This window comes from Corapipo altera, unplaced genomic scaffold (genome assembly GCF_003945725.1).
Source record: "Corapipo altera isolate COAL_440 unplaced genomic scaffold, ASM394572v1 0, whole genome shotgun sequence".
NCBI lineage: Eukaryota > Metazoa > Chordata > Aves > Passeriformes > Pipridae > Corapipo > Corapipo altera.
The window spans coordinates 27,111,849-27,183,937 of NW_020884872.1; the positions used below are offsets into that span (position 1 = coordinate 27,111,849).

The window sequence follows — 72,089 nt, forward strand, 5'->3', positions numbered from 1 at the left end:
TGGCACTTAGGGACATGGTTTAGAGGTAGACTTGGCAATGCCAGGTTAACAGTGGGACTCAATGATCTTTGAGGTCTTCTCCAAAACAATTGATTCTGTGACTATAAATGACAGCAAACTGTTCCTGTACCTCACTACCCTCACAGTTAAGAATTTCTTTCTAATATTCAGTCTTAAGCCTACTCTGACTCTGAGTACCTATTAGCAGAGCAGTCCCATGGTTGTTTATCTTAATACAATCAATAGAATTAAATTGTAAACTGGGTCAGTGTTCTTCATGTCACACCTCCAAAGATATAAAGTTAAAGCAACAACGAAGGAAACTTTGACCAGGTAGGTATGAATAATTTTTGAACACAGGGTGTCCAGCTAAATATTCCTAGCAAAGCTGTTAAGGAATTCACAAGTAACAAATTATTTTTATAAAAGCAGTCAGATTTCTGCTTCATGCATTTTAGACACACATAGTGTATTTGGTGTCACCATTTCTTGAAAGAGGGAAGGAGATTGTGCAAGAACAGAGATATTACTTTTATAGACCAATCTCAACCCCCTGCAAAATTGATCACTAAAATTCCATATTTACAAGCATAAATTTCTGGTTTGTGACAAGGTCAGTAATTGGACAGACATAATAATGGCTAAAGGAAAAGCTGATAGCAGCACCACAAAACATGTCCCTTAAGACATAACTGAATGACTTTTGGCTATCATGGTATTATTCTCATATTTTTCATTTAAGTGTGTCATTCTTCTATTTTAAGCTTTTTGTCACTGCAATTCCTGTCCTTCCCAGAATGTTATAAAAACTGTTGTTAGCTTTTCTGTGTTTTCTGAAAATCCCTCACCTGCAAGATACATTTGATATATCCACTATCTCCCACCACTCTGCAAACAACTGGTTTAACCGGTTTCCAAGAGAAAGGTTGGTGGGGAATGTTCCGGCAGGGACAGAAAGCCGCCACATGAACAACATGAGCTGTTTTAAGTGTTTATCACCACCAGCTGCTTTTCTTCCCACTGTTCCATAGGCTATAGCCCTCTGCCTGTGGAGTGAAGGGACCACCCACCTGTCCCCCTGCAAAGGCAGCTTCACCGGGATTGCTACAGCTGCAGGGTTAAGTAAATGCTGTGACTACTAGTGAGAGGGGATTTACCGAGTCTGTATAAATATTTGGGTGCTAAAGCCAAACTGATAGGATTGGCATTCTCCCTTGGCAAGAGTAACACTGAGCATCAGCAATGTAACTCCACAAAGGGCAATAACAACAGTAAAGCTGTATTTAAGTAAAAGCTTTTTTTCTGGAGCTCTGTAATGGTTTCTATGGTTTTTATATTTGAGATGCTCTGCATGGTGCAAAGGGCGAGATCCAAGAGCTGATATGTACCTCCCCTCCGGAAACAGTCTGAATGCTCTCAGAACAAGCTTCGATTTTCAAGCAATGAAACAATAAACTCTGCTTAAATCCTATACTCATATGCAGCTGCTATCCAATGTCTATGAATTTAAAACGCTTTCAAAGGCCATTATAAGAGGACTGGGAGTGTGCCCAGGCCCAAAAGAGCATACTGTTTTTTACACTGATTACATTCACCTTGGATTTGTAAGAAGCCTTCAGGCATTTAACTGACAGCAAAAAATAAACGATTTGCTAATACCAAGGTGTACTGAATTGTTGGAGCAGTAACTGATGGACATTTCCACTCTTTGTTTTACTATCCTGTTTTAATCATTCAATCCAGCCTTGATCCTCAGGATGAGCCTGAAGAACACAGGACAGTAAGAAATCTCTTGAATCTGAGACATACCTTCTCAACCTTGCACAACCATATGACAAATTTTAATCAAATTCAGTTTAAAAAGCAATCAAGATTATTATTTCCCTTCCCCGTAGCATATATATTTATGTGAAAGCTGTTAGAAGTTGACTGTATCAGGCTTCTTTTTGACTCTTATATCCATTTATTATGTTTTCTTTTCGCAGCTTATGATCCCCCTCCCTGACCATGTATTTGTATAATAAGCACAACTTAAGAAAAATGGTTGGTAAGAAGATAAACACACCAAAATCCCTTAAATCAAGCAAACAAACCAACCACCTTCTTCTTCATCCATAGAACATCTAATCTTTGCACTAGGACAACTATGCAGATCAAGAAGAATTATCACAGGGAATTAGGGAGGGGGTAATTCAAAGCTGACTGCTATTAGAAGGGGGCGCTGATTTATTAGGCGGCTCGTACTTAAAATAAACATACTAAGTACAATTCTTTTAACACAGACATTATTAGCTTCTGCATCCCTCCTCTCCTTCATGTCAGATATTGGCAGATTGCTGGTAACAATCTAGCAACACATTTGAAGTACTTTAAATGAGCCTTTTTTAAAAAAAAAAAAAAATTCTAAAAAAAACCCACCCATAACAAAACAATTTCTTTTCCATTCATCCAGACGACTCCACTGCTCTTATCATCTTATAAAGTAAAAGCTGTGGATACTGTACTAGATCCATAAAATATCTGTAATACATTGGTAGTCATCCCCTTGTTTTCTACCTTGCACCTGTAACATTTTCTCAGGTAAGAACAGGCATTTGGGTAAAAAGAAAGGCACTCTGTTGAGTAAACATGAATTTTATTGAAGAGATGGCCACATGAAAAGACCATCAAAAACATTATTTCCAACCAAAACACTTATCTATCCAGACTACCAGTTCTGAAATTACTACAACAAATATATTTTAACCTCTTCATACATTTGGTTTCTCAGCTTGTGGGTGGTGACTGCTATTCGCAAGGCTCCTAAGGGAGATATTTTTACAGTACCAGTAATAATGGAAGTAGCAGGTAGTTGAGGAAGTATTGGTGCACTGGGTGAAGCCAAGGCATAAGTCAAATGAAGCATAGGTGGTTCAAAGCCACTTAGTACAAACCAAGGAGAGTTTTTAAACGTTCTTCCAGAATTTCATGATATATCATCTGCTATCAAAGCAAAGGGATGGAGGGAGATAGCCAAGGGAAAATGTAAATTTAGAAAATTATCTAACCCTGTATTCTCAGTTGTACTCTGGGGAGGGAGGGTCATGAAAGAAAAAAGCAACTCTACCTTTCCGTGTATCATTTCTAACATGGGTTCCCTTTGGCCATCCTGAACCCCAACTACAATTGGCCACATCTACACAACAGCCTGACAAGCTCTGGTCTTCCTGACTTTCAGCTGGAGCACTTTTGCTTGCACAGATGAGTCTCTCTCTTGGGTAAAGGGAACATGAAGGGTTTCTAAGTCAGCATTAGGTAGTTAAAAATTCAGCCACAGTGCACACGCAGGTCTGGGAATTCTGAATTACTCCCATTTTTGGTTTTTAATTAATAAATATACTCTGCATAGTGACAGCAGAATCTTTACTATTATTATTATTATTATTATTATTATTATTATTATTATTATTTATTCTCTCCTTAGGCTTGGGCTGAAGGCAGGCTGGGAGAAGATAAAAATTGGTCCTAAGCTTATAAACTCTTTGGGCAAGGGTGACATTTTCTAGGAAACATTCTAACAAACACGGCAGTGTAAAGAAAACAAAAAAAATCAGAAAGCAAATTTAGCACAGTGCTCTTCCAAAAGATGAGCACCACAGAATATCAGGAAGCAGCAGTACTAGTTACTTCAAACTGCTTTTTGAAAGCAAATCACAGCTACAATGCTGTACATTACAAATGCAAATATATGACATATAAAAAGTTTTCTATGCAAAATAATCCTGCTTCCAGTTCACATTCTTCTATGCATTTACTGCAAATGTCTATTATACTCTGATTTATTTGCTTACCATAAGGGTAAGTCCTGGCAATCTCAGCAACAGAACACAGTTTAGTAACTGTTATTAAAATACTTTTACATTAATTAAGATTTCAATCTTCCATTGTAAAAAAAAAAAAGTAATGCAAGTTGTTCACTACATTCATAAGTACAGTACTCAAGTTTTACTAAAAACAGTGAGCATGCAACTCAGACTTGAAAGAAGTCAATAAGCAACCGGTATTTAATACAACCAGTGATATATGTTACTTGCATACATTTATTCACAGCTTACAATGTTAAATAATTTACAGTTCTGAAATATGTGCATTTTAAGAGGAACTTGTCACAGCTCTTCAGCAATAGCAGAGACTAAATCAGATCAGCGGCAAATGGAGTGTGAACTAAGTAAGAAAAAGCCATACTCTTCTACTTATGTGCTTCCATTGTTGAAATCACAGCAGGAGAATGACTTGCACTTATTTTTGTACATACTTCAAATCTCTCCCTGTTTTGGCATTCTTTTGAGTGACATTAACCAAACCCAGCTGTGAATAGAGTTAGAACTCAACATCTGAGATCTGGTGCAAATTGTGAATGCTAAAGATATGGTAAATCCTTCCAAAGGCCAATGCAAAAAAGCCTAAACGTAACCTCATGTTTGATACATAAAGACATCTAAAAGACTCATCCCTCACACTACTACTTACCATCAGTTCTGTGATCTGAAAGTCCACAGAGAATGTTTTCCCTGGTAGCACAAACCATAAGGGTTCCAGTTAAAACACATATTGGAGGGGAAGTAAAAAAAAAAAAAAAGTGCCTAAGATGGAAAGGAATTAAAATACCTAAATAAAGCCCATTAGCTTTGTTGATTGTGTAGTGAAATATGTACAAGAAACAAAAAATTAAACCAAAAGTACACTAACTGAACAGTTTATTCTCAAAGTGTTGACTTTCTGCTGTTCATATGTCCAGATTAATCTCAGCCCTAAATAAGGCAATATTAAAGGAACAAGCATCATTTCCTCAGAGCCTCAACTACGATAGGTAGGAAAGGAAGAATGCTCTTTAGTATTGGTATGTGTACCACAGAATGATTCTCTGTAAAATAGCACAGAGAGCATGAAAATATGAGTGAAAAGTATGGAAAGACTCTAGTTGAAACATAAACAAGATATAAACATGTGTATGCATTTTAATAACTTACAAATAAATTAAGATGGTGAAAGGTAGTATGGACTGTAAAGGGGAGAAGAGAATTGAAAGTAAAAAAAGGTGCTGCGTTGATAGAAGAAGTAGAGATGGTAAAGATTTATTTTTCTCAGAAAAAACCGTAACATTCTGTTGACTAATCCAGAACAGAGATAATCTCATCTGTGCAAAAGATCTGTGTGAATAACATGTGCACACACAGATAAGTGAGAGAAAGGTGTCATCAGACCATTTAAAAAATGCACCTGCTGAGAAAAGCTCCATCCTGTTCTCTTGGAAGTTAAAGCTAGAAGTCTGACCTATGGACTCAGATTCTTTCTTTAGTGTCTTCAATATGACTAAGTCAGTATGGGTAGTCTTTTCATCTAAGTATGGACATCGCTATAGTAATGGAACATTTCTTCCTAGTCTTTTCCACAAACTTCCGACTTCAGGTTAAAAAGCCATAGCTTAAGCCCTTTCTCCAAAAGCTCACTTAGGATCTCTGATCTTGGAGTATATCCTAAGACCTCCATAAATGTCATTAATCTCTACTACAGTACCATGCCCAGATGAGCCAAGCATTGTATTGCATAGAGATTTATGCACCCGCTACATTTTGTGAACCATTGCCTTGATATTTCAATCTAGCTTTTGCAAAAAAAATAATTTAACAAAGACTAAAACTTTAGTTCAGAAAATGCCCTTTCTGTTTCTTAATTATCTTACATTTTGTAACCATCACCAGTGAGGAAATAATTTTAAATTTCTAAAACATGCAGAGTATAACACTAACCATATAGATTAGCTAGCTGACAACAATACGTGAAAGCAACTGTAAACCCTTTTAAATGCTTTAAATCTAAAGTCTAGTTATTCCAGTTCATATATTAGATCAAGTTTTTGAATTTATATCGAAAGAGCCATTACAGGTTTGTTGAATTCTGTTTCCAGGCAATTTGCAATTAATTTGTCATTTCTCATAGTTCTTATCATCAGCTTTAACATTTACAAGAAAAATAGTTCACTGTTGCCAGAGCATAATGTAGAACTATCTTTCAAGGCTACTGCGGGCTTCTTTCTTAGAAGAGCCTAGAAAACTGAAAGTTACACACAAAAATAAAAACCTTTAGTTCAACGCTACAACACCAACAGATTTTCTACAGTAAGATTTCTCTTTTTTGCAGTTGTGGAATGTGTTTAAAGATTCAGTGTTTCCACTGTTTTATCGAAGTCCCGACCAGCTGTGGAGGTACGAAGCCCACCCAGAGGGCCGTGAGGTACTCTCTTCCTCACCTGAAGGAGGAAGAAAAACATTTCAGTTTATTATGTTAGACACTGCAACACTGCATTATTTGGTTACATGACCTTGCCCCCCCTCCCCACCTCTATCCTTTTTCAAATGCTGTCCTCAAACTTGTTGAGGAGGGAACTCGCTCTTGGGCTGCCACAAATACGTTAATGGATTTTATCACCAAGTCCACTTTACTTTGGGTACTTAAGGATGTTTGAAAAAAGGCCATATCACCTTTCTCCACAAAAATTCAATCAGTCTTCATTAGAGGGCCAGAACAACATCAGAACATCTAATTTTTCCAAGTGCACAGCCTATCATGGAATGCATGGAACGCTCCTCTTTTTAATGTGATTTTGTTCATAAGTTTTAAGTGCTTAAAGTAATACAAACACATGGTGCTTACTCTTTATATTAATTTTTAAATAAAGTATAGGTCTGTTGTTAATGGTGTACAGGAAGCTACAGTTATTGCTTTTGAGAAGTGACAAACAATACCTTAAAGAGCGTTTTAAGGGGAGTATTTGAAGCAGAGCCAGAACATTATTATACACATAGCTCCTGGGTTCATTTCTTGCAAATGCTTAACTCTTTTTATTTCCTTCCCTAGTTCCTTAATTTCTTGAACAAAAAACATATTTTCTTTTAAGTTATTTTTACAGTTAATATATAGAAACTAATATTAGATCTGCAGTACTGCCTTGAGAGGACCACTTTAGTTACCTGTTTGGAACATCTGCCAAGAAAGTATTTCAATTATATTACCCTCTATTTTGACAAAAATTTTTTTAACTCTACTCAGAACACGAACACATTAAATTTATAGAACATACTATATTCTTCCTAAAATGTGCATATTTCAGAAGAAATTATATTTCACCTTAATTTTATTTATATTTTAGGGTATTTGTTCTGTTTCCTGAACACTGAATAGTAACTTCCCAACAAAGCAAAATGGTTTTATGACTAGCTCGCTAGCATACCATTGCTAAGTTTTGTTTTCCCTCAAATATCTACACAACAGAAAGCACAGAACTTCAGTTGCCTTTATATCCACTTCTCCTTTTTTTGTGACAATATTTTGAACACCATGTACCTTGGGCAATTGCAACCAGCTTCCCCTTCTCTTCAGGGCTGAGCTGCAACATGGTGTCTATCACTGGGAGCAGCCGCTCTTTCTCGCTTCCTGATTTTAGAAATATGAACTGCAGTAGGACATTCTTCAAGTATTCTAAATTAGCCACAGACTTTTCTCTCTCTTGATTTCTTTCCAGTCTTCTTATTTCATTCTTGAGAAGCTGCAGATGAGGGGAAAAATACACAATATTGTTTGCTTCATACAACGAGCAACTGAACAAAGGTCTTTTGAAGACCTAATAAATTAATTGCACATATTGCTTCAAAAAGAATGCATGCATACAACATATTCAGAACAAAAATCTAGTGAAAATTGAACATGTGATAATATTGTACAGAAATAACTTATTATTGATCAAAAATAACCTTTTTTGATAAAATTTGTGCAGTAGTTATAACAATTTCAGCGATAAAGAGTAGTAAGAGTGGAACAGTTAAATATATCAAGAGAACGGATGCTACCATTCATTAGGAAACATTTTAGAAAAGAAAGCCTGGCATATTCAGGAAATATGCTAACTTCAGAAACATCTTCAGAAAACTCAGTGTGGTGCAATCAAATCAATCCAAACTCATACAATAGTACATGTATCTTCTTTTAACGTAAGACAGCTAAAAGGGGTTACAGGAAGAGAAACCAGACAATGCTTCCCTTGAGGTTTACTGCTTTTGTCTAAGTGAAAACAGTAGAGACCCTTTACTAAACATTAAACTTACAAACTCTTGAGGTTTTCTTGTAGAAGGTTTTACTCTACACTCCCCTCTCCCTCCCCCCACCCTGCCTTCCCACCCAAATAGAAACTGTGGAACCATCCAAACCAAAAAACTGAAGTCAGCTCTGGAAGCGCTAATTAGACCCGTGCAATAAAAGCTCCTCCAGAATTAAATTTTGCATCACCAAAATTTTACAGATTGGGATTTTCTGAAACATATGGGGTGTTAAATATTTGGTCTAAGAAACAGACCGTGGAAATTAGAGCTGTCCTCACATGTCTTGCATGTCTGCTAACCTTTATTTGTTCCATTAGGATTGCATTGGTTGCTTCTGATTCACGAAGTAATTCATTCAAGTGATCAGCACTCTTCGCTGTTGTGTTTAGTTTCTGAATCAGTTCATCCTTGGAGAGTTCTGCTTGCCACTGAGATGGTTCTGCAATTGGAAAAGAAAACTAAGAGAAGGAAAAAGCACTTGCATCTACCTCATACTAACTTAACGTCAGGACTTGATTAATGTAGTTCCTTATAAACAGAATTCATGCAAAGTCAGACTGCAGACTTAACAGGCATCAATGCTGCTGCTGCATGCTTATTTTCTAATCTATTTTTGTTTATATATTAGAAAGGGACTGGGAAAACAGTTCTAGAATACATCAAGATATACAGTTTTAATTATCCTTTGTTTCCTACCCCTAGATAGAGATTTTCAACAGTTATCTACAAAGTGTTCAGTAGATTTTTAAATCATGATTAGATGCTACCATGTATTTTTCTGGCTTTGGGGGTATTCTTAGAACATTGTTTTTCATGATGGCTTTCATTTTCCTAGAAAGAAACCTATGAATAAATTCCTGCTCTAATTAGCCTCAATGAGTAGAACAGAAATTTTATCCTTTCATTAATCAGCTTAAATCAGCACTTAATTGTCCCTAGTATAGACTCGTTCAGAATACAAAAATTCTGCCAACTATTCACTTGCTTGCTCATCCAGTCTTTTCCCTTTAGAAACTCAGAAATATGACATTTTAAAATTACTAAAACCAGTAGTAATGTTTTATTTTACAGTAGCAAGTTTAGTCCTTATGCAAGAATAAAACTCCTACAGAAATTCAGGACGGTGTAAACTCAGTGACACTTAAGGAGACTTGTGTCTTGCACCTAAAAGCATGAAAATATGAGGGAAGAAACTTCTGCAACTTATGTAGGCAAGTGCTTCTAAAAGCCTACCTACCAGGTTTTGCTTCTGATGAGTTCAGAAGTTGTTCCAAGGATTGTACATAGGTGCTGGCTGAAGAGACAGACTCCGTGTCTGTTGTTTCCATACCTTCTCCCTCTTCCCTAGCTACAGTGTGCACATCGAGAACAGGAAGGTCAGTGTTTCGTCGTTCTCTCAAGTTCTTCACTCCTGGATTTGAAACAGCTGGACCTGAAAGATACTTCCTGATGTTTGTCATCAGCATGAAATCGGGAGGGCTGTTTCATAGGTGTGACTGTCTCAGACTGAGAACAGTACATGAACTAGTCTTCAAAATGCAGGTGAAGAAAAAAGAGAAAGCCAGATACATAACATTTATAATAGAAAAATACAGCCTTTCACCTCCAAATGATCATTACAATCAAAGCCTGTTTCTAAATCTAAAATTTATTGGCAATTTTTATTTCAGTGACTATGAAATCTTCATGCAACTCTCCCTGAAGATAGGTTGTAGCTATGATCAGAGTGACAAATTTTTTTAAGGCGTAACAGAATTAGCTTTTATTTCAACCAGTCCTGTGGGAGGCATAAAGTCCTCTGTTTTAATACTGTGTGCAGGACCCTTCTGCTTCAGTAATAGACTAACTTCTTAAACTGTTACTGCTGCTTGGCAAATGTCCAACTACATCCTGGTTAGTAACCTTACAGATACAAAAATAACACTTGAGCCTGAAGACAGTAAAATCTTAAATTAGAAGAGGGATCAAATGGCAAGTATATCAGTAACAAACATTCTTGAAACAGCTTTCAATACACTTTTCTTTAGCTTCACCTCTTGTACTTGAGGCAGATGTCTGGTATGCTCCAAAACCTGAGACAACCTAAGTAATTTCCCTTCATCTGTCTGACAATGCAGACACTGCAGAATAGATAACAGTGATACAGATTGGAAGGCACCTACAATGATCATCTAGTCCAACTGCCTGACCACTTTAGGGCTGACCAAAAGGTATCAAGAGCATTGTCCAAATGCCTCTTAGACATTGACAGGCTTGGGGCATCAACCACCTTGCTAGGAAGGCTGTTTTAGGGTTTGACCACTCTCTTAGTAAGGAGATACTTCCTAACATCCAGTCTGAATCTCCCCCAGGCAGCTCTGAACCATTCCCACACATCCTATCAGTGGGTACCAGTGAGAAGAGCTCAGCATTTCCCTCTTCGCTTCCCCTCCTCGGGAATCTCTAAGACAGTGATGAGGTTGCCCCTCCCTCCTTTTCTCCAGACTAGACAAACCCAGAGTTCTTTGCCACTCTTCACAAGATAGTCCTTCCATCTCTTTCAGCAGCTTTGCTGCCCTCCCGTGGACCTTAAGGACCTTAAGATTCTGAAGGGACAGTAAGTAATAACAAAGACAGGTTCCTTACTTGGTATCTGTGTACTGATACAGCATGCTGCAGAGTCTCCAGAAAAGGTTTCTGGTAATTTACGGAATCACACAGTGTAAGCAGGTTTTAGATTCAGACTGAATCTAAATTTGTAGATGCACAAATTTGTAACTAACTCAAGAAACCCTGGTACTGTTACCTCTAGTACTTGGTTCACTCTTGAGTTGGAAGAGCTGAGCTTCTACTCTGGAGAGTTGCTGCTGAAGTGTCTCTACTGTTTTCCTGTGCTCTTCTTGCAGGTTCCTGACTTGATCCCTGAAATTGTTCCGGAGAGCTTCGTTCTGGGCTGTCAGCTGACTCAACATCTGGGCGTGCTCTGTTTTCATGACCATGTTCTCAGACTGTATTGTGCAGAGTCTGAAAACAGCATACACACAAACAGTAAGAAACACACAGCAAAACTCTGTAATTTTTAATTTCAAAATTTTTAGAGTTTGAAGCAGCTTTCAATTTTCATGTGTATGGTTATCTTAGAATGACCATGCAAGTTTTTTCCATTTAAATTCCTCTTTTTACAGGGAAAATCTAAGACTGAAAACATTATGCTGATTACCTATCATATGAATGCACTGTGCTATATAAACTCTCGATTTCTATTTTAGAACACAAAATTCACACATCTTTGGGGAAAAAAAAGTAAGTATTAGAGACACGGTGCTGTAAAACTTCTTAAATTCTAGAATTGCAACATGACTGTTTATAGTGTCATACAGGGCATGTCACTTACCTTCTACTTCACTTCTTATAACATTTATTTATGAAATACTTATGCAGGGCTTCTAAAATCCCAGGTTTCTAAGAAGCTAAGTTTAATTTTTTAAGCCTCAACTTTCAGCGCAGAAGAAGGCAGAAGAGTGTAGCTGTTAGCAAGAAAAATGTCAGTAACTCACCAATTGTTGGGTTTTTCTTTTTGGTTTGGAGGTACTCCAGAAGCACAACAAAATTGTCACAAGCAATTAAACAAGTGCATGTATGGAAAGACTAAGCACAGGACTTGCCCTTGTAAGCCTAAAGACTTAAACAGAGCCAGCATGTCAAAGAGCAGTCTCTCTAGGTATAAAGGGAACCTACGGTAAAGTGAGTTGTTTCCAGAAAAATGCAGGACGTAATTTGGTTGATTATAGTGAGCCATCATCTGGCTACCAGGAACAGATAAAACTGTACAAAGATGGTGACAAGAAGTCAACAGTTCCTAATACCAAGCTGTAATTTTTAATGAATATTTCGTGTGAACTTCTTTGTACCCTCTACAGGCAAGGGAAAGACCCTTTGTGAGGGTACTCATGCGATGTGATACAGATTAAACAGATTCCTTTCATTTTGAAAGAAACAGCAAATTAAGATTGTGGCAAGCACAGACTTAAAATCCAGTACTTTTTGCAAGAAAAGCAGTTGGTGAACACAGGACTGGGTATTTTGTCAGTGAAATTGTTTGCTCTGCATATTTTTTTAATAGGAAACATCCCTGTAATTTAGTTGAGCAGTACAACACAAATGTAGTGCTGAGCACTGGACTTTAAAATAGTCAATGTGCTTAAAAAATGTTAATTTTTAAATCTGACAGTTAAGAGGCAGAAACTTGCAAAAGTCTCAAATTCCCTGCTATTTCATTTTCATTATTGAAACTTCTGATGGCTCATGAAAAACAGCTAACAATCCTTTTGAAAATTCCTTTAACTTTCTCAATAATATGCCCTTTCTTTGAGAAATACAGTTATACACCACTACATGTCCAGTTCTTAAAGTTCACACAAAATAAAATAGCTGTGTCTATTCATTAGCAGAACATACTTTTCACGGAGTTCTGCTTCTTTTGCAACAGTCTCTTGCAGCATCTTATTATGTCTTTCCAGCAGGGTGTCGTGTTCAGACTGCAGTGCCTGGAGTTCAGATGCATTCATCTGTGAGTTATGCTGAGCATCTTGCAGCTTAACTTTAAGTTCATCTATCACCATTTCCAACTGTTCTCTGCACGTGGAAAAAAAAGAAATATACGACATACCTTTAAAAATAATTACAGAATAATTCAGAACCTATGCTATATAAACAACATAATAGATAGCTGATCCAAATTGCTTATTTATTAATTAAATCATTACAGCACCATGACCAAAATATCTTAGAATGTGACTACAGAAGAAGCAATTAGCAAAGTTCTGATCCTGTTTCAATATAGGTACAAATAAGTTTACCACATCTCATCTGAACCGCTGGGAATGCAAATATTGGGGTAGAAAGAGTGACTGATATCACTTTCTACTTCAAGCTGGTTTGGGGGGACAAGACAGAAGGACAGAAATATGTGGGATTCAGCTGAGAGAAAAGATTTCTTCTTAGAAGTGGTGGAGGCTTTTTTTTTGTTTGTTTAGTAAATGCACATCAGTTCAATGAGACCAAATACAGGGGACAAATGGCTGGAGTATATTTTGAGCAAAGTACTAGGAAGCAACATCAAATTTATAAAAACAGATAAACTCAGTTGGTCAGAAACAAATCAAAATTAGATACACAAGGTCGAAAGAGTCTTAAGTGACATACATTCTCTTTTTATGCTTTCTGTATTTATATATGCAGACATCTCCATTATCTCATAAATTGTATATCTCATTAATCTTAGAGTTGAGACTTATAAATAATTTCTTTGGAACCATTTCTCATCTGTTTATTGCTTGACCAATTTGTTTCCAAGGTGACTCTCTCTCACAAAAAAATAACAATATTAGAACTTCTTAAAATTCTTCAAAAAGGAGACACACAGAAATGCAACTGTTGCAGTTTACTTGCTTCAAAGACAGGAAGTTTTTTTTAAAAACCCCAAACCAACTGCAAAACCAAAGTCCTCTAACAAAGCACAAGTCGCCCTCTGGTGGATTTTTGGCTGCAATTGTAGGTACTGTTTGAAGATGGTCAGAAATGAATTTTGACATCTCAAAAAGAAACGCCCAGTCTGTCACCAAGGGCAGCCATCAATATAACAGTAACTTACAGAAATTGATCGAATTTTACAGTGAATTGAGACACTTTCCAAAATGAATCTGAATTTACCTGTCTTATTACTATAATTAAAAGGATTTTCAGAGACCTTTTGGAAGTGTAACTTTTTCCTCCAAGTCTTTCCTCATGCAGCAGCTGATTCGACAACAGTATTTCATAAATCTGCTAGAACTGATGACTGAATTGGCAGCCAGAACTTTACCTACACTAAACCACTCGTTCCTGAAAAAGTTCAAAGTGAACTCAGCTGAACTGTACCAACCTGCTTTTTCCTTCTTAGTTGCAAATGGCACTTGGCTACAATACTTCATGGCTGAGAAAATGACATCTCAAGTCTACACAGAATATGCTGGCTAATTTCTGCTCATGAGATTCCTATGAAACTTCCTAACACCTTACTTCCCCTCTGGCTGTAATGACAGGTTACACAAAAGTAACACTTAAAAAGACAAATCCAGGCATTAGAAAGTAACAGAGTACCACCATGGTAGAAACTGATGATATTTCTTCTGTTCAGCTCGGCAGAGCCACAGTTAGATTAAAAAAAAACAAACCCAAACCAACCAAACAAAAAAAATTCAAACCAAAGTAACTGGGGAAGCACACCGCCACCCTTCTGATATTTTCCATATTGAAGCAAAGAGCTAATCAGTGGAATTCCCTTGTAGGTCAGAAATTAGCAAAAGCAAGCTCAATAACTTTGAGTGTCCATATTTTTCTGTATGCATATAGAAATTTTAGTTTTACCTCTCTTGTTTGGCTCCTTCAGACTCTGTCCGAGCAGCAGATTTATTCTTTTGCTGTTTTAGAACATTATGAACACGGACTTTGTAGCTCTCAAATTCTGACGTAACAGATGCTTGTTCAGCCTATCACATAGAAAACAAACTCTTAACAAGTTATGCTGTTGAGTTTGCTCCCTTATTTCTCTAAAATGAAATGCGTTTTACATGGGGAAAAAAAATTAAAACCACGTGCTGCATTTTCTTCTTTTAAATGGATAATTAAAACGGTGACTACCATAACAGATCATGTTTCTTTAGACTTTGAGTATCACAAAATGTGAAACTTGAGACACTAATTTTCAACATACTAGTATTAAAGAAAAGAAAGAATACCTGAAAATTCAAAAACTGCATTCAACTGAGAGATTCAAAAGCAAAGGGTTTTATCAACAGCTTTAAATGAAGGCAAACGTGAAGGAAAAAAAAGGGCAGATAATTCCATTTCCCTCTTATACTGCTGAGGTGACAAAAATCTAATACACTTTGCATAATTCTGAGGAGTTAAATCAGTCTTGCAGTGGTATTACAAAGCACAAGATATAATATTTTAGTTGATTGTAAAGGTGTTTGGTCTGCCTTTTCTTCTAAATTCAGCTGATACATGAGTTTCAGAAAATTACATCACAACATAGTAGCTTTATCCTTGACTGTACACTATACAGCAAGAATTATTCCCATCCTTCAAGTACTCATGTTGTATTAGTCTAGAAAGGCCACAGATGAACATTTTCTTTCTTGGATCTTAGGACAAGTCATCCCCAAGATAACTAAAATGCTCTCACCTTCAAAAGGAGTACTTCAGAAAGTTCAGCTATTACTTACCTGCAGGTTGCACACCTACCATACACCAGAGACCATAAAGTAGTACAGTAATCTCCATAAAGGCAGTTTGAACATAGCAGTCCTACTATATTCTGAATCTGTCTCCATATGGACAAAACCCCCCATAAATAATAAAAAAACCTCAGCAATAGTGTAAGTTTTGCATGTAGTTCAGCTGCCAATTAAGAAGCTGCTCAGATTTCAGCATATTAAAAGGTGCTGGCAAATATATTTTTCACAGCTTTTTTTTTTATTTCTTGAAGTAGTATCTGTGTTAGCTGGTTTTATATGAAGCAAATTATATTCCTTTTTTTTTGTTCTCCCCTTTTCTTTAAAGACTCCTCTTTTCCCTGACCGTGTACTTGCTGATCATCTTAAATAAACTCCAACTCCTCACTATGACTACAAGGTTTTCCCTACTGGAAATATACATGTGCAGTCCAGATGTTCCACAAGTGATACATGACAACCAGGACATAGTCCTTTATACCACCACTCAATTACCTTAAGCAGTGGGATAATTCCCAATTCTTGACAGACAAAAAGAGAAGAGTAAGGTCTGCAAAGTATTTTTAGAGAAGCAGACAGTGAGTGCCGTAAAACCTCCCTTCTAAAGTCTCTAAGATTACTTCTCCCACTAGAGTACCTGGGCTGCTCTGCACTCTTCTTGCAGGGTTGCAATTTTTTGCTGGCAAGCACTCATCATACGCTGGTGTTGCTCCGAAGACGTTCGCAGCTGTTCCTGAACTTTGTGCTTTTCTGATGTCAGCACAGCCACTTGAATCTGCAAAAGTCAGTTGCAAACTGAACTATAACAAAAAGTTTTCTTCTCCAAGGGGACATGCCACTAAGAACACAGCATTCTACTACAGTAATTCCTGCACAGAATTGGTGAATAGAATAGAAAATAGACATAGCTTATCAGGTAATAATTTTTAATAAAATTATGTCGCTTAAAGAGACAATTCAAGATAAAATTATGATGGTGGTGTGGCAGCATTTAAGAAAGCCAGCCTCTCTCACTTCCCTGCTACTTTCATTACATTCAATTCCTATTCTGCCCAACTGACAAAATTTATACAGTCAGACAACACTTAAGATTTTTGCTATGTTATGTTATTTTGTTTTTAAACTGAATAACTTCCATTTTTAACGAATCATTTTAAAACATATCCCAGTTGCAAGCTTCAAACTCCATAGTCCTCTCCTTTGCTGGAAAGGGAAAGAGGAAAAAGAGTGTGCAAATCTGTTTAAAGAAAGCCACAGGGAAAATATCTGGGGAAAGCAACAAAGAGACAAAACTAATTTAAGAAACAATAACCTAGTAGTAAAAATAACACCTTTTTGTTCTTCAGCCTATATTCCGTTTGCCCGTAAAAATCACACACTTATTACTTAAATGAGAAAACCTTACACTAAAAAAAAGTGAAGTTTCTTGCCTTATAGGCTTCCACTTGCTGTTGAGTGGCTTCCAATTCCCCTTTCAAGGATTCCTGCAACATTAGATGATCATTTTCCTGCAAGATAAAATTACACAAACCTCAGCAACTTAATAATTCAGCTACCAGCCTGTTTTTTAAAGTTAGTTTAAAATTGAACACACAGTCATTAACATCTGGACTTACAGCTTGTTTTGAATCAGCCAGTTCTTTTTTGGTTTTTACTAGGAGTTGTTTTATCTTGGCATTTCTTTCCTCATCCTGTTGCATAGTTGACTGAAGGAATTCTAAAGTAGAAAACAACAGTTTTATGCAAAGAAAACTTCCCCTCCTGTATTTCCTTAAAAATACTGAAAATATTTAAGCAAATTCTGACAGATTCCTTAAGAGCTGCAAACAAGTAGCTTACAGTAAGCTTAGTATCCTTTATCTAAGTTATCATAAAGATCTTCAAATAAATGAAATGGTTCTAAGACTTATACTTAAGGATAAGAAGAAATTAAATTTTAATTTCTAGTCAAGTTTTATGAATGTGATATATTAGGATGAAACCCATCACCAACATTCAGAACTTATGATTAACTTAATGAGGTAGGAAACAGTATATCAGGCAGGCAAATTGGCTTTTAACTGCTGAATACTGGATGATAACCTAGTAAAGTTTCCTTAAAGTCAAAATTACTTTTCCAGTGTAACTGTTTAGTATTCCCTGCAAACCTAACTCTCACTCATTGACTTGAAAAGTTGTTTCTGAATTTCATTTTTTACCATTACTAACTATACCATAGTGACTCTTGCTGTTTATAGTTTACTCACTTATTTCTTCCTGTAGGGTCTCTTGCTTCTGTTTCTGAATACTCGTTTCTTGCTCAAGATCTTCTATTCTGCTGTCTTTATCAGTAATCTTCTGATTAAGTTCTTTTACCAGCCTTTCATAATCAGCTATTTCCATATCCATTAGTGTACTCTTTTGAGCATCCTGCAAGTTACACACGATGAAGGTAGAGCTTACAATTTGCTTTGTCTGCTAAGGCTTTTTAATTATATAAAAAACTATATTGCACATCTAACAAAAATTTTTTCACTATCCATATCCACAAGCAACACCCACCCATCCATCGGGTTTCCATATCCTCAGCAAATAATCTGTTTTCAGACAATAACCAGAAGCTTTGAAAAACCTGTTTCTATCTTTTAAGTTTTATCAGGAGGTATTTTGTAGATATTAGTTTCTGGCAGTTTCAGTCCTTAAAACAAGGGCAGTTTCTGAATAATGCACTATACATGTACCCCAGACATCTAAATTCGCTTCCTATTTCTACCCAAGACAGGTCACATAACCCAAGTTAAAACAAACAAACAAAAATAAAAAATAAACCCATCAAAACCAAACCCAAAAGTACACATCAGCTCTCCAGTACAAAACCAGGGGCAAAAGCTCTCATGTTTTCCCTTTTACACACCTCAGGCTTTAAAGTCCTCCGAACAGAACGGGAGGACATTCAACACAGCAAGATAGGCCAAAATCTTTGGTAGTTCACTAAGCACTAACAAAAACACCAGCCCTACCTTTCTGGCCAGCTCTAGTTCTAACATAGTTTTCTGCAGATGTTTCTTTTCCTTCTGAAGTTGCATCTGAAGCTCCTCCATTTCTCGGAGAGCACCACTATGTTCCTGAAATTTAAATACTTCTCAGTTATGCAGTCCAATTTCAAAACAGATGTCAGCATCTGTTTATACTTATAGACACACATACACACTTAGGTTGTATAAAGATAATTCTTTCTTTTTTTTAGGAAATTGCTAGGAACCAGAGAAAACCTCAAAATAGTTTTCAATAAACGCAGTCAAGGAACACAAAGAGAAAGCATGGAACTTGATCTATAAAAACACAAGTTACCAAGGTCTAACAGAAATCACATCCAGGGAAAGTAACGCTTCAGCCCATTCACTATCTCGACAAAGTACTACCTTTGTTTTCTGTTCTCTTAAAAGCCTTTCAGCTTCTAGTTCTTTGTCAGCCTTTGCCTTGGCTCTTTGCATCTCCAATATCTGAGTTTCCAGCAGCTTAGCATTATTTTGCAGTGTTTCAACACGAGCCAGGAGGTCTTCATTAGCAGAGCGTAATTGATCATGCTGAAATTGTAATCATGAAAAGATAAAAAACATAGCTGAATTTGTGTGTGGTTTTGTCAGATAAGATATACACTCCTACAGATAAGTCTTGTCTAGCTTAATTGTGTTAAATCAGATTAAGAAACAGGCCAAAACCAGGCTAAATTAAAGTCGCTAGCACATTTTGATTATTCTGTTCAGAGTTAATTTGCCCAGCTTTCTGTATGATGGCTAGAATTAAAAGAAATTAGAAAAAAATACCCCCAAATTTATGCTTTCTGCAAGAATCACCTTCCTCTTGCAATAATACAGTGTTTCAATACTTATTGTCCCACTCCAGATACAGGTGCTGTATTTATAAACAAATGATCATACTACTAACACCTAAAAAGATTGAACTGCAAGCCTTGATTGAACCACCAAGTCTTCCAAGAGATCATATCAGTACATAGTAAGAACTGTTTCTTCGTAACAAACTTAAAAAATTCAATGCCTGCATAATCAGGCAGAATATAATTTCTTATTTCTTCCTATGTTTCTCACTACTGGTTTGTATTTATAAGGAAATGGTGGCATAGATAAATCTTCAGTGTATGGGGGCTGGAATTTAAATCCTAAATACCAAACCCATTGCAGCCACCCTTGCAAAAATGTGTCTCACAGCTGCTTACTTATCATCTTAGACTCTTCTGAATGATACTGTGGTACTCTACAATGCATCCTAAAGTCTCATCCTTGTGAAAAATGCAAAACACCATAATTAATTTAGTATGTTCAAATATTCTGTTGATTAAATAAATTAAAAAAATGAAAAAAAATACCCAAACCCGCATTTTGTTGAAGAAACAGAAGAAAAACATTTCTCAGATAAAGGTTACTGCACTTCATGAGAAGTGTAGCTGTGCAATCAGAGAAATAGTGCAAGTTTGATACTTGCAGCAGAGTTGTATGTTTAAACAAACCCAGAGATAAACACCTGCTCTTTCCTGTAAGTTGACCTGGGGCAGATTAAACTCTTTCTACTGACAAAGCCAAACACCCTAGATACATTTACCTTTGTCATGGCCCAGGTAAGATATTAGATGTTGAAAAAGAACAAACAAACCACCCTGAATTACAAGTCACTATTCAAAACGGACTTAGGCTACGAAACAGTGCTAACAATGCCATGGTTAAAACTTACACTCAATAGATAGGATTTTTACAGTAATCATCAATGGATCAGACCCACATACAGAACTGACCTGCTGGGATGACACCTGTAGCTGTCTTGTGAGGTCATCTATCTGACGTTCAAGATTATTTGCTCTCCCTTTTTCAGAATCCAGCTGTTCTCCTTGCTTATCATATTCCATCAAAAGATTCTTAACACATACAAACACAAAATCAAATTTTTTTACAATACACATATTGCATAAGCACATTCATCTCAGAGGCCTACTCATCTTCCTGATATTTCAGTATATGAGGCGTCTTACTGCAACACCAGAAACATCACAATGAAATTAATGCTATTATTCCACTACAAATCTGGGAAAAACCCTTTTCAGGCTATGAAATTCTAGAATAGTTCAGGTTGGAAGAGACCTCAGCAGGTCTACATTCAACCTTCTACTTAAAGTAGGGTCAGCAGTGAGATCTGACCTGTAACTCAGACTTTAGTCCAATCAGGTCTTTCCAAGGATGGAGATGGCACCAGTACCCTGGGCAATCTGTTCTAAAGCTCAACCATCTCATAGGCTAAAAATGTTTATCCATGTATCCAGCTCTCATTTTAATTTAGGACTACTGTCTTATCCTGCACCACCATTTCTAACCTGATCCTCTGTCCTTGATAATGTCTTTGTAGGTACTGGAAGGCTCTTATTATGTTCCTCCTCATAAGTCTTACGAGGAACAGCTTTCTCTTGTTGAAGCAATGCTGACTGTCACCTGCTTCTGCTTCATGTGCCCAGAGATATGCTCCTAGAGAAATATTAGTTCATGTCTTTATCACTTAAGGATTTTCAAACTGATCTTCAACTTTATGTACTTTGAAGAATTTGTCAGGATTTATGTTTTGCCTCAGCAACACATTGCTTAATGTATGATGTCTGACGTATGATGCTAGATTCAAAAGGTTTAGAAACAGCATTCCAGTAGAAAGCAAGTGCCTTATTTTCTTCTGACAGCAGTCGAATCCATCACTAGAACCTTACATTTCTTGATTTTGGTATCCAAGTGCACTGACACAATTTCTTTTGCCAAACATAGTTGTGCAAATAAATAGCAATAAATATCCAGGCTAGGCTTCAACACCAAAGTATTTTCTTATAGTTAACTGTCTTGCAAATGCAGTACTATTCTTACCTTATAGCTTTCAGCTCCTTGAATAACGTCTTTCATTGAAGCAGACAACTGATCTTTTTCTGATCGAACCAACTCCAATTCTTCGTTCAGAGCTTGCATCTTATTAAAAAGAAGTTGTGTCATTAAAACAGAATCCCACATGCAGAATGTTCTTCATATTAGGAAACAGTTAGGGTACCTCTTTTCGGCTGGCATCTAATTCCTTCTTTGCTTTCACAGCAACCACCTTAATTTTATTTAGCTTCTCTCCTTTTTCTGCAGATTCTTTTTCCAGCCTCCCTAAGATAAATACATAAGAAAATTAAAAAAATACATCTTTCTATTTCTTCCCAAGAAATGAAATGAAATTAAATTCAATTAGAACACAAATATCAGCATGAATTTAAAACCAAACAAAATATAAAGGGGAGATGTTCAAATGTTTGATTCAGTTAAACATTTAAATTTAATTTCAAGATAAAACATGGACACAGACAGCTTAGGGACAACCCTTCCCTGTTTCAGAGGCTTTCCATCACAGTTAACATTAAGAGCCATATTCCTGTCTACTTCTACATAAATTTTAACAACTCAGAACCATTTTCTTGCTAATGTGTTGGGATAACTGCAATGAGGCAAGAGTAGTTTTCGTGAACTATTGTTTCCTTCTCCTCTTGGCAGCCTTAGGAATTCTTATTCACATACTTCCCATATTTAAAAAACAAAGATTAAATCCACTACACTGTTTATAGCCAGACGTACACAGGAAGAAAAAGCCTTAAGAAATATCATATCATATCCAACTTAAAATTGCTAACAATATTTTAAATCCCTAGTGGAAGGAATAGCTTCCTAGTAGGAAGCTGCATTGATATGCACTTCCCCACCTTCCTTGGCTTGTAGGAAATACAGGACAATTATGAAAAGAAAAACTAACAATCCAAAGAACCCAAACCATTTATATAAAAGAGAACAGTGAGAGAGATACCAATTTTTTCTTGAAGTTCTGCTACTGAAGACTGTTGATCAGTTTTCTCAGTCATTGTCTCCATTAAATTCTGTATTATAAACAAAGACATAAAAAGTATTACAAAAATTTCTTTGTGATATCTCTTTTTTCCCTAACAAGCCATCAGAAGTTCCAGCTACAGCTAAAACTGTCTACATTTGTACTACCAAGAAAGTCTTTAAGAGAAATTTTGTTGAAAGCATAGTTACTTGAAAGCAAAACATTCCAACATTTTAACAGCTGCTTTCCATTCTGTCCAAGGACAAAAAATGGGAGACCATTAATTCTGCAGCTGTCAGTTTTACATAGCCAGCAATTCCCATGACCTGAAGTTAGGAGTATCTAATGCAGATCAAGCAGGAGTTTTGTTTGAGATGGAGTCATAGAAAGTTAGAGGTGAAAAATGATAAAGTCAGTTAGTCCATCTAGTCAAATGATCGCTTTGAGGGCTACTGATAGGAACAAAGGTTCAAGTACAAGCAGCTTTTGTCAAAAAAAAAAAAAAATTATGATTGGTTTTGTTTCTTTTTTTTTTTTTCGGGGGGAGGGAGGTGACTTTGAGGTGCTAGTTGGGCTTTCCAGAAGGGGAACTCACTTTCAGGCCAAGGGGAAAAAAAATAAAAGAAGAAAAGAGAGAATTGAAAGTATTTTTTGAACCTTAATTCTGAAGACTTTAGAGGTTTAGTCTGTATACTTCAATAACAAAATATAACCTTTAGAGAACTCAGTTCGTCTTTCACATTTCTAAGTTCAGTTTCCTTTTGTTCCAGAATGCAACTTAAGTCATCTCTTTTTTCTGATCCTTTTTCCTGTTCTTGTATTGGACTTTCATAAGAAGCAAGTTTTTGAGTGATCTCTTCAATATTAGCTAAAAGATCTTGATTTTCAATCCTTGTTTTCTCACTGGCATTCTTCAGGTCCTGAATATCATGCTGAAGAGCTTCCTTTTCAGACAATACTCCTTCCAGTTCCTCTCTCAAGAGAGCCTTTTCTTTTTCAAAATCCTGAATCAGGGATCTATGTTCTCTATATTGAGCAGCATGTTCTTCCTCTAGTCTCTCAACTTCCCGCCGCAAATGAATTACTTCCTCCTCATTTTGTAGAGCAAGGCACTGCTTTTCCTTAATTTTTGACAAGCATTCATTTGCAATTTTTAACAAGTTAAGAGAATCATATTCTTCATTAGAATCTGAAATGTTGGACCCCACTTTCTCAACTAGGTGGTACAGCTGAGTTCTTACAAGGGACGTATGCCTTTGTTCATTTTCAAGTAATGTTGATACATGGTCTTTTTCTGCAGTCATCATTTGTAGTTTCTTTTCTAAGTTTTCAGATTGCTCTTTCAACACTAACCAACCATCTTTTTCAGATGTAATCTTTCCCAGTTCTTCACTTAATTCACCTTTTTCCTGAATGATTTTCTTATTTTCCTCATGAAGAGTATACACTTCAGATGAAAGCTGCTCTCTATCATGTACTAGAGATTCAATCTGTTTTTCTAGTTGCTCTAGCATTTGAGCATTTTCAGTCTTTGTAGTTAAAGCTTCATTCAGTCTCTCTGTTAATTCCTCTACCTTTTTTGTCAGGTCATTATTGTACTGGTTAGCAACATCTACTTCTTGCTGAAGTTCCTGAATTTTAACTTGTTCTTGCTTGGACCTTTCCTGAAGGGTTTCTCTCTCTTCACTCAAACATTTTACATCATTTAAAATATCCTTGTTTTGATCAGTAAGAGCAACTATCTTCTCTTCCAGTTCTTTTACAGTAATCTCTTTTTGGTTGATGGAGCTTCTTATTGCGTTATTGTCCTCCTGAAGACTAACAATTTTGCATTTAAGTTCTTCTATCTCTAGCTGATTAGATGGCATTTTTTCTATTTCTTTCTGGAGGCGATTTACAGTTTCAAGAAGAACATCCCTTTCATTGAAGGCAGCTCGGAGTTTCTGTTGGAGTTGACTGACATCAGAAGCTTGCTGTTGTTTCATTGATTCAAACTCCTGGCTGATCTTTCCAGCAGATTCGCCTAGCTCAGCCTGGAGAGTTTCCATTGTTTCTCTCAGGCTATTGTAATTGGACACTGCTTCTTCTTTCTCCTGAGTTAGCTTTTCGAGTTGTTCTCTAAGTTCCTGTATTTCAAAAACTAATACCATCTTTTCTTTTTCAGAACTAGATAATAAAGTTTCATTTAATTCAGAAATTTCTGTCTTGTGTTGCTCTTTCAGAGTTTGAATCTCTAATTTATGCTCTTCTACATCAGCTTCATAGTGCTGTCTTGCTTCTTTAAGCTCCAATTTTAGTTTTTCAATTACACAGCAGTAATCTTCTTTAGTAAGCTGCAATTCATTTATCTTAAAGTCCAAATCTTCCCGCTCATGAAAGTACTCATCCTTTATGCGATGGATTTCCTCTTCCAGCTTTAGTTTGACATTGCTCATGTAAGTTAACTCATCTTTTAATATACTGTGTTGGGACTGGAGTTCTTCTAAACTGTGCTCCAGGTACCTAACCTTTGCTTCCATTTTTGCTTCTATATAAGGTTCTTCTGGTGTATCTGCAATATCTATCTTGTTTTCTACATTTTTATTTAAGACTTCTCTCAGCTGCTCCAAGTCGTATTCACGCTGGTCAGTATGACAATGCACTTCATCCTTTGCATTTTTCTCTGCCAAATTGTGCTGTAACTCATTGATTTGATTTTGCTTTTCTTCATTTTCTTTAGATGATATTTCAATCCGATGCATCAATTCTGACACCTCTTCCTGATGGGCAATTTTTAATTTTTTAAGCTCTTCATTCAGATTTTTTATTTCATTATGGTAACATTGAGAGTTGTTTTTAATAGTTTCTTGCAGACTTGTCACTTCTTTGGTTTTGTCTTCATTCACAGTTTCCAACTGCTTGCTCAGACACAAAATTTGCTCCTCATAGGTAGATTTAATTCTCTGGACATCATCTTGTAATCTTGTAACTTCTTTTTGACTGTCACTATGACGTTCAACCTGTTCCATCAGCTCCATTTGTTTTTTCACTTGTTCATCTAATTCCATTTTCAGCTTTTTTAAATCCTCATTGTGCTTGCATTGTGCATTTGTTAATTCACACTTCAAAGCTTTTATTTCTTCCAGAGAGTCAATACTTGATTGTTCCAGTATTTTCTGCAATTCTTCTGTCTTAGCCACTGCAAGCTGAACAAACGAGGAAGTTATTAAATACTGGTAATTTAGCATACAGAATTTTCAAATGAACTGTTTACAATAACAAATTAGAAAATATAGGAGTCCTTAGTCTTAAAAATTGCTATAGTTTTTAAATATCTAACTATATTAAGACAATTCAAACACTACTACAGAGTACAAGAACATTTGCAGAATGAGAAAGGAAAACTACATCCTAAATCATGTTTACCAGAATAATTTAACAAAATGTTCATAACAGACTTCAGCTTTAGCAACTATCCTGATAACATATTAAAGATCAAATTACTTTTAGTACATCAAATTCAAGTATCTGGAATATAATATTGTTCATCAATCGCAAGCAATTCATTCTTCATTTTATTATTAATTGAGATTATTGATATAAGATAGGTGCCTTGGCTGACAGGCTCCTTCTCATGAATATCTAAATGTAAACCTCATATCTCCCATGAAAAGACAGAGCTGATTGACTGAAGCCATAACATATGTAGGCTGCTAATGCAGAGACTGAATTCTTTTTGCAGGTGTGGATCTAGACGATGTATATACGAATTTCATATTTATTATTATGGATTAGGGGGTTCAGAGAAAATATGCTTTAATATATGAAGCCTTTAGATCTTTTTAGATTTTTTAAAAGACTGAACACAGGTAAGTGAAGAAAAAGGTCAAAATTAAAAACACAACAAGCAAACGTAGAAAATAAACAGAATTCTGAAATATTTTTTGTAATATTCCATGGCTCATTTCAGTACCTCCCCTTCTTGCTTTATTTGAATATTTTCTTTTCTCAGAGCTATGCACTGCTGCTGACTTTCAGCTTTTTCCAGAAGTACAACGTCCAGTCTTTCTGTGAGAGCCTAATATTAAAAGAGAAAGATCACTGAAAAAGAAGTTTGTTAACAATGGAAACAATGATTTCTGAAAAATGTAGGAACTCACATATTGATTATGACCCCTTTTGTCAATTAAACACATCAGTCTGATTTTAAAAATCACTTTCAGCCCAAATAAGACTGATATGAAATAGGTAGACTAAAACAATTATGTTGGTTCTGTTAAAAAAAATCCTACTTGTGATCAGCTAATTTTTAATCACCAGCTGGTGGTGGGGAAGTTTGCCTTCTGTAGAAATGTCCCTCCAAATTATTCAAAACGATTCTCCAACTGATAAAGTCCCCCTCACTACCAATTTTCACTTTCATATGCTATGACCCTTATGTTGAAAATGACATGTTCTTGCAACATCAAAACTATTCGAGTTACTTTCCTAAAAGTACTTCTTGTGACATGCAACTTTAATTATGTATTTCTAATTTCATCAAATGACTGTCTCAGAAGTTTTCTAAATGGCTGAAGTCTTTCTGCAATGATCATTCCAAAATAAACAAAAGCCTGTCTAACCAGCTACACAAGGAAAAAGTCTTGCTGGGGACATTTACAGAATTGTTTGGGTGGGAAGAGACCTTCAAAGGTGATCTAGTCCAAACCCACTGCAATAAGCAGGGAGTATCTTCAACTCCATCAGGTTGCTCAGAGCCTTGACCAACCTGACTTTGAATGTTCCCAGAGATGGGGCATCTGCCACCTCTCTGGGCAACCTTTTCCAGTGTTTCACCACCCTCCCTGTAAAAAGCTTCTTCCTTGTATCTAATCTAAATTGACCCTCCTTTTGTTTAAAACCATTGCCTCTTGTCCTATCACAAAAGGCCCTGCTGAAAAGTTTGTCCCCACCTTATAAGCCCCCTTCAAGTACTGAAAGGCCATGATAAGTTCTCCCTGGAAATTGTATTATTCTGTATAATTCCTCACAGAACCAATAGGATTTATGACAAGTGGAGGAAGGACTTGGGAGGGAAAAAAAAAAAAAAAAGGTTTTAGGAAGTGTCTTATATTCCTGAAAATTGATTCCATGCAATTTAAATAATAGTTTTAAAACTATTTACCAAATTATTTCTGTGGATTTATTTCAGCTAACTTTATGTAATACAGTAGAAACCCATTACATATTCCTACCTGAATAATATCATCAGCTCCTGCAGTAGCTGCTTTAGATCTGAGTTCTTCAACCTCTTTCTCCAGTTCTCAAAAGAGCAAAGAAATTTCACAGCATGAATTGATGCTCCATCACAGTAGCAAATCTCTAGGAAATCCTAATAAATCTAGTGCCTAACAACACTTCTATTCAAAGCAGAGATGTTTTTTACTTCATCAGTTTTTATTTGTTACTGATAGAAAGGACTAATGGAAAGAGAACAAATATTCAGTATTACTTCTCCAGTTCTGACACTGAGCATTGTTTTCTGAGGAAGCAAAACTTCCTTGTTTGGACAGAGGGACAACAGACAGAAATTCTTTTCCTTCATCTTACCTTCTATTTCATGATCAATTTAAGCCAGAGGAAAGATACTCAGTACCTACTGGTTCTCTGAACATGGCAGCAGGCAGAAAAACAAGATCTTATGAATAACCCCACTGAGAAAAAGCCTGGTATAGCCCATCCCTATATCCTTATTGTTTCACTGGGCAGCTACCAGCAGTCAGCATAATTAATTAATTGTAATTCCAAACAAGGGGAAGTGACATGAGTTTAAGTAGTGGACCACTGGAGGAAAGGGGACAGCAGAGAAGAGAAGGGCAGCACATGACAGCACAGATTTACACAGGATACTTTTAGGTGGTTAGGTGATTAACATAATATTTTGTTTTGTGTGGTTTACAATTTCTTGTTATAGCAGCAGATCATGGAATCATAGAATCAGCCAGGTTGGAAGGGACCTCTGAGATCATCAAGTCCAACCCCTGACCCACTACCACTGTGGTTACTAGACTATGGTACTAAGTGCTACATCCAGTCTCATCTTAAAACCCCCCACGGACAGAGAATCCACCACTTCCCTGGGGAGCCCATTCCAGTGCCTGATTACTCTCTCTGTAAAGAATTTCTTCCTAATATCTAACCTAAATCTGATTAAATATAAAGTAGCTAACTATCTTAAAGAAGCCATTGTGCTCTACAACAGTACTAATTATGCAAAAAACTATCACAGACATTCCCCCTTCCATGTACTTCCTGAAAAGCAACAGCTATTTATCCCTGCACCAATATGGGGAACAGACAATGACATGTCCTACTGCAACTTTTACACAAGCTACACTGTTCTGTCATGTCCATACTGCCAGATCAAACTTAATTTAATATCTGACAAAAGCAATGCTTCTTTTTCTTCCCATTCTTACTCAAAGGACTTCAGACCCTATCCATCCACAATAAACAGCGAAACTGCAGAAAAAAAAATCTAGGATATTTGTCTAGAATTTAAATCTACCTATAAAAAACATGCAGTGATATTAGAAAGGGTAAGATAGTACCAAGCATTAAGGCAGAAATTGTTCTCTTTCCAGTAAGGTACCTGTACATCTTGACTTCACTTTCTGTATAAGCATCATCTGCTTTTTTGCAAACTTAATGAGGTCTTCTTTGGGCAATGTGTCCAGCTATAAAAGAGTACATATTAGAGAAATCAGTTTTCTCTAACCCAGACATTAACAGAAACAGGGCATTTTAACATCTGACTTCCAAGAAGTTGAATTTTAGGGCAAGAAACTCTTACCATGCATATGCAAGAAGAGTAACAGTCCAAGTTACTGCCATTCTGTTATCCAATTCTGTTATTCCAAGTGCAATAAGAGAAACTACTCCTAATTGTATACTTTTTTGAAATAATTCTGGAGCACAGAATTGGGCAGCATCAGTTAGAGAGGAAAACTCAGTTGGGAAGGATTACAATTCAGTAATATAATTTGAATAATGTTTTGAAAGTAGCATGCTGTCCTAATATTGCCATTTTTTAAATTTACTTCCAACATATGCAAAGATGTATGTGACCATTGTGAAACAGACTACTGCCAAAACTGGGTGCTATTAATAATTTATCAAATATAACAGAAGGAAGCATATCAAGAAGAGATTTTTTTCCTTGTGTTTTCCAAGACACCTTATCCTAGTGTTTATAAATCAATTTTTCCTGTCTAGAAGGTAGGAAACATTAAAAATACCTTTATGTCTTCGTATGAGTCACAGCTTGCATGCTAAGCTGTAACTCTTTCAACTATTGCTATCCAAATAAATTAAATTTTTGAGGACTGATTACCTTTGATTTGCCTGATCCTGGTGTGCCAGAAGACGCCACCATCTCCTGCCCAGCATCTTGAACCTATAAAAAATAAAGTACAATCTGCAGTAACTAACTTTTTAATGTAAAATTACTTAAGGAGCTAATTGAAAGTCTTCAAACACTGAGAATAACTGAATATAGTGAGAGCAAAAGAAAAAAATTAAAATAAAATTTAAAACCAATATATATTTGTAGGACTAGTCAGAAGCATAACGGAAAAGAGATACCACGATTACTAGAACAGCAGAATAGAAAAATCTCGATGTGCAAACCAGTATGATCTAATGATTCCATTACTGAATTGACATCTAGTTGATACAGCACTGAAAAATAATTTTATTTACAAGCAGTTTAAAAAGTGTGACTCACTATCTCATTCTTAAAAGAGACATTAATAAAAAGGTATGAACGAAAAAAAAAACTTGTAGAGGGGCTGCAGTTAAATCAAACTTCGGGAAGTTTTGAACCACATAAAGTCCTAATATTTTTTTTTTTGTTTCTTAAACACATTGGTTATTGCTAAAATTGTTGGCCTAACAAATTATATTTGAAAAGACTCTGCAAAGTTAGGACTCTTTTAAACCCTGAATTATAATTCCCCCTTTTCTTTCTGTTTTTAAACATACTAGTTAATGCTAGAATTGCTGGCCTGACAAATGTATCTGAAAAAGCTTGTGAATTCTGGGCTCCCTATTCCTAACAAATTCATAATGCCTTCTACTGTAAACTTCCACAGAGCTAATCTGTGAGACTCTGTTACTTTACTGTGATTTATATGAGATATGTTTGCATATGATCAACAACATGAGGAAATATATATAGCCATGATGGTGCAAAGGAAAATGGAACAGACACTTCCAATATATTAAGGGTAGCATTTCCAAGCTTTGATCTTTATCCTGCTTCTTCCTTCATACTATCATATGTGCATGAGTATGAAAGTGAAAAGGCATATGTATATATATAAATATTTGAATTTTATATATCTACATGTTTGTGTGTGTATGTATGTGTACACACATACCTTCACTTTTATTTTGCTATTTTCTTTATTCTGCCAAAAAACCCAAACCCCTTATAGTAGAAACTAAGGAAAAACTAAACTGGATCTGAACACTATGAGAATGGAGAATCACTAACAATTTAGGGGGAAGAGGTGATACAGATAATAAAAAGGATCATCATTAGAAATATAAGTTCAAGTACAGGCCAAGGACAAAGGCAGTTATACTTATGTATGTATCACATGGGCCAAGAGGTGGGGTTTTTTCAGATGGCAAAAGCAAACTTATTAAAAAATAATGTGCCCATTAAACATAAATACAGTATTAAAAAAAGCTATAAGGTTTAAGTTTCATATTCTCTTGATATATAAAACTTTGTTAATAGTTACACTCAATATTTCAGCAGTGCAATTAGCAAAACACTGTCACTACAAGCAGTATGCTTAGACAGTATAATTAATTATAGCAAAACACATGTGCTGTTTAGAAAATAACAGCTCATGTCTCTCCATACTACAGCAAGGTCAGATGAATCTTTTTCTCACAATATTTTTACTCTTCTTTAAGCTAATACATACAGAGGCAGAACCACATATCGTGTAAAACAACACATCCAGTTTTGCTGTTCTGGTAACAGAGCCCAGAAGCAGTTCACGTAAAGGGCTTCACCCATTTGAAACAGAAGAACAAGGAAGATGAACTGCTAAAAGACCCTAAAGTTCTCATTGATTAGGTGCATCCAAGCTGGAAGCCAGCAGACAGTAAGTATGCATGTAAGCCCAACACTGAATCCTGCAAGGATTTTTATGTTTCTAGTCCACCATTCTGAAACCAGGGTATGCTTCCATACTTTACTGATACATATATATATATATATATACACATTATTTTTTTTTTATTTCCAGCCTACTTGATCTACTCTAAGGTGTTTCCATGCCACACTTCAACATGTTCTATGTATTTTAACTGCTATCTGTCCCTCTCTTTTGCAATAGCTTAACACAGAAAAAAAGCCTTTGAAAGCCTAACCAATGCATAAATGCAATATATTAGTCTTTCCTGTGAACTGTGGCAGTAATGACCATTACAAGCAGCAATTTTCCGAGCAGTGTACAAATACCAAGCATCACCAACTCTAACCGTACCAAGTCACACCGAAACACTTTTTGAATTGTGATTGCTTCAACAGCGGCATTGAACCTCCATTAGAACGTGAGCAGCTTGGATATTACCAGCAGAGTCAATTTAATGCACGAACTTTAAACTCTTTCTACGCTGTACTTGGATTTGCCTTGGTGTTTATGAAAGCTACACTAGATACAGACGCTACAGTGATTTATTTGCCTGTGTTGGTAGGTGTTTCACAGCTGACGTAGTGTTAACACACCGGGTCACCGCAGTGGAACAGGAGCCCTTGTTGGCTCTCACAGAGAAACCACTCCGCGCACCCGCCGTGTCACCTGAGCGTCACTCCCCTTTAGCCAGCACCGCCTGCTCTCCCCCGGCCCCGACAACAGCGCGACGTCCCCACCCCGTAAGCAGGAGGGGCGCTGAGCAACCTCTTGTAGCCCGCACTCACCGGCGCTCGCATTTCCACAGGGCAGGGCCGGAGCGCCCCTTCCCACCCTGGCCCGGGCGGGCCCCGCACAGCTGCCGCCCACTGGGGCTGCGCCGCCCGCGGGGGCAGCGAGGAGGCGAAGCGAGGGCCCACGGGCTTTCCCCCCCGTCACTGCGGGCAGGGACCCCGTGGAGGGGGAGGCGGAGGAGAAGGGGCTGGTCCTCACCCTCCCCGGCCCCGCCACGCTGCACCCCAAGGTCACACACCGCCCCCCTCCCCACCCGCTCCAGCTCCCGTTCCCCCCCGAGGGCCCCGCGCCCCCTCTCCCCCAGCCGCGTTACCTCCATGGCGGGGCTGGCCGGCGGCAGGGGCGGGCAGGCCGCGGCACCGCAGCCGCTGTCAGCGCCGCTACATCCTCCCCGGCCCGCTTCCGCCTCCGTCATCCCGGCACGCCGGGAACGCGGCTCCCGGCCCGCTGCGCTCCGCGTGTCCGTCACCGAGCACCGCCCCGGGGGCGGGCGGGGGCCCGCGCTGGGGCCTGGGCTGTACCGGGGCACGGCGGGGCATGGCTGGGTGCCCCGGCGGCGTAACCGGCCTAAGACGGACGTGAACTGGGAAGCGCAGGTAACGCTGGCGAGATCATGTTCTCTGCCTCATAAAAGCGGCACGGGGATACGGCTACACCACCACTGTAACCCGCCCTTCCCTGTTCCTGAAGGGCTCCTGAGGGGAACACGCTGCTGCAGGCAGGAGTGTCTCTCGCTGTCACCGTCGGGAGAACATGACGTGAAGAGCGAAGTGCTCAGGCAGAAACTTGACGATTCAAGACCCTGTTTTTAATATCTTGATGGAAGCACAGAGTGATTAAGTTGTTTATCAAGTAAATGCGACGGGTGACAAGAGGATGGTGCCAGACTCTTTTCGGTAGTGCCCAGCCACAGGACGAGGAGCAATGGCCAGAAACTAAAATACAAGAAGTTTCACCTCAACTCGAGGAAGAACTTTACATTGAGGATGGCAGAGCACTGGAACAGGCTGCCCAGGGAGGTTGTGGAGTCTCCTCCTTTGAAGGCATTCCAAACCCACTTGAATGCGTTCCGGTATAACCTGCTCTAGGTGACCCTGCCTTTGCAGGAAGGTTAGACTAGATGACCCCCAGAGTTCCCTTCCAACACTGAGTGTTCTGTCATTCTGTAAATTTCAAAACGAAGGTGAAGGACTTCCAGAGCAATTAACAAAAGCCAGATATTATTGCTTGTAGTTATGTGTTTTTTAAGAGACATTTCTTATGCCAGTTTGGGTAGGTATTTGAGGGAACTGATACCTACTTTAAAGGGTACACATTTTTCATTGTAATCATGCATGCACTTTGGTAGTGCCTGAATTATTTTTCACATTTCATGATAAGTAATTGATTTTTAATGAGAAGTTGCCTGAGAGAAACAATTTAGGGATGTTTACGGTTCACTGGATAAATACTGAATATCACCAAATAAATTATAATGTCATGAGAGAATATCTATTTTAATTTAAAAAATGAGAGTCATGTTAGTCAAAGTGCTGTTCTCAGAAGAATAACTTACATTTTTCCAAGTCTGCTTACAGTCATTCTTTTAAATTTCAAATGGCAACTAATGACAAAAGACAGAAAGGTTTTTCACATATACCTCAGAAATTGTTTCCTTTTTTCTTTTTCCCCTCCAATGCATTCACTGTACATTATATATATTTACTGTGTATTGTAATCTATGCAGGTACACAACTGTGGCAGGAACATATGGTTCCATGGTCACACAGGTTGCTGGCGAGGAACAGATGGCCCTAACCAAACAGCAAGAAGCTGTTTTTTCATTACTTCTCTTATACTTTTTAGAAGCCTCATAGGGCACTGAACAGGTTAATTCTTCCTTTCCCCTTCCCCTTTGGGATACTCTGAACCGAGTACCTACACCTGTGCTGCCATGATCTAACATGGATGTTTGACACAATTTCAGGAAGACCGTTTCTAGATACAGTCCTTCCAAAACCATTCTTAGCTAAAGCTTTTCGTACCAAACTATGGAAAACCCAAGAGAAAACAATGTTTCATGCAAATTTGCTCCTTCCATCTGCCCTCAGAAAATATGTATTATAATCCAGCTCTTGTGTCATCTCATGTCTTAGCCTATAAAGAAATTGATTTTGGAGACAATCCAAGGCAGACAGAAAAGAGTTTTCAGATGTGGTTGTACTGAAGACTGGCTCACTCATCCCAGGCTTTTTGGGGATTCTGACTGGGGACTACTCATCCCCACCGTTCCCTGTTCCTGTGAGACAAGTGCTTGACAGAGACAGGCCAGTTCTCCCCTCCCACCCCCCTCCATTTTGTGCAATAGAATTTAGGTATGTTTAACGTTTGAGATTGTCTTGACAGTCTTTTGTTCTGGTCCTGAACTGCAAAAGCAAGTGCAAAGCATCCTGATTAGGGAATGGTACAAAAATTAAAAAAGTTTCTAGAATAACTTGAAGAAAAAAGATTGAGAATTTTGACTTTGATTGTTTCGGTTTGTTACAATAAACTGTACATTGCTCCATATTTTGTGGGGAAAAAAGTGTCAATTCGTACCTGCAATAGTCTTACATAGTTTTCTTAAACAGTTTATGAATTGCATGTCTTACATATCTAGAAGGAGCCAGTAAGTTGATACATAATAATTCATGCATCTAATTTGAAACAAGATAAGTGAGAAAAACTAGAATAATTTACATACTCCTTATATCCTGTGATTTTATTATCTTCATAAAAAAGGATTAGTTAATCTTTTAAAATAGCATCGTTTATGTAAAACAAGATGGTCAGGACATTTATGAGGTGTGTTGGGGCAGACTTTCAATCCTGCTTTCATTGGGAGGCTAAGTCCCACGAGGCTGTGATTAGCCCCTACATCAAGGCAGGGTGCAAATGCTTGTTCACTATCACTGGAATTATTAGACCTGCAAGAATTTTCTAAAGAGCACAGAATGAGAAAATTACTGTAATTTTGCAGCTGAGGAATGTGTTTTCAGCATACAAGAGCTGATACTTTAAAGACTTGCCACTGTAGAATCTGCCTTTGCAACAGATTCTGAAGATCACAAACTCCTGTTTGTGAACCATGCTGGGCCAGAGTTCTTGCTTTGAGCTACTTCTGTGCCTTTTTTATATGCCACATTAGTATAAAGGAAAGCAACATATAAATTTGCAGTATGTTAACTATTCTCTGTTTGGAAACTTAAAGTATTCCCCCCTACTCTGTGCAAATAAACTGTATATTATTTGGCTGACTATGGCCATTTTGTTGGGTTGGGTTGGGGGAATGGTAAAGTGAAAAAAGTTAAAAGTTATTAATCTCAGTACTAATTTGTGTGTGAAGGATTTGATTAGGTGTTAAAAATCAAAATTGTATACATAGGCCTTAATTCTGGTCTTAAACTGCAATAGGAAACAGAGGTGAGTAGTTTGGTGTTCTTATCAGCAAAAGCCTGTTGAATAATTAGAGTGAAACTGAAACAAGGAACAATTTTTTTCATGCACTTGGGGTTGGGTCTGGCTACGAAAGCCTGTTCAGTTGTTAATAGAACACGAAAGCCCTTTTAACTGCACACAGAGGTAGTAGCAATTAGACAACGAGTGAAGGTTATTGGTTACAAAAATTACTGTGAATCAAGAGGCCCAATTTTAACAACTAAAAAAAAATTAGTTACCATCATTTTTAGGTGCCTAACCTAAGACTCTACCTATATGGACTGTACCAGAGCAGGACCCAGTGTAGCTTGCTTTTGACATAATCCCTTTGTCTCTATGTCATGGTAGATGGCTTCAACTTCAGCTGTGAGCCTTCACACAGTCCTGAAGGCAGTGTGAGCTCACACTGCAGATAAGTATCAACTGCCCTTGCAGCAGACTATGCCAAAGCCCTTCTGCAAAATAATCCATGAATAATTTACCTCTTCAACATTAACCATGGGATATTGCTGCATGACAGCATTCCTGATCTACCTACACAGTGCCTAAGTCTGTTCTTGGTCTGGAGGGCAGACAGAGCCTCGTTATCCAAGCCTAAGCCCATGACTTCCAGTCTGGCAGCACAGTTTGGTTGCAACCTATCAGTATGAAGGCCTTAACTTTCGTTTTCAGTGTGCCTCCAGGCTCACCTACAGTGAGACAGACCTTGCAACATTCATTGAGGATGTGAGGGAATATGGAAGATTCAGTCCAGGCTTAAAATATGTTAATGTACCTCTGGAAAATGGCAGAATTAATAATTAACTTTGTTGTAAAGATAACGCTTTTTGTGAACATATTGTCACAAATCATTATAAAAAACTTACAAAGTATAGGATATATAGCCATATCCTATACAGATAGGACAAATTAAATAAAAGCTTCTTCCTGTACACAGTCTGTTTTCCTAACTGGACAAACAGTGACTTTCAATCCAAGCATGAAGCAGATTATCTACAGTTAAATTAGTGGAAAGGAAAGCAGTGTCCCTCTGTCTTTGAATGCTAGCTAGGAAGATAAAACAGCTCCCTTCAGCTTAGTTCGGGTCTTCCTAGTCTGGTGACTCATTTTCTGCAACATACAACTCAGAATACGAATTAGTTTTTCCCCAAGGTTAAATCTCCTTGAGGTACACACTAGGTTTCTCCATCTTCTCTCATTATCCACCAGATATATCCTGGTCCTTGAGCAAAGACAATCCCACAAATGAGTTTGCCTTTGCTCGAGGGAGGGTTAACCCAAACTGCTTTACCTAACATACCTCTCAAGTGAATTACTGTGACTTTGTCTCCATCCACAGTATGAAGGGACTCTGATCGGGCAGGGCCAGCTCAATTGACGGAGCCTTTGCTAGGTGCTGATCCCAGTTTTTGAAAGTTCCCCCACCCAATGCCTTCAGAGTAGTTTTCAGCAATCCGTTACACCGCTCAACTTTTCCAGCAGCTGGTGCATGATATGGGATGTGATATACCCACTCAATGCCATGTTCCCTTGCCCAAGTAGTAACTAAACTGTTTTTGAAATGAGTCCCATTGTCTGACTCAATTAGCTCTGGGGTGCTGTGTCGCCAGAGTACTTGCTTTTCCCAGAATGGTGTTTCGGGCAGTTGTGTGAGACACCGGAAAAGTCTCTAACCATCCACTGGTTGCTTCCACCATGGTGAGCACATAGTGCTTACCTTGGTGGGTCTGTGGCAGCTCGTTTCTTTCTTTAATTTTTTGAAGCTTGGTGCTTCTTCCATTCTGTTTCGCAAATGGTTTCTTTCCCTGTGAAAGTAAAACAGCTCCCCCAGTTGCAGTTGACAGACAAGCTAAAGGCTGGTCACGACTACTCTAGGAATAATACAGCAGTCCCTGTTAAACAGTCTGTGTCAAAGCAGGAATCTTCAGTCATTCCTGGGGGAGGATTTGTTTTGGTAGTTGTTCATGCAGACCTACGAAACAGAACCATGTCAACAGTTAACATGTATTAATTAGCACTGATTTTGAGACTTTTTTTAGAGATGAATAACAAAGTTTCTCCACTATCAAAACTCTGCATGTACACTCTCTTATAAAAGAAGACACAAGCAGCATTGAAGAAGTTGCTGAGGGATTGCATTAGCTAAAATGACATAGATGATGTTGCACCTGAGAAGGTTAGTAAAATTGTGCATCTAGGTAACTGGATGAATATAAAGCATAGATGTATATTCAGGACATGTGTCTAATATAGTTCTGTACAGAGTTCTATCTCCACATCCTTTGTTTGCACCAGAAGCTTGACAATAGTTTGATTTCAAGTAATTTGACTGAACACCTGAAATCTCCTTCTGAAGGTTTACAATATCTTGATTGATTTACAGTATCTTATGTAAAAGTACATTAAATCTCTTACCAACTTTTGTTGGTATTAGTAAACAATCTCCATATACCAACACATTATTTAAAGCTCTTCTGTACATAACAACTGACCTAAACATATGGAAGTTAAAGGCACTCTAGGTGAGGGCACCCTCCAGTCATCTACCCCGAAGCATATGCACATCCCTGTTGACATACTGTCAAAATAGACACCAAACCACAATAGTCTCTAGGCCCATTTGGGGGATGCATACAGCCCAGTAATCTCTTTTCCAAGTTTTCCTGGTAACTACAGATCAAATAATTTTCCCTGGTAACAACTCACTATTCCCTGTAGTTTTACACTGGTACAATTAAGAACGTTTTGCAACTCATGGCTGAACCCTTAAGTTGATATCTCTCAGGTGTGGTGGCTTGAGAAGGCATAAAAAGCAGAAAAAAACCACTTTTCTATCCCCCTGCCAGCTATATTTTGTCAAGAAAGTTAACATTTCTGTCTTTGAATATATAGAAGGAGAATATTAATACCATAAGAAAAGCCAGTTTTCATGTAGCCACACATCAAGTGTTTGTTTCCCCCCTTTTTTATTCTAGGACTGCACTCTGACCTGTGTTACTTTTTATCTGTTGTTCATAGCAGCTGAATTGCAGCTGGGTCAAGAGTCACCTAAGCAAGTGAGGGAGCAAAGGTGACTTTCCAATGTGATACAAAGCCCTTATTATACCGTACTTCTACCCTTGTGGTGGCTGTGCAACTCCCTTTCAGATCAGGCTTCAGCTGCTGTCAGCATTTTGCACTTCTGATAGATTCAGAAATTTTAAAGGAGGAACAAATATGTCTTCTGTGTGACCTTTTGTACAGAACTGCTCAGGAAATGTCACCAAGATAGTGAGTTAAGCATGTTTTCCATTTACTGATATCTCTTGTGGCACTGAATGAGGATTAGATTGACAAAGTGTGCTGACTCATGGTTTCATAGAGCAATCCAGGAGAATGGATATATCTAAGAGAGCAGGCCTTTTCCTCATACTGGCAATAGTGAGATAGTAAATCAAGTTAATCATAGACAAAAAACAAACAAGGAGCAGAAAGCTTCTCAGCCTGGTATTTAGCCTTGCTGTGAACAGCAGTGCCTCTGACAGGTAATTTTTTTCTCACGTAGTCATTTTAAAGAGACATCCTTTGTTTGTGGGCAGGAATCTGTTGACCTAAAGGCTTTAAAAAAAAAGAAGTAAAATTTGTGCTAATGTATTAAATGTGTGTTTCTGGTTTCAGTGATTCCTTCATTTTTGGGGGAAACTCAGTAGGCAGGGAACTGCCAATGTAACTTCCACATTTAACATGAAGCCTTTCATTTGTTTTCAAACTTGATGCAAGATTATTGCTGCCCTTTAGAGGACTGCATTTATTTTAGATATTTGGATTAAGTAGGTTGCCTGAAATGGATTGTGCATGTTGACATGGGCCAAAGAGAAAATATCCCCAGCAAGCATTTTTTGTGTTAAACTAGACTAAATGAGACTAAGAGAATATTTTCCTTCAGATTCTGTAATCTACATTGTGTTCCCTCTGACATTCAGAGCGCAAACCCAGTTAAGCAGGAACTGTTTGGGGCCTTTCTTATGTGCCAAGCTCAATGGTGGCACTTTAAAACCAAAAGTGGATTGGTAACAGTTGTTTATAATTAACTGGGTTATGAATTGCTTTAGTTAATTTTGCACAAGATCAAAGCATGTATATAGTGGTGGTACTAATGCTAAAGAGAACTGGTTTTTATTTCCTAATATGAGTCAGGTCCTATTGCAACTAAGAGCCCTCAATGGGATGTTTATGTATTTGATTAAGAGTGGAGTAAAGGAGGAGGAAATAATGTGATACAACAGTGAAGATGGAGATGGTATATGCAGCACTGACTCTTGACCCAGTTTGTACCAACTTTCAGAATTTTCGGAATGTTAGCAGAAAAATATGATATCCAGTTGAGAAAGCAAATGGGAGAAAAGCTTCTTCTCTTGATGCAGTAAGGGCTGCTGTCTCTACAGCTGGATTGTAATAAATGCCTCTATGTAGCCCTTTAGCAAATTTGATCAAAGGAAGTGAGGGGTGTTCACTGTTTTTGGAGACGTTACTTTCATCTCAACAGCATTTATGATGTCCACCTTAAAATGAGAGAAGAGGAAATTTATTCTACTTTATGCTGTTCTGTTGCCCTCTTTATAAGTGATCACCTTTAAATTTGTTTGTTGTTATTTGTTGATTAATGTTTGTACAATCTGGTGCGGGCTTTTAACACCCTTTTTTCCTATTGGTTCCTAGTTTCTGTTAGAGTTTGATTTGAAAATGCCAGCAATTTCAGCTGCAGTTTTACAAAGACAGAAGTTCAAAGCATGTGTGAAATATTTTTATTAATGCTGAAAGTTACTGTGGGAGGAATGAATAAGAAGTATCCAGTGGAATTATTTTTTTCAGGGAGACTTAAACTTTGGCATAATCAGTGGGGTGTGAAGAGAGATGGAAGTCCTTCACACTGGCATTTTGTGAAGGCAAAATATATGACACGGAAAAGGCTGAAGATCATTAATTCCCATTGCAAATAATCACAATTCCATGCGAAAAACAAGAGAGGTATCAGACATTTTCCTCTTATAATCTTCATCAAATTTCTCATTCTGTGCCACAGTGAAATGATTCTTCCAGTCTGCAACAGCCCCTAAGAAACAGCAAAGCAAAAAAAGAAAAATGATTAATTTACCAGTATTTCCTGAAGCCAATTATTCACAATTCACTAGATACTTGTACTTCAAGGTTTATTTCAAAACAGAATGAAAACCAAAAAGAATTGATTTAAGTAACCAACCTCAGTACCTTTTCTCATGAATGGGGAAATGGAGTGATCCATTATTCCCTGAAAATCTTTAGTGTAGTTTGCCATGGGATTTTCCTTCATTACTTCAAATGAGGTGTTGTGGACTATCTTGTTTACAACCTCCTCACTCAAGTCTTTCTCCAGGAACTTCGCAATCTTCTGAATTTCTTGCTTTGGATTCTGCAGAGACAATGACGTGGGATAAGACATAGAGCCAGGAAAAGAAAAGAAGTCAAACATAGTGTTAAAGCTGCAATTCTCAGACTGAAAAGATCAGGTTGTCATAAGGTTTACTGATTCAGCTGGCATTATAATACAAAACTAGCTGGATTTCAGAGCTCTATAAACATGCCTTTTACCTCCTTCATATCTTCATAGAAGAGGTAGAGAATACGGTGCTTATCTTTGGCCTTCCACCATCCTTTTACATGGTCATACCAGGAACCCCAGAGCACTGAAAAAGAAGTAACATCAACAGCAGCTATAAATGCCCTAACTGTCTTTAACACATGTGGCATTCATGGTTCCCTTATGACCAATGCCTGGGAATTTACCATCTGGTTTTAAATTACTGTGGCCATGACTGCTGTGCTCTGTGCTTATCACAGCATTTGTGCTATTAATCCCTCTAGTATATGGATGCTCAGAGCAGGATCCATGTGTAACTTTAGAGGGCAACAAATGCAGATTCTTACTCCTGAATGAAAAATCCAGGCTCTCTTTGCAGTTAGTGGAAAGAAACAGACATTTCCAGTGATTCGTCTCATCAGCTGGACAAGGCTGGTCTTGACTGGCCCTGCTTCGAGCAGGGGTTTGGACCAGATGGACACTGAAAGTGCCTTCCAGCTTGTATTATTCTGTGATTCTAACTGGTTTAAATATTTGGTATTCTATCAGAAGTGCCTGTTTCTCTCCAGCAAGTATCAAGATGATTAGCTAGGACAGAGGTAGCTAATCAATCTTCTAGATGTCTGCACTGGGACAGATGGCTCTCAAGCTGAGCTGGTCAAACACCAGACATAAGGTCTTCTTTAGACATGAAACTCTCATGCTGGTCCAGACAGTGTTATTTCTAGGCCTACATGGTGGCAAAAATATTAAGGACCTAAGGAAGTTTTAATGACCCAAACTGTAAACTGCCACCCACCTGACCAGGTTTTCTTTCTTATATATTCTGTGATATGGGCATCTCTTCTAGGAAAGGAAGAATCAGCTTCTGGGGTTGCTTGCCCTTAGTAAGATAACTGTCTTTTTTTCATATGCCCTGTTTTTAGATAGATTAATTTATGTAAAAATACTTCTGTATCTAAAATCCCCACTGCACATTTCTAACAAAATTAACCCTTAGTTTCTTGTATATCATGTTAGAATAAACCCAATTAAACCGCTGTTCCTTTTCAGCTGGCTTGTTTTAAAGTCAGAGAGAAGAGATTAAGACTGAAAATCATCATATAGGTTTCTGAAAGATCACAGAATAAAGAGTAGTGGTTGGGTGTTTTTCTCCCCAAATGGGAGTGTAAAGATAGATTTAATAATCCTTTAGGTACTAATAAAAACCTGTGAATGAAGATAAATTATGACTGAAACATCTTCAGTAGTTATCATTCCGCAGAGTGAAATCAGCACTAGATATCAATAGCTGAAATAAATAAATCATTGCAATGCATTTTTAAAATGAACAAAATCTAACTGATTTCAGTTCATCACCTTGTCCAGACATGAATTTCTCCACGAACTCCTCCCAGGTTCCTGGCTCAGGCAAAGCCTTGTTCATTCTGTGGAAATGGTAGTATGACACCACATTGTCTTTTGCATTTCTTGCCACATAGATTATCTTTATTGATTTGAAAAGAGAGAGAGAGAAAAAAAAAATTAACTTGCACATGATTATATAGATATTGAGCATATCCTAAAGTTTTGTCTTGGACCCTGATGACAGTGTTTTAGGAGATATTGCTTTGAAGCTGCCATTTTCTAAAATCCAGCTCAGGTAACTTAGTCATGATTTCTTTAGATTTTCACAGACTTTGGACATTAAAGGGAAAATATCTGTGGGGACCTTTAGGTTTTGTGGACACTCTGGAAAATGTATTCTGTCCTGGTTTATGTCACTTTCTTTGCCCATGAAGCAGAGTTGAGTCCAACCTCCTCAGCCTTACCTTACAGTTTTGTTCCCAGATGGAGGGAGGCACCAGATGCACAGGCAGATGAATTTTTATTGTTCTTGGAGATGGCATGGCATTAGCTAACTCTACACCTGTGGGATATTTAATTATGAGATATGAGTTGTTCTCTAAATTGCACTAGCAATTCTTTGTTATTCTCATACATGTCATTTTGACCATGATTTTTAGCAGTACATCTTGCACCAATCATTCATCTCCAAAGCAGTTACATAACAGCGTAACATAAGCAACCTTACATAAGCATCTTCAGTGTTTCTAGGGAAGTTTTTGCCTATATATTCAAATTAAAAGGGGAAATACTGGTTCATATCTTCTTCTTGCTTTCTTGGGCCCATATCTAACTCCTGCATTCTAAGGGATAATGATGAATACTGATTTATATTTACCCAACCAAAGCTTTTCTTTTGCAATATTTAGTGATCTCCTCCCACTTGTACAGGTAAGAAATTTTTGCTCCTTTCTAGAATACAGGAATATGACTGGCTGACTAGACTTTCTGAATAGCATGTAAAGAGAAACTAGGGGAACGACTGGATTTTCAGTAGCCATGACTATAGTTCAGTAACAAAGCAAGTGAGATCTTTCTCAGGAAACTTACAGCATCAGCACCAGGTGCTGGTTTTTTTTCATTTTGTCTAAAATACAAACCTATTTATATAATATTCACCTGAGTAACGTTCAGATGGAGGCTCTGCAATAAACCACTCAAGGAAAGGATGGCGTTTGTAAGTCGTTGCACGTCTACATTTCTCAGTATCTCCATTTTCTTGAATCATATCCACTATCTCCTGTGTCCATGTGGTACCTGAAAAAATCAAGTGTTTAGATATTTCTCTCCAGGATAGCCAGGAGTCTCTTCTTCTAGGGAACTGAAAGCCAGAAGGATGGACTCTGCATTAAAGGAGGAAGGAATAGCACAGAAGATAATGGACAAAGTGGAAAGAGAGGATAATGGGGGGAAATGCCTAATTAGGAATACAAAGGTAATTCCCAAAGCAGAGTTTCAGGGATTCCATTTTACAACAGGCTTCTTCATGCCAAAAGAAATAGCCCCCAACCCCACACCAGTACTGAAAAAAAGCTCTGGGATAAACTCACTATTATTTGGAGGTTGTATTATTTGCAGAGAGGAAATGAAACTCCCTCATTCCAATTTTCATACCTCACAAAAATTCAGGTATTTCAACTTCTGTTTTTATTCTAAATTTGAATGAAAAATGTAATAGCTGAACTTCAAGCCTGTAAAAATTTCATACTGTTCGAAAATATATTTGCAAAGTTTCCGTTTGAACCACTTTAATGCAGATCAGTACATAACACTTCATCTGCCTGAGCAACTGCAAAATCTTGTGTTACAGTGTTGTATATCTCATGCCTCTTTTCTTTTATAGCTGTGATCACTGTGTTAACCACATCTCCTCTGAGCTACTGTGCCAGGTCAGCTAGAGAACAGGCTAAGGTATAACTTGGAAAGCAATGTGGGCAGGAAATTCAGCTGTTGAGATGCTTGAATTGTGCATCTCAGGTAAATATCACATAATGTCAAATGGACTGCCAACTTTTTTTTCAGTTCAATGACTGAGAGGTTTTAATCCAGACTGGCTAAAATAATGTGGTTTTGTTTTCAGTATGCAGACAGTAAATTAAAAGGTTTCAGATTATACAAAACTAATGGTGGGGGGTTTTTTGGTGTTTTTTCCCCTATTGAAAAAACCCCAACAAACCCATCCTTAAATATTGTTGTTAATTCTAGTAATTATTTTTTTATGATCATCAAGTGTTCCCATATCTGTTCCTGAATTTCCTAAACTGTACACGTTTTTATTCATGCAGGATTAATATTGATGCTTGTTATTCATTGTTTTTCTGTGTAGTGAGTATAAAGGGTCTGATGAAGGGGAGCAGTAGTGGCCAGCCACTGAATAAAATGTCAGATAACTAATATTAATGGTGAGTATTTAATTTTATTGGCTGAAATTATTAAGTGGATTCGGTTATTTCCTTAAAATAATTAATCCATTTTCAGAAACCACAGTTCATTTACACACCAAGTAATTCCCCAAATATTATTCATTCCGTAATTATGTCAGTCAGTTTCTATTACTTCTTAGTAATGATGACATTTTGCTAGACATTGTTAAATCATTACATATTGGTGGAAAACTTCCATTGTTGTCATTAATATAAATGTATGTAATCTCAATTAAAGGAAACATTTAAGTATAGGTCATTCGACTTTGGCCATCTGTACTTCAGTAGTAACAGATTGTTGTTATTTCTGCCAAAGAAGTCAGAAGTTACTAGTCACAGGTGATAAGGCTTTAATGTCTTTAAAATGTTTCTGGTTTGGAATTATACAAATATCAGTCACAATAGAAAAAAAACAGTTTTCAATTTCAACAATAAACGTTATCCCAAACTTTTCTATTCTCTTTCCTACATGCACCAACCTGCTTTTGCATAGGTTGCAATGAACACATCATCAGGCCTGGCTTTGAACTTTTTTACTTGATCCCATGTGATGCCCATTGGTTTTGTGAGGGGAACACCTTCCACATCAACTAACTCACATCGGGTAATTGTGTCTTTCAGACTCAAATCTTTCATTTTATCCACGACTATTGAGCACTGCATGAAGAAAGAAAGGCTTGGAATTAACATGGTTGCTCTGAAAAAAACCCTAAATATACTCATCCATTCTTGAGGTCTCTCTTGTTGACTGAATTCCATGTCCTCTGATTTCTTTGGCCATGATTTGGCCTATCTGGATTCATATATAGACTCCTTAAAGCTGGATCTCATTTTCAGAAATGCTTGGTATATTACTGATAGTTCTCTGTGTCCCTAAAAATCACTCTGTTTAATCAGATACAAAAAAATTAAAAAGCCATTATTCCCATACCAAACATATTTATGTAAAATTGTGACTGTAGATATGAAACCTTTGAAAGGCAAGAAAAAGAGGTGTGATTCAAAAGAAAGCAGAACATAACATTTCGCAATGAAATCAGCATACAGGACCCAACCCTTCCTCCGCAGAGAAAACAAGTAGAAATTCCTACTAACACCCTTTGTGCTTCATACTCACGAAAATATTTGCAGACCTTTTCTGTCTTTTGTTCCTGGATCTTTTCACTCCCGGAATTCTCTGCTGTATTTTGAAGTTTATTGCATATAAATAACCTGAAATAAATAGATCATTAACTAAAGGTTGTTAGGCTTTAATTACTTAAATCAATCTGTTTTAGAGTAACTAGTTATTGATTTTTGAATTTCTTTTAAGGAGGCCCCTTCTTAGCCATAACTTTCAGAGCTCCAAATCTGGTCAGAGGAAAGCTCTGCTTAAGGGGAGGCTATAGAACTAATCTCAGTTAAAAATATCAGCCAGAAAAGAGAAAAGACATTTCCATCCTAACTGCAAACATTGCTAGACTATTTCCTTTCATTTTCTTGTTTACTCACAGCAATTTCACGCAGATTCAGTTGAGCAAAGCAAGATGTTTTATTGGTGGCTGGGCGATGACTCAAGAAATTAAAAAAAAAAAAAAGGAAGAAACCTGGCAGAGAATTTTTTCTGCTTAAATGTCTTCGGTCCTTGGCTGTATGGACAACTACACAGCAAGTTAGATCTTCAGGTACAAGTAGGACGAAAGCATGGGTGGGTGGAGATTCCATTGTTCCTATCAGTGTCAGGAGAGTGAAGGAGGAAGTGCAGCAGCAGCCAATAGCAGAGCAGTTTTTCTGGAGTGAAATCCTTTTTTGTGAAATCCTTTCTAATCCTGTGAAAGAAAAATACTTTGAATTCTCATCTAGAGTATGATTCATTACTGGCAACAACATTAAATGTTGGTCAGTAGCTCCAGCAAGATTATTTTAATTTGTCTCTGTCATTGTCAACAGTCTTGGAATAATTAATTCTTTTCCTAATATCTAACTAAATTGCAGAGGTCACATGTGCACAAGCAAAGGAAAAAAATCCCAAACGATTTTATTCTGTACTTCCCACCAGCAGGTGATGTCCAGCCACTGCCCAGGAAGCAGGGGTTCAGCCCACATAGGAGTTGCTCTGTGTAAGCCTACTGCACTCATAATTACTAGCATTGTGAGGGCTTTTAAGGGGAAATTATCTCCATCTTGTGGATGTGGCATTCACAACTTCTCTGGACAATCTGTTCTATCCAGTGTCTCACCACCCTCACAGTAAAGAATTTCTTCCTAACAACTAGAGTAAACCTGCTCTCTTTCAGTTGGAAACCATTCCCCCTTGTCCTGCCACTACATGCCCTTGTAAGAAGACCCTCTCCATGTTACTTGTAGGCTCCCTTCAGGTACTGGAAGGGCACAATTAGGTCACCTCAAAGCCTTCTCTTCTCCAGGTTGAACAATCCCAATTCTCTCAGTCTTTCCTTACAGGAAAAGTGCTCCATCTCTCCATCTTTGTGGCCCTCCTCTGGACTTGCTCCACTAGGCTGATGTCCTTCCTGTCCTGGAGCCCCCAGAGCTGGAAACAGTACTTCAGGTGAGGTCTCACCAGAGCAGAAGGGCAGATTCACCTCACTCGATCTGCTGGCCGCACTGCTTTTGATGCAGCCCAGAATACAGTTGGTTTTCTGGGCTGCAAGTGCACATTGCCAGCTCATCTCCTGCCTCTCATCCACCAGCATCCCCAAATCCTTCTGGGCAGAGTTGGTCTTGATCTGTTCATCCCCCAAGCTGTATTGATACAGAGAGTTTCCCTGGCCCAGGTGCACCACCTTGCACCTGGTTCTGTTAAACCTCATGAGATTCTCATGGGGCCACTTCTTGAGCCTGTCCAGGTCCCTCTGAATGGCATCGTGTCTTGAAGTGTGACAGCTGTACCACTCAGCTTGGTGCCATCTGCAAACTTGCTGAGGGTGCACTCGATCCCTTTGTCTATGTCATTAATGAAGATTATTAAATAACACTTGTCCCAGTACAGATCCCTTGCCACTGCTGTCCATCAGGATTCTAAGCCATTGATCACTACCCTCTGGATCAGACCATCCAACCAATTTCTTTACCATCTAACAGTCCACCCACCAAATCCATCTCTCTCCAATTTAGAAAGAAGGATGTTGTGCGGGACTACGTCAAAGGCTTTACAGAAGTCCAGATAAATATTGTCTGTAACACTTCCCTTGTCCCCTGATGTATTCACTCCATCATAGAAGGCCATTAGGTTTGGTCAGGCAGGACTTACCCTGTCTGAAGCTATGCTGGTTGTCCTGACTCACCTCTCTGTCTTCCATGTGCCTTAGCATTGCTTCTAGGAGGATCTGTTCCATGGTCTTTCCAGGCACAGAGGTGAGGCTGACAGGTCAGTAGTTCCCAGGGTCCTGCTTTCTATGCTTTTTTAAAGATGGGTACAATTTTTCCTTTTTTTCCAGTCACCTGGGACTTCACGTGACTGCCATGACTTTTCAAATATCATGGAGAGTGGCTTGGCAACTACATCAGCCGAGGAGATTTTATTTTCTACTTCCCATCAGCCAAGGAGATTTTATTTTCTACTTCCCATCAACAGGTGATGTCTGGCCACTTCCCAGGAAGCAGGGCTTCAGCACACACAGTGGTTGTTCCAAAAGGTAAATGTTGTATATCATGATTGCCCCTTCTTCCTTCTCCTTCGTCTTAGCTTTTATTGCTGAGAAGATGTCTTGTGGTATGAAATATGCCTTTGGTCTTTGGTCAACCACTTGATCTTTTTCTGGCTCTGACATCAGGTTTTTCTTCTGAAGGATGACACCACCAGAGAATATATGGTTAAAGTTTAATATTTCTTCTTTCTTCTTTCAAGTTTTGTCATGGGAAGATTTGCCATTTTCCTCTCTGTGCTAAACCCATGCTGGTTCTATTTGTTTTTCTCACACCTGCACCTGGCAGTTCATTTGCTGGTTTGTAATGTTATTCACCACCCTTTCAGTTATGCAACCATGTTGATAATGCAGTAATCCCCAAAGCATATCAGCTGGTATGAACAAAGAAAACCCAAGGACTGCTTATTGAGTGACTCTTTTATTGCAGCTGTGAATCTCAGTAGCCTTTGAACAGTGCACTCTGCCAGATAAGCTACGGTGAGGTCAAAACCCGCAGGGAGATGAGAATTAAACTCACTGGGCCAGGGACTGGATTTCTGGTCTGGGATTATGATTTACAGGGCTCCTTTAAAAAAAAACCAGGCACTCTCTGCAGAAAGCTTCCTCCAGGTTTCCATTAACCTTTTCCTGAGTGTAAACTGCTGGCAGGTATTTCCTCATGTAAAACACACCGTGCTTATTTAATTTTATTTTATTATTTGATTTGATTTTAGCTTTGCTGTGTTTTGTTACTTGCACAGGATCAGGCTTGAAATGGGATGAAGGTTACAAATCCTACATCAGTATCAAGCCCTATGATATGATTTTAAGTCTGATTTCCATCAGATTTTGCCTATATTTACCTGTCTTGATAATATAGAATACTATGTCTTATAAATTAAACTCTATATTAAAATCTATATCTGATACATTTGAGTGAATTTTTTTTCCTTGTTATGATTAATGTTTATATTACATTTCTTTAAAACTCTAATCTCCCTCTGCTGGACAAAACACAGTCTTTATTCCAAAAGATGTTAAAATATTTTGAATTTAGCATTACGTTTTAAAGCTATTGAAATCCTTAGATACTAACCTGTATTCTTCATTCAGAAAAATGCGTTCTTTGGAGAAATGAAAAGGTTCTCTGGAAAGACCTAGGTTTCACTTTGAGGCTTCTTGAATTTTAAAGCTGCATTCATCTCTTTATGAGTGATTTAAGCTTGACCTGACTATGAGTCTGTGAGCAACCTTAAGCAGCGAAAGCTTTTTGTGCTGTGGGATGCATCTGGAGTTATCACAAACCATGTCCTGTCATAGACTCATGGCTGTTACAGCCCATATGCTGTTGAGAACAATCCTGCAGGTATCTGTAAAATAGGAACAGTACTACCAATCTTGTGATGGTTATTTAATGAATGTCTGGGTTGCAGCCAGGTACAGGTGAGATAATTGTCACAGATATGCTTATGTAATAGCAAAGTAAATACTAAGGAAATGTTAAGTGTAAACATAGAATGAAAAGTCCTAAGGATTTAAATCAGCGACACATTTAAGCACAGTCTCTATCAGTAAAGCACTTACATTCCATTACCATCACACTTGAGAAATTTCTTTGCTTTAAGTATCCTCACTCCAGCAGAGTTTCCCACTAGATGAAGTGCTGGAGCCCCCAGTGTGTATAACTCTGACCAGCTCTGTATGTGTTGGGGTCATATTCATATTAATATATAATCTTGTTATGGTGGGCATGCATAGTCAGGTGAATAAGTTTAATTGGAATCCTGCAGCTTTTTCTAAATACTTTTCCCAAGAAAATATGCATATGAAGTGCTGCAGTGTCACCCTATCAATGGCACTGCATGCTTTTGGCATTCTTTCTGGAAATTGTTTTGTAGGAATAAAAGATCATGTATTCACTATGCAGAATAACCTAACACATTCCCACTTGTAAGTGAGATTTAGTTTAGAGCCATGGGAAGGAAAACAGAACTTTTTAATAAACATTTACAGAGCTTGGTGCCCTTTGTATATAATAAATGGTGGAGTGTACTTTAAAACATTAATTCACATGACAATACCTGATTCAGTTGGCTGCAGACTCCTTTGCTAGCAAGCTCGGTGTGGACAATACTAGTGCAGGCAGTATTACTCGACAGAGATGAGGTAGAAGCTGTTCACGTTCTCAAGCTTAAACTTGAACATCAGTGTGACAAAAGTCTACCTTAGAGAACTTGGTAGCACTGCTTAGTTTTAGGTGCTTGGCACAGCTGTGTCCTTGTTTCTTCCTAAAGGAAACCACAGAATTTGTGCCAGATGCTTTGTGGGACTGGTGCCCCAACACTTAGTTCATGCTGATGAGCAACCAGAGGTGAAGACAGAACTGGACTAAGAGCAAATGTAACTGAAGAGCCTGTAGATTGCAGGTGAAGGGTATGTGTCCAAGTTTTCAGGCATGATGAACAAGTGCTAACTGAATACCTATGGTCCTTTTCCTCAGAGCACCACTAAGTTGAAATATAATTTGTTTTCTCCATCCTTTCCTATCACCCTGCAACTGCCAAATCACAGCAGGAAAGAAATGCTTTTAAAATATGCACTACAAAAATAATACACGTTGTCCACAGCTCTGTGTTGATTTCTTTGTATCAACAGATGAGCCTTATTCTTAAAGCTGGATCCAAGATTCTAGTTCTCCTAAACAGACTAAGTTGTCATGTGTTGCATTTAAGGATCCACATGCAAGCTTCATGCCACAGTAATAGTGGCGGTTGTTTTAGCAACTGTCTTGATGAACTGATGTGAAAATATTTCCATTCAAGCCAAACATCTGCTTTGTAGCACAGCTTCTTGTGGATACCTCCACTTGCATTAAGTGAAGTTATTCAACAGGCTATTTGCATGATCTCTTTATTGACCCTTCTTTATGGATGTGATCAAAACTTCTTTGAAGGGGACTGTGTAAACTGACATAATTTCATATCTGTCCTCTTTCAAGTGGCATTTCTTTCTTAGGCTCCAATTTGACTATTTAGTGAGTATTTGAATCTCAGCAGCAGAGCAAAATGCCTGTAAGCCAGGGAAAATGCATTTGCTCTTAAGACCCTATATACACCTATACATCTTCTATACCCCTTTAGAAAAGGATGTGATTGAGACAAAATAGCTTCACTGCCTTGGATTTACTATTTCATGTGGATCCCTTGGGGCTTCTGGCAACTACAGCCTGCCTCTGAGGCTATATGAAAATAAGAAGGTAGGCTAGAGCAAAACACAACCAGACTTGCACAATTATTTTTTGCAATTATTTCCTGAGAAGAACATGCACTTCTTCATTACAGCTGAAGCCTAGAGATTGAAAATTTAATTCTTGGCATGACTGGTGGTATAGGAGGATGCTCAAGTGCTACCCTGTAATACCTTAGGCACTAAAACATCTTGACATTTTATGTGGAACAATTAAAGGGAGTTTTGTTTAAGTGGCACATCTGCTGTTCAAGCTGGGACTTCATTGCATGAAGAGTGCCTTTCCCAGTTCAGAAGCCATGTGCTTATCCAACCAAATTATAACTCCAGTTTAGTTTTTACAAACATCTGTTTGTAGACAGGAAAATCCCTCTGGATGTGAAGCTTCAGAAAGCAGCTTCAGAAATTTTCATGTTATGTTGAGCTTGTGATCATGAACCAAATTCCTCTCTGAAATTCTGTAAGCCCAATAATCTTCTTCAGCCTTGTGCTACTTGGTTCTGGGAAATCCTTATATGACTACTTCCTTACTTAAAGAAAGGAATCCAGATGCTGCAAACAAGAAAAATTTAAATGTATATTCTATCATTGTTTTCAGTACTATAGGTCTTTGTGTCAATAATTCTTATTAGGTAGCAGAAAGAACATTATATATTAAATACCTGAGCTATATATTAAATACTTCAGCTACAAGAAACTCTTACCAATAAGGCTTATAAAAATTTCTCTCTTGGCAGTGTCTGTCATTATGCATGGTTGTAAAAAGATCTTACTCAGTTAAACATAGTGCAGTGAAGGAAAGCAAAACAGTAAAAATTATTAGTAGGTTTTCTGGTAAGTATAAAATTTAAATTATTACCACCAACATTTTATGAAAAACATTAATTACCAACATAAAATCTGACACTCTTCAGAAGTAAAGAAATCACTCGCCTGCGTGTTTTGATCCAGGAAGCCAGCTTTAATTTAGAGTGGTGGATCCTTAATGGTTGACACTTTAAAGGTCTTTTATGTATTTATTTTGAAAAGTCTGTTCACATTTTCAATCACAAAGACATTTGTGTGGTTGAAAATTCACAGAACTTAAGTTGAAACAGATTGAAATCTGCACCCCTTCCCAGTCCTATCACAAAAGAGCACTTCAAAATCTGTGGATGAGTACCAGGATCAGGTTATCTGGTGTGAGACACTGGATTATTATATTTATTATTGGCTCAGATCAACTCAAGTGTGTGTGTGTGGAGAAGGGATACGTCAAATTTCACAGAGGTGAGGCAATGTTCTATCCCATACCTCAGTCCCTGCTAGTTTCCTGAGGCATGTGCTAAGTCCATGCTTTGGGGAATGCTTTATTTTGGTTGAATGTTACCCTTTAAACTTTTGCCAAATATTCTTATTTCTTAAAGTTTACTAGTAAAGTACCTCCTGACAAAACATGTGCAGCTTCTCCCTTGTGCTCTCTCTTAAGGTGTCAAAAGAACTGAGGGCTCTTCTAATATATTCTGAAGGCAAATACTGTTGGTGCCTTGTGTATTTTTAAAGTAAAAGCCTCTGGTGAGCTCATAGCTCAAGACTTGAGGTCTTACACCTGATGTTAGAGACTGCTGGAGCCCAGATGCCTCACTGTCCTGCTGAGCTTGCCTGTTGTGATGTTAGTGGAACTGATGCAGGTAAGAATATTTAAGTGGGATTTTTTTCCTCTCCCCTTTTAAATATTCTTTTAGAGTTTTTCATCTTATAGATAAAAATATGCTCAGAGTTTAATGGATGTGTTTCACCTCTCATATGGGCACTCTTCTGGGGACTTCGTCATTAACATCAATGGAATTGCACCAGTATAAAGCAGGAGGAGAGTAGTCGACGTAGAATTCATGAATCTGTTGAGGTTGCTATGAATTTTTCTTCCCATAGGTCAACAAATCAGTTAACCTGTTTCCTTCAGGTCACTGGCATAGAAACAAATAGCAGTGTCCACATTTTCTGAAGAATTAACACAGTTCTGAAACACAGTACTTGTGTTTCAGTGTTACACTAAAGGCTAAGGACTGTGCTATTCCATGTGGCAGCTTTAAGGGGGAAGAAATTCTCATGCTTTTAAGACGTAATTTTGGGCTTAAAATGTCTGTTACCTTTCCGTCAAGATACAATGGCAACTGTGGTGTTGCATGCTATATTTACACAGCCCATGGCTGCATTTCTTCTAGTGTAACCCTCATATAGTGGAAATGTGATTAGAAAAACCTTTTCTGAACAGCCAGTTTGTATTGGTCAAGTCTGACAAGCTGTCTTTTCACATCAGGGTATTACAGCTGTGAGGCAGCTATCATGGACTATCAGGATGGAGTATCACACAGTTACAGTTTGTAGTAACTGATCAAGACATGTTGGACAGGACTTTTCTCCATATATTAGTAGGTTCTGGTTGCTCTGCCACGTGTAAGGTCTCCCTTTGTGTGTGTAAAACTCCACATGGTATCCGCAGTCTCAGATGCAGCTAAATTGCCTTCATTGAATTGTCTACCTCTCTTCATTGACAAGTGTGGCAGCTAAAGCAACCAGAATTCTGATGCAGGCACCCTTTCAAGTTCCTGAAGTTAAGCAAGCTAGATAGAGACTCAACTATGACTATCAATATAATGGATTTGGAACTGCACACTTTAAGTAATCTCACCCACAAATCCATATATGAGGAATAGTAACCTATATATAAACATATGTACATATAGAAATAAAGAAAATTCTTTAGTCTAAATCTTTGTTCTCCAACCAAGTGTTGAACAGAAGGTCTCAAAAAACCCCCCTGAATAAATAGCCTCATTTTTAAAGTGTGTGGCTAGAGTCCTCCTTACATAAAAATGTAGGGTGATGTATCTATGAATTTAATGGGAGAAGAGTTAGTTTGTGATGGTGGAGACTTAAAAACTATTGTAATTTGTAAGGCTTTAAAAAATCTTACAAGCATGTAAAAATTTTGCACTTAACAGATACTTTTCCCGCTCTATGTAAAAGTGTATCTCATAGAGAGCAATCCTCTTGTCCAGAGGTTGTAAAGAAGGCACATGAGATTCTGGTTCTCTGTGTGCTTTGTGTCATGCTCTCTATTCCTGTAGCTCCAGCCTTGTTCTTCGGGATACTGAACTATGCAGTTGCACGTCACCTGCAAGAGAGAAGGACAGCATCTATCTGTCAGAAAAGCAGAGTTTAAGGCCAAAACAGATATGAAGTGAGAATGCTACAGGAATAAAAATTTACCTATCAGGTGTTGTCCTTTGATCTAAAGTGTATGAATGACAAAAGTGTGAGAGCATGGTTTGTTAGAAATTTCTTATCTTTTAACAATGTTCAGTCTTTAGTCTTCTAATTGTCTCAAAAAATGTCTCCTGGAAAGTCACTATCAAGCATTAAATCTCAGTTAAAATCTTTCATGTGTGCCTTCAGTACAAAATTAAGAAAGTTATGGTCACTTATCCTTTTATAATTTTGGATAGGTGTCTTTTCTTACATTGCTCATATCTGATCTAAAACTCTTCTGTTGAATTTGGTGAGAGTTCATAAACTCTATCCTGTTTGCAGCTTTCTAAATTGTGAAAAGTTCAGCAACATGTTAATAATCCAGTTTTATGTGATTTTTCTTTTTCAACACGAATTATGTGAGATGTGAGGAGTCCTAACAAAATTAAAGAACAGAAGATAGTAAATTAACCACAAATATCTTACAAAGTGATGTCCTTATGACAACTATGGCTGAATTTGAAGGATTGTGTAATCATGACCATTTATATACATTTCATTTTACATGCTGAGAAAAATTCCTCCTGTCACAAGAAATTACAGCCCTAATACAGGATAAATACACTTGATATTTGTATGCTTGAAGGATTGCAGTTAATATATGCTATTCACCAGTGTCATTAAAGTATTTTCATACTTTCGTACTGTGTAAGGACAGCTTTAAAACAGAGTAGTTTTTGTTTACTTTAATGAAGATGTTTCTTCTATAGAACAACCAAGACAGGGAAACCTACATAAAAGAGATGTGTGAATTATTTAGGGGTAGTATACCAGATTAGGTATTTTAATGTCAAAGAAACATTCTGGATGCTTTGACTGCATTCATCATACTCTCTTTTGTATGCACTGAATATGGAAACTGTCAAAAGTGTTGAAAGTTTGACAGATTTTTTGAGCTAAGTATTTTCTTTTTTGACAGAACAGTTTGGTTTCTGAGTCCTGCATCCTTGCTTCACTGAGCAAGGATGCTGTTATGTTTGGCTTAGTTCATTTTGAAGTCTCCAGTGGTCATAACCCATAAACCAGAGTGACACAAGGCCATCAATCAACATGCAAAGACTCTTGTCTAAGCTTTGAATTTTTGAGGCTATCTTTGCACATGATGTTCAGAGTGCAACTTGTGGAATATCAATCATTTTTATCATGTGATAGTGAAGCTCTGAGATTGGAGTTCCTGCCCACATCTCCGTGTTCGGAACATTTCATGTTACTGTAACCAACCTGACAGCACTGTTTCTTTGGGTGTGTTGTTTTCACATGTAAGAATGCTTCTAAATATTTTTGAGTTGTACCTTAATGACATGGCTTTCAACCAATGAGCCATGATCACTGCTGGGTTTTGATGGCTAAATGGCCACCCTATGAAGGTGGTTTTCTGCAGGTTCAACATTAATTTTATTCTTTCTACTGTACTACTAGCTACTAGTTACAAGGTAAGCGCTAACATATATGCCAAATTTAAAATTTGGCAAATTAAAATAGTGAAATAATCTACTTGCTCTTTACATGTTCCTATGCTTATTTCCAGGTTTTATGTAAGACTGACTATGCCTTTTTAACCCTTCCTGTACAGTCAGCTACACAGATTTTCTAAGTTATTTGAAGGAAAGCAGAATCTCTTAGCTCAAGTAAACTATTAAAACCCTGTAACCTTAACAATACAAAAACTGGACCTGGAGTTTGCCAACATGCTGAGTTGTGATTTTGTAATATCAGAAAGTTTGTGACTTTTACTGGCCACTCAGTTTAGGGAATTCTGCAAACCCATATTTTACAAGTTGGCTGATTCAGAAATATATTTAGAAATACCAAAAGCAGTTAAAAGCTCTCCCCCCATGACCTTCATATTTTATGATGAAATATAACTGAAACAGAACTCTTCAGGGAAATTAAGTTTGTGGCTGATTCAAAACACTCTGAAATCCCATTAGATTTTATTTTGCTGATTGTGGGAACTTCAGCATATGATTGAAGTCAAACCTTTGTCTGAGTGTTTTGTTGTTTTGGGATCAAAAGTTTGAGAGTAAACCTCATTTTTCCCCTCAAAATAAGCTATTCATTTTTTTATTTGTTGCATAACCTAACTGTGAGTTTTAATAAAATTTTCATTGTAAGTAACCTGCTGAACATGACCAATAATCACACCTTTCTATTAAAAAGTATTCATTTTTGTAAACCACAAAGACATACCTCTACATAACTGCAGCTACCTCTTTATCTTGTTTATCATCACTTGAATTACTTTTTTTGGCATGTTCATTGTGCTCTCCTAATCCTGTCTATGCTGTAAACTTTGTAACAAAATGGCAAGTTCTGTGGTTTATTAAAAGGAATTTCCTGTGTTTCACTAAGGATGGCATTGCTGTTTGAAGGAGGCAGCTGCTGCTGGCTTCAGGGAGTTTTGCAGTTGGTGATGAAGCTGTGGAGGGGCTGTACACCATCATCTAGTCCTGGGATGTAGAGATGGGCTAATCTGGGGCTGCATAGCATAAGGGCTATGTGGATTTAATTGCCTAAGCAATAGGAATCTAATCACCTTGGACACTTCCATCTGTCCACCCATTGCATCTGCAGAGGGAGAGAAATCTCCTGTGGGTCACATCTGTCAGCCATGGGCAAATGTCTTGGAAATATGCTAAATTAGCACCCGACTTGTTTGAAGGACTCTGTGTAAGTAACTCAGTGATCCCTTAGTCTGCAAAGACAGTGGATACATCCCAATGCATGTAGGAAATGCAATTATGCGTGATAGTTATAGACATAAAATATATTAAACTCCTTCCATTGTCTTCAAAAGCTGCAGGGAACCAATCTCAAGACAGCACCTGAAGCTGCTGTCCCAGAACAGCCAGTGCAGGAACCAATGCCTGGTCTGACTTCTCATTTACCAACTGGCAGCCAACACTTAGCAAATCTAATTCAGAAAGTCAGGTCAGGAAACACTCATATGAGGAACCTTCTCACGCTTGCCAGAACTGTGAGCATTTCATGATACAGGTGCAGAAGTGAGTCAGAAATGAAGATTTTTTTTTTTCCTATATTAACACTCCCTCAAAATTTGAATCCAATGTTCTCCTCTATTTAAGCAACTGGTGTTGCCAAGGCTTCCACCAGCATTTCTATAGGGAATTTGTTGCCATACAGCAGGACTGCGTAGTGTTGGGCCCAGTTCTGTTTAATATCTTTATTGATGATTTAGAGGAGGGGGTTGAGTCCACCATTAGCAAATTTGCAAATGACACTAAGTTGGGGGGGGAATGTTGATCAGCTGGAAGTCAGGAGGGCTCTGCAGAGGGACCTAGACAGACTGGAGAGTTGGGCTGATTCCAACGGGATGAGGTTCAACAAGGCCAAATGCCGGGTCCTGCACTTTGGCCACAACAACCCCCTGCAGGGCTACAGGCTGGGAACAGAGTGGCTGGAGAGCAGCCAGGCAGAAAGGGACCTGGGAGTTTGGATTGACAGGAAGCTGAACATGAGCCAGCAGTGTGCCCAGGTGGCCAAGAAGGCCAATGGCATCCTGGCCTGTATCAGGAACAGTGGGGCCAACAGGTCCAGAGAAGTGATTCTGCTCCTGTACTCAGCACTGGTGAGGCCACACCTGGAGTGCTGTGTCCAGTTCTGGGCCCCTCAGTTCAGGAAGGATATTGAGGTGCTGGAGCAGGTCCAGAGAAGAGCAACAAGGGTGAAGGGACTGGAGCACAAGTCCTATGAGGAGAGGCTGAGGGAGCTGGGGTTGTTCAGGCCTGGAGAAGAGGAGGCTCAGGGAGACCTCATCACTCTCTACAACGACCTGAAAGGAGGTTGTAGCCAGGTGGGGGTTGGTCTCTTCTCCCAGGCAACCAGCAGTAGGACAAGAGGGCATGGTTTTAAGCTGTGCCAGGGGAGTTTTGGGTTAGATATTAGGAAGAAATTCTTTACAAGGGGGTAATCAGGCATTGGAATGGGCTGCCCAGGGAATTGGTGGATTCTCTGTCCCTGGAGGTTTTTGAGATGAGACTGGATGTGGCACTTAGTGCCATGATCTAGTAACCATGGTGGTAGTGGATCAAGGGTTGTACTTGATGATCTCAGAGGTCCTTTCCAACCTTGCTGATTCTAGGCTTATATACTACTTGTTTCCTTTTCTAGCACATAAAAGCTGACAGCACTAGTTTATGAACATTCCTAGTGTGTCTCTAGCATCTACCACATATTAGCAGTGGGTTGGAACACCCTCAGGAGAACTGTTCCAGGAGGAAGCATTCTGTCTACATCAAATCCGAGGACTCCATCTCACCTCATCTACAGTGACCTGGGCACCCACCAGCTACCTTTTATCCCTGGTGTCTGCAAGAAGCTAACCCAGCTGCAGACTGCTGAAACTAGGATTCTGTAATATATCACAGTTTCATAGGTGGTGTTAAATCCATAAGCAGATTTTCTTGCTACATTTATGTTGGATTTTGATTGTATGCCCACTCAAAATCCAGTGCAAATGGAGTATGGGAGTGATATAAGTAAAAAAGACTGGCTGGTCTCCAAAACTTGTCTGTCTCTCTCTGCTTTTCTGCCAGAGTCTTCTCGCTTACGCTCCTCTTCTGCTCTTAGATCGGTACAGACGCTTTCATCACCATGGAGGTGCTTTCAATACTTTACTATTTCATCATGAAATTCAGCCTTTTGTGTTTACAACCCTCTGCTTTCCTCTACAGTGAATGAATTCAAGTGGAGACAGACTTTTTCCCAGCAAAACTAACTCCATTACCCCTGTTGGGTCGTGGTCGTCGAAAACTCCTGTAACGCACATCACATCGGGGTCACCAAATACAGACGATGACGAAATGAGGCTGCACACACACCACAATTTGGTTTTCAGGATTCTCCACAGAGCTCTCCCCGTGTTTCCCCTTTATTAGGCTTCTTTGGTAAACAGTACCTAGTGTTGTCATTCAGTTAACTAGAATTCCCAGGACTTTTTGCAAACTCAGTGTTTTGATTCACACACTCCTTCTCAGCTCCAAGGCCAAAACACTCCCTTTTGATTCTAATTGACTGAATGCAGGTGCTGCCAGCTTAACTTTATCCCACATTCCTCCTTTAAAAGCTCTTAAATAAGAGCTTCTAAAGATGCTGGGAGAATTGACATAGGAACTTGATAAAGAAATGAAAGCTTGCAATCCCCAAAACTGCAGTGCTTCACCAGGACTTGCTGGATCTGGTACAGATAACGAGCTTTTGGGTGACTCTTGCATGGCCGGATATGGGAGTTTGTGGGCCTGCTTGCAGCCAGGGTAGATATTAGATGCTCCTTACCTCCCCCACTTTGTACAGCTTCCCATGACAGCTATACCCATTCATCAAGCCCTGAACCAACCAACCTAATTTTAGAAGTTTGTTTTTCTTCCAAAGCAACAGTTTACCCTGAGCTTGAAGCTTCTCCTAGAAACATGCTCTGATGCTCTCTGTTGGATTAGAGGTTAGAGGGATCACCAGTATTTAAGGAAATCCCATCCCAATAGGGTTTAGGCAAATGTTCTGGCAAAAATTGCATATCAGGGATTCCACTGCTCTGAAGGATCTGACTGGCTCTTTGGAGACTTCCTAGCTGCCAACACAGGCCATGACACTACACATGGGTGCTCAAAACCTTTCTGTAGATGTGGCAGCAAGCTCCAAGACAAAATGATCACAGCTGGCCACTAATGATGTGCATCACATTGCCTGGAGAACAATGTGAAAGATCTAGGGATAGGTTTGTGGTGGTACTAAACATGCTCACAACTGATGCAGGAGCTGATTGAAAATGTGCTTTGAATATCCATAAGACCATAAAAAGGCAGTTCTGGAAAACAAAGATATAGCACTATAACTCTTTGATGGAGTTATCATGCATAAATGTTGATAATCCTTTAGGAACATATTTTTATACTTCTGATATCCATAATAAAACGTAGCACCGAAGCCCACAATTTAATTACAAGTTGTTCTAAGAATTTTTTCTTTAAAAATATAACCAGGATACTTTCACTAGAGGTCCTTTATTTTTCTTCTAAAAATTATTTCCTCATCAGCTTCTTTGTATAGTCCATAAAGCGATAAGGCAACCATCTTTTATATCTCCTGCAGACTCCCTCAATAATTCAGGTAGATTATTCAAGATTGATTAGCACAGCTTAAATTCTAGCTCTGTATCTGAGTTTCTCAAGCGTAAAACTAGAGCTAATACAGAGGCTGTAAAATTAGAATTGTTATTGTTCCTGATGCTCTTAGACACATAAGTAGGGAGAGATTTTTAGTATATTAAAACATCCAGGAAGCATTTGAGGTTATAAGCACCAGTTCTGCAAAGTCTACAAATAATTTTAAAAGATAAGAATTTTTGAACTTGTGAATATCAACTTGTTAATGACTTTAAATACCCCATTTTGTATTAGTTCTAATTCAAACAATGGAGTGATTTTACAATATACATATTTTCTACATACAAGAACTAAATTTTTACTTTTATATACTCTTCTCATAGTTATTTTTTCTCTTTGTTTATGCACGATTCCGAATCCAGAATATGTCTGAATAATTCTTTGGTAAATAAGAGACAGATACATTTTCCTTGGTAGATAAAAGACAGATACTTTTAGAAGTATATTCTTTTTTACCCTGATCTCATGCCTTGCTCTACAGGACTTTGAGGACACGCAATTACTTCTGCCATCAGAGAAACCACTTAGATGCTTAAAGGTGAGGATTTGCTTAAGTGCTTTACTGATTGAGCTTTTATTGTCCTGGAGAGTATCAATTAAAAAAAAAAAAGGTCTCTTTTCTCTCTCATGATTCAAAACTTCTAAAGAAACCGAGCACCATGCAGAGAATTTTGACCTTTAGAAAACATTTTGTGAGGCATTTTAATGAAATACAAAGGGTACTTCTAAAATCTTCAGCATTCGTCAGCCGTCGCCTCGTCTATCAAAACACGCAAGTTAATTAAAGGCAGGAACAAAAAAACAAAGAGCAGGCCTCCGGGAAAGGCTTCGTTACTCAGCTGGCTCCGGTAGATGGCACTGCACTGAATAATTTGAGCCGGCGCCAGCGACGCCTCAGGATGCTCCGGCTCCTGCTGCTGCCTCGGCCCCGCGGCGCTGCCCGCTGTGGAGCTCGGGGGGTGGCACTAAACCGCCCCCAGCCGCCCTCAGGGAAGGCGGGGGAAGGCGTTTGCATTTTTCCAAGAGATTGCTAGCGAGGAAAAATAATTGGTTCCCACTGCTATGATTTGCTGGCTGCTGCTTGTACCTGTTGCTTCGCTTCACAGTAACTCTTTCCCCTTCTTCGCTTCGTTGTATCTCTTCCCTCTCCCCATTTTGGTTTTCAGCAAATTCAACGTTCATTTTGTCAAGCTACAGAAAAATCTGCTGCTAGTGTCAGCGATAAGGAATGTCCCTTTCCGATACCTTGCTTTGGAGAGACTGTGTCTTTACTGAGGGCTGAGTCCATCCTCGTGTGTGTGTGCGTGCTGCTGTTTTACGTTCACAAAGGGAAGCAGGGACCTAAAATCTCGCTTTACAAAGGACCTCGGGGATTGGAAAATTTAAGTTTCAGGTATCTTAGTGCCTAGAAAAATCCTCTGTCCTTGAATGAGAGGACTTTGGTGTCAGATTGGACTTGGTGTCAGCGTTTGTAGTGGACAAAGCTCCTTTTCTGTGTTTATTTCCTGTTTTTATTCGTGAGTTCCCTTCTGAAGTTTGGTGCTTTAACCACATCACTCTTTTCTGGTGAAAAACAGGGACAGTTTTTGGATCTGGGAGCACTTTTTGACTGCTGGCTTTGGCTATTGAACTGGCCTTACTCTGATTCCAGGGAGGGAAACTCTGGATGCCCTCCCTACCTCTGAGCTGTAGGGGAAGTAAGCATGAACATGAGGAAAATAATAACCCAGATACTTTTTGCCTAGAGCTTTCTAAAAGCTCAGGAGAAATAGCCTTCACTGGACAGTCTTTGTTCCGGCAACATTTCTATTTTTAAAACTTTCAGTGGGAATTTGAGTTGGTGTTTTCCAAATACATAAAACAACTGATTTACTGTGCTGTGTGTCACCCTTCAAAAAACCCAAACTAAGGCCAGCCAGGGACCAGGAAACACTAGATTCTCCCCCACCCCTTTTCCCCAGGCAAACAATTCCCTAAAAGCAAAATTTCAGACAAGTAAACGTGAATATTGTCCACTGCCATTTTCTACTGTGGTAAGTAGTTTGAGGTCATCTTTTCTGTATTTACAATGTGTGGCTTAAAATACAAACACCCTTTGTTTGTGCTTTGTTATTGTTTGCACGACTGAATGCTTTCGCAGATATATGCTGCAATAAAGGATGGCTTAGAAATTCAATGTAAAAAGACAGCCAGTGCCACTGGGGAATAGAGTACTCTACCAATCAAGACACAGCCTCCATTGACCAGACTCACAATGTAATGCACTTTATAAAATGTGTTTAATGCAGGGCTGAAATTTATGCATCATAAAGAGGCAAGACAAAACCCACCTTCCACTCCTTTTCAATATTTGGTAGAAACACTGATCATCAATTTCATTAAATGTTTACTTATCTAAATTTGTTAGGTCTGCTACAATTTTGCCTGAAATTGAAAACAAAGACCTTTCTGGGCACCCTGTTCTTACTTTTTTTCTGTACAAGGATGTCATGACATTTTAAAACCTATAGGTACTTTCTTTTCTTCTACTCCTTAATTGAACAGCAGGATACATTTTAAGTGCTCCTTCACTGTAGTTCTGAAACATGCCTAACACAGATGTCTTTCTTTTGTCATTCTTCTTCCTTCCCCTTTAAAAATTTTATTTCCCAGACAAACAGGTGAATCTCAAAAGGGTTTTCTTCAAAATGACTTTAATTCTTATGTCTGTGATTGCCAATTGCAAAATGTAATAAATGTGTTTGCCTCTGGGCTTAAGAATAAGCATCAGATATTCATTCTGGAACAAGCACTTTCAGAGCTACTAGGCTGCAATTATAGTTGTGCTAGCAGGTGTGAATTATTTAATTAAGGTCAGAAACCAGTCTTCTTTAGAATGAGCAAGTTTCAAGTGTAGTTTGACCATTCAAAATGTGTTAATTGCTTGACAGAGTAGATTATATAATTATAGGCTGGGTTAAATTTTGTTGAAATGAGTAGATCCTTCATTTAAGATAGCTGTATGAAGAACCAGGACATACATTTCAGCCCCAAGTAGAGGCAGTGCAAGGCAGCTTGGAAATGTAAGTGATATGTGTGGATGAGCTGGGTCTGTCTATTATTTTGGCAATATGGGATTTGTGGATGAGAAAATAACACTAAATGATAAAGAAAAATCACAATATTATATAGCATCTGTGTGTGGTCATGACAGCAATGTATACAGTACTGAAGTACTGGACTGAAAAAGTGGAGAAAAACCTTCAGTGTTAAGTCCACCTGACATTGAGGAGGTTTGATGTTGTACATCACTGTGAACATACAAATTACAAAATAACCTCATGTTCCCTGAGTTTTGCATGGAGTTCAATAGGATACTGGTGGCCTTGGCCCTTTTTATCCAGGGCTCAAATGCTTTTTTATAACCTGTATACTTTTGTAGCTCAATTTTTCATGCATATAATGCCCATGTTTGTGCTGATATTCAGTGTGTATCCAAACTGTCCTGTCCCAGAAAACCATAAAATAACCCAGCTTGGTTGGGACCAGCTGTAAGGGCAGTAGTGGTGGGTTTGAGGATATGAAGCACCAGATGTGAGATGAGCAGCTTGATACTTTGTGGCTGACTGAATTAATTTTCCACAGCTCTCTTCTGGTTTAGAAAAAAAAGTCTTCTTACCCATGGTCATGTTCCTTTCACCTGGGGGTTTGGTAAATACCTAGCAGATGGGTTTACTGAGAAAATCCTAGTGAAGGGAGAAACAATAACAAGGAGTTATGTGCACTGGTCAGGTAAATATTGGAATTTGAATCTAAAACCTCTGCAGAAGAAGTTACCCTGGCAACAACATCCCAAAGTTCAGGGGTGGAGAGAGGGAGAGAGAGCCCATAGTGGGGCTGAGCCAGTGAGGTGCTTAATCAGGAGTAACCAGCATCAGGAAAGCTGTTTGAGGATGGGCTGCTCCTCTGAAGCTGCTGCTGAGCAGCCTGACTGTCACATGTTAGTCACTGCTCAACTGTTCGATGAATAATTTTCAGTAGCCCATGAAGGACTTTAATCAGGTTTGATGGAAGTCTTTCCCCTGACTTTGCCACTCTACAAGGATAAGGCCCTTGAATCATACACTGCTGGCAGGCAAGTTTCAGAGGAAGGAAGAAGTTGAATGAGTTACTGTTTTTCTGGTTCTCGCAGCCAGCAGAATGGAGACATTATGTGTCATCTGCTTTGGACCTTGAAATGAGAGAGTTAAAGTAAGGACATGGTGCAAGTAGCCATATTATTTATAAGGAAAAAATATTTAGAGTATAATATAGTCAGCTCCATGTTATTTATGTAAAGGAGGAAAGACAAAAACAGAAACCCAAAGAATTTTTTTCTTTTCCTTTGGGCATTCTTCTAAACAAAAAGTTATGCCAATGATGGCTAACTGCTTCACTGGCTTATCCTTACTGGAATCACTTATAAAACCCCAGCTCTTGGTTTGTTGCACAAAACACCAGAGGATTTAACTGCATAAGGGGAAAGAAAAAAAGGTCAAATGCAAGAACTGAAACATGAATGAACTGTAGCTGCAGTGGAACATTCACCAGGCTTATAGGGTCTTCATGAACGCCACTGTGTCCAATACTGTGTATGCCTGTGCAGGATAATCCACCAACAGCTGGTGGCTGTATGACTGTCGTTTCTTTCAGCCATTTACCAGGTACTTGAGATACTCTGAAAAGTGCTGATAAGGAAGTTTGGTTTTCCTCAGCAGACTGAAGCACTTCACAACTTTGTTAGTAGAGCTGGCTGAGGCAGACTATTCATAGTTCCATGAAAAATAAACAAACCCCTTAAACATTAAAACCAAGAGAGCTACATACTCTTACCTTCTTGGATACGATGCAGACATTGCAAAATGATGCTGGAACTGAAGGAGCTTAGAAAATAGTTTATAATTCAGTCCTAGTCAGCACTAATGACCAGTAATTTGCAATCAGCTGGTGAGTGTTCCAGTTTATTCCTTATGAAAGAGTGTGAGATGAAAGAGGGGAAACACTTTCCTATTGCCATTTCTAATAAAGTAGTAAACATTGTTGAATGCCAGATTAAAGTGTATGAATTTGATTTGTCCTGCTGGAGTTTTCTGATGCAGAAGTGAATCTGCCTGGTGGCTAAATTATTGATGAAGGTTGCTGGTTTTAACCCTACTGTATTACCTGTGATGTGGTAAGCATAACTTCTCCACAGGTTCTCATCCTGACTGTTGGCCAAATTTTATTCTTGATTGTCCGTCTGTGGCTGCTGTTAACTAAGATAAGAGGCACTGCTATGGCTCTGCAGGTAGTAATTAGGCACAATTTATTTTTGTCTTCGATACATCCTGAGTGGTGAATATGAAAATTTGCACAGAATTGTTTTTCATCCTTAAATGTCAATTCTTCTCATAGTTTCCAACTGATAGACTGTGACTTGCATGCAGTCCATGCACACAGAAATGACAAAGGATCAAAATAAGTCTTTCTACCTTCCCTGTCTTATAAGCCTTGGATGCGTTCTTGACCACTCAGCCTAGTAGAGATGAGCTGTTTTCTCTCACTGTTGAATTTCTTGGTTCTTTATTGCAAAATTGTACAAAGTCCATATTTTTTGTTCAACTCACCATGGTACATTTAACAAAGTAACTTGTAGTGATGATGCCAAAAGACATTTGCAACAATGCCTTTGCCACAGAAGCCTTTGGACATGTTCATAAGAAGAGGAAACCCAAGTGTACGCAGTCATATGAGAGTGTAGGGTACAAGATGAAATGAATGTGTATGTGGAGAACATAAAACTGCATCCTCTGTGCAGAGAGCATAGACATTGTCATCCTGTTTCTGAACATAGGCTTGTAGCAGCTTTCTGATATGATGTCTACATTGACTTGCATAAAGATGCACTCGTCCAAGCCAAAGTCTGCCCCAGAGCTTCAGTTGATAGAACAAATGACTGACACAAATGCTCTTTTTGCTGTTTTAAACAGTGGGGAAGAATTTTTTTAAAAAGTCAGGCTTGTGGTTGATGAATAAAACATGGCTCACTGTGATGCCATTCAGCAAAGGAAGCTGTGGAATAATTTAAATTTTCTCACATCTGGGTTTTGTGTACTGGTAAAGGACTTGTGGTCTCATTGCAGTAAGCACTGAAATCTAATACAAAATTGTGAGAATAACAGGCACATAAGAAGTAACTATCATTAAAATTGAGAGTGAATTGTTCCTGTTAGAGGAACATGAGCACAGTTATTAGGTATACTTGCTGCCTGTGGGAGATATTTCTTTCTCTTTTTCTCCTCCCAAAGCTCATCAAAGGATAAAAGCAGAAAAAAATGAGTGTAATGGGTTTATTCTTTCTTTGTGCAGTGTTTATGGAAGCTAACAGCAGCAAAACCCCTTTGTAGGCTGAAATAATAGTTCTTTAAAAAGCTTTCAAAGAGAGGTACATTGGCAGCATCAGAAAAAAAATAGAAGGTTGCATGTCATTTATAGGCTGGTTGGGTTTCAGTGGGGCTCCCAGTGTGTTCCTGAAACATACATTTAATCTGCCACATACTCTCAATTGAGAGGAAGATAGTCTTTATTAGAATAGCTTTTATAGCAGGAAATGCCTTATATATTCCTCAGAGCCACATTTTTCACTTTTGTTTCAAAAAGTGGAAGTATCTCATTGTCCTAGAAGACAGTCTATTGTGCCACTAGTTTGACAAGCTGTTAACTCAGCCACAGTTGCTAAAGGCATCTGGCAAACCACTTTTTTCCAAAATCAAGCTAACTGTAGCACCGCGTTAAACAGGCTGAGTGGTGATGTCAGCACATGCTTAAACCTAGTGATGGCCTCAGGTGGTTAGTTCTGCATGTTCAGTCAGGCATAGCCAGAATAATCCATGTTAAATAATGTCTTCTTCTTTTTTTTTTTTTTTTTGAGTACCTCTGCTTAAAACTTGCTCATTCTGCCTTTTAAATATAGCCTTTGGGTCACTAGCAACTCAGTTACTGGAGACATTCAGTATGTTCCTTATTTAGTGGAGGCGGTTGTGATCTTTTCTGGACATGAGTTTATACTGGCAAAGTAATTATGCATTTATCAAAACTTCACCTATGCAACGAAAGGTCAACTATGCAAAATTCGTCAAACTTTTAAAAAATATGCTAATAAACCCCAAGATAAATAACCAACAAACAATAAAGAAATGGGAAAATTCAATATTGTCATTTTTAAAGAGCTGCAAATCTGGCAGCCAGACACAGTATTTGTTGCTTTGTGAGCGTTGAGTGAAACTGAGGATGGTTTTAACTAGTATAATTCATTCTGATTAAAATGCTTGCAAGATGGGACCTGTAGGATCGTTTTCTGAAAGTGAAAGAAGACCGTTCCTAGATAAGATCAAGATGTGTCTGGTCTTTCCAAAGCAGTAGCATATATGATGTCTCCAAAAAGTCCTGACAATTGCCTTGGGGTCTACATTAGTTTTTTTGCCTATTTGATCTCTGGATCCTTGTCTGGTCTCAGAATACTCATGACACTAAGTATATATTGTGTGACCACAATAGCCAGTCTACAAATGCACACACAAGGCCTCCATTTTCCCTTGACCTCTGTCCTCCTCTGTCAACATGTGACCTCTAGAGCGGTAAATATGTCTCTCTTTCTCTCTTTTTCTCTTTATTCTTCTTGTAATCTCTCTTCCTTTACTCTTGTGGGCAACTGAAACAGGTATTTTCTGTATTTCACTTCAGTTGCAAGTTTCTTGCTTAAGTTGTATAAGGTTTTGTGTTTGCTGGGTGTAACGAAGGTTCCCTTACTATAGCAATGCTTGCTAGTCTGATAATCTCTTGTAATGCTTTTGGGAAGTTGCATGTTATTTCTGTAAAACCTTTTTTTGCCAAAATGTTTATTTTCTCACCAGCTTAAAAGAAATCTCCTAGAGAAAAATGTGTAGTTTTTCTCTGGACATGAATTCAAGGTACCAAAGAATCAAAAGGCTTTGCAAGAGTTTGCGTCTTGAAGCCAGAAATAAAAGTGTAACAGCCATGGAGCTTCTAAATTGGGTTGTAACACATGGACTGCAGGGGAATCTCTGCTTCTGTGCCTCAAGCATCTTCTCCCCCTCCTTCTTCACTTACCTTGGCGTCTGCAGGGCTGTTGCTGTCATATATTCTCACTCTTCTCTGAATGCTGTTGCACAGTAACTTTCCCCCTTCTTAAATCTGTTATCCCAGAGGCCCTACCACTGTCACTGACAGGCTCAGCTTTGGCCGGCGGTGGGTCTGTCTTGGAGCAGACTGGTATTGGCTCCATTGGACACAGGAGAAACTTCTGGCAGCTTCTTACAGAAGACACTCCTGTATTCCCTCACCACCAAAACCTGGCCATGCAAACCCAATACACCCTTTAATAGTGTCATAGGAGGTACAGAACAAATGTAGCTGAGTCTATTACCAACCCTGCTTTCATAAGTATTTTTTAAAGAAAAAAATATAATTCTACTGACTGTGAGCAAAAATACTTCTTATTTCTTTAGCAGAAACAAAATTTTGGAAGTAATAGATCAGCTGTGCAAGAGAGCTAGATGATAAATATTTGTTAGTTTCTTGTTGGATTCAAAATATGGAGATGCTCAGATCTCTTCTGTTGCCAGCAACTACTGATGGCCATAACAGATTGAGAAAAGTGGTAACAGACCCACCTGTCACCTGAAAGGGACCTGAAGGGCAAATTTACTTCACAGACATTGCTAACATACATTCTGAAACACAGGGGTACTTATCTGCAGCAGTTTGCAAGCTACTTCGTTCCCTCCCAGATGAACACTCATTTAATCTCAAGGTCTGAGATTTTAACTACCTCCCCCATCCCTGCAGTCCACAAATCTGTATATATATGTATTTGCAAAGCATGCACACAGATACTGACACATACTTGTGTTAGACATTTTCCTCCCAGTAACACTAAAGCTCAATTTAGCTAATATTTCATTATTCCTGGTAGGGAAGATGTAGATGCATGAATAGGAACATCATCATCATGGTGAGGAGTAAGTGGACTCCTCGACTGCGTAAATTACTGAGATGATAGAAAAAATTAATGGAGGAAAAAATATTTTCAGTTTGATGTCTTTGTTGAAGTAATCTCTTTCACTCTATTCGAGAGGTTGCCTATGATCAGTTAGTGAAAGGTATACTAACTCTGCCCAGGTTTTGATTTCCAATACGTCAATAAAAGAGTAAACAAAATGAGAAATAACTGGAGAAAACAAGACAAAGAGAAACCTCAACAGGTATACAGTGATACATCGCATGATGTCTTCCCAACAGATTGGTAGGATCATTCGTTCTGTTGTAGCTGTAGCCCATGGTAAGATTGCTGCATTTGATGTTATAGTTTGTCTTTAATAAAGGTGCCTTCCCAGCTGTCCTGGATAATTCTCATACCTCGCTCTTCTGGAGAGAAGTTTGTAACACTCTCAAATTACTTTTGTTTTCTTTTTTCCTTAGCTCAGTATACACACTGTTTATAAATGGAGTTCCTAGTTCTTCTGTGTGTGTCCAGGTGACCAAGAAGGCCAGTGGAATCTTAGCCTGTATCAGAAATAATGTGGCCAGCAGGACTAGTGAAGTGATTCTTCCCCTGTACTTGGTGAGGCCACACCTTGAGTACTGTGTCCAGTTCTGAGCCCCTCAATTCAGGAAGGAAATTGAGGTGCTGAAGCATCCAGAGAAGGGCAACAAAGCTGGTGAAGAGTATGGGGCACAAGTCCTGTGAGAAGTGGCTGAGGGAACTGGGGTTGTTTAGCCTGGAGAAAAGAAGGCTCACGGGGGACCTCATCACTCTCTACAACTACCTGAAGGGAGGTTGTAGCCAGGTGGGCGTTGGTCTCTTCTTCTAGGCTGCTAGCATTGGGATGAGAGGACACAGTCTTATGTTGCACCAGGGACATTTAGTTTGACATTAGGAAGAAATTCTTCACAGAAAGGGTGATTAGACATTGAAATGGGCTGCCCAGGGAGGTGGTAGAGTCACTGTCCCTGGAGGTGTTTAAGGAAAGACTGGATGTGGTACAGAGTGCCATGATCTAGTGGGCATTGACTTGATGGTTTCAGAGGTCTTTTCCAATCTAATTTATTCTGTGATTCTGTGATTCTGTCCCATCCTTGATCCCCTCCAATTAACTATCTCTCACGCACTGCTGAAAGACCTTCTCATGAAAAAACCTCTCATGAATAAATCTTCTTAGCCAAAGGCCAGAACAGCAACTTCTACAATTGACTCTTCAGTATCCCACTGTTCCTGCACCAGCTTGATACTGGAAGGGGGCATGTATAGTTTACAATTACCTGCAGCCCTTTCTCCTCTTAGGTGCATGAAGCCCCACCTGAGATAACTGTAGGTTGCCAACTTAAACTGTAAGTCTACTTGGCTCTGTTCATTTATTGTTGTTTGGTGTGTGGAAATTTAGGGGTGAGTAGCTTTACAAGGAGCTGAGAAAGATCTTGTTACTTCATGAGAAATGCACGGTCTTTGTCAAACCCTTGGTCTTCATCAGGCTCTGGGTTTGTTTATTGCTATTTCACAGAAAGAAAGTAATATCTGTTCTATGAGAATTTGGCTGGAGGTAGTGCCTGGATGTTGGTTTGTTTTAGA

General features: G+C 38.4%; 2 protein-coding genes across 5 annotated transcripts; both read right to left on the reverse strand.

Annotated features, from left to right (window-relative positions):
• Positions 1 to 2,616: 2,616 nt before the first annotated feature.
• GCC2 (GRIP and coiled-coil domain containing 2) lies at positions 2,617 to 32,678 on the reverse strand. Of its 4 annotated transcripts, XM_027640807.1 has the most exons (24): positions 32,552 to 32,678; positions 29,625 to 29,687; positions 28,884 to 28,968; positions 27,487 to 27,554; positions 26,226 to 26,330; positions 22,987 to 25,458; positions 22,253 to 22,322; positions 21,464 to 21,564; positions 21,286 to 21,384; positions 20,181 to 20,300; positions 18,793 to 18,957; positions 18,391 to 18,495; positions 17,638 to 17,800; positions 17,008 to 17,108; positions 16,822 to 16,899; positions 16,029 to 16,166; positions 14,523 to 14,644; positions 12,573 to 12,749; positions 10,921 to 11,138; positions 9,373 to 9,567; positions 8,435 to 8,574; positions 7,384 to 7,585; positions 3,449 to 3,568; positions 2,617 to 3,417 (listed from the first exon to the last, which is right to left on the reverse strand). In XM_027640807.1, the coding sequence occupies exons 1-24, from the start codon at positions 32,651 to 32,653 to the stop codon at positions 3,344 to 3,346; spliced, it is 5,283 nt and encodes a 1,760-aa protein (XP_027496608.1). In that variant the 5' UTR covers positions 32,654 to 32,678; the 3' UTR covers positions 2,617 to 3,343. The 4 variants fall into 4 exon arrangements, with proteins under 4 accessions (XP_027496608.1, XP_027496599.1, XP_027496617.1 ...); XM_027640798.1 differs by having other exon boundaries at positions 2,617 to 3,568; XM_027640816.1 differs by having other exon boundaries at positions 3,388 to 6,289; positions 32,552 to 32,677.
• A 7,777-nt stretch (positions 32,679 to 40,455) lies between these two features.
• On the reverse strand, positions 40,456 to 46,739 carry LOC113948380 (sulfotransferase 1C1-like). Its single transcript, XM_027645971.1, has 9 exons — positions 46,591 to 46,739; positions 46,233 to 46,311; positions 45,579 to 45,756; positions 43,796 to 43,933; positions 43,102 to 43,199; positions 42,650 to 42,776; positions 41,302 to 41,396; positions 40,942 to 41,122; positions 40,456 to 40,786 (listed from the first exon to the last, which is right to left on the reverse strand). The coding sequence occupies exons 3-9, from the start codon at positions 45,733 to 45,735 to the stop codon at positions 40,674 to 40,676; spliced, it is 909 nt and encodes a 302-aa protein (XP_027501772.1). The 5' UTR covers positions 45,736 to 45,756; positions 46,233 to 46,311; positions 46,591 to 46,739; the 3' UTR covers positions 40,456 to 40,673.
• Between the last annotated feature and the right edge of the window lie 25,350 nt (positions 46,740 to 72,089).

Coding starts and splice junctions, on each gene's coding strand:
- GCC2 (XM_027640798.1), bottom strand. CDS start 32,653: ATGACGGAGGCGGAAGCGGGCCGGGGAGGATGTAGCGGCGCTGACAGC. Junction 21,565..22,252: donor AGAACTTCAAGAAAAAATTG/GTATCTCTCTCA, acceptor TATTTATCTTAG/GGAGGCTGGAAAAAGAATCT. Junction 8,575..9,372: donor CTCATCAGAAGCAAAACCTG/GTAGGTAGGCTT, acceptor TTCCAATTGCAG/AACCATCTCAGTGGCAAGCA.
- LOC113948380 (XM_027645971.1), bottom strand. CDS start 45,735: ATGAAAGATTTGAGTCTGAAAGACACAATTACCCGATGTGAGTTAGTT. Junction 43,200..43,795: donor TCCATCTGAACGTTACTCAG/GTGAATATTATA, acceptor AATATCCCACAG/GTGTAGAGTTAGCTAATGCC. Junction 40,787..40,941: donor TTCCCCATTCATGAGAAAAG/GTACTGAGGTTG, acceptor GCTGTTTCTTAG/GGGCTGTTGCAGACTGGAAG.